A 72,089-nucleotide genomic window follows, 5' to 3' on the forward strand; every position below is an offset into this window, starting at 1 on the left:
TAGCAATTAACACCAATAAACAGCGTAGTGTTCCGTGCATCAATAACTCACCGTGGTCTTCGCCATCGGCGCGGCAACTCCGAGATCGCAACCATCCCTGTGAAAACGAAAAGAGACATAGTTAGGGAACAGCGTAGTGGATCAAGACGCCGAGAAGACAGAGAAAACAGAGGGAAAGAAAGACGGAAAAGACATGTTAACTCACCTGGAAGAAAGCAAGCTGAGTCGGAGTCACAACCGGTCTGGACCTGACATAAGGACACACGAACCAGTGAAGCAACTAGGTCTACAGAACGCCCGCACCAATCACGCGCCCCTGCACAGAGACGCAGGACAGAGATTTCAACGCACAAAAACCTAAGGTGAGTAATAACCCAAAGGGAGGGGATTTGGACCAGAGGGAGGTGTGAGTCCACCCATCACAGAACCAGTATCTTAACCCTCCATTCTCCTGTTATAGGCACTACCCAACGTCTGGCACATAACCAAGCAGAGAGGGGTCCGGGTTTCGCTTAGACCTCCATCCAGTATCGTGTGGCAACCCGAGGATACCAGGTGAGCGTAACACATGCGATGATGTTGAGATAAAAAAAAACTCCATGGGCTCAAAGCCTGCACGGCCCGCCCTGTGTGGAAGATAAGTCGTCGTCCTACTCACCCTCTGGATGAAAATCAGAAGGTGGACGTGGCACAGTTGCCTGACCACACCTATCTGCAGCTTGCCCCTCCACGGCAGCAGGCATGTGGGTCTGGTAAGCCTGGTCCTGTGTGGCAATGGCACGTAGGTCAGCATGCAGCACCTCACATGATACGCGTGCTTCCTCTGGCAAGGTAGCACGTGTAACACAGAGTTCTGCCTGCATGGCCTCACATGACATCTGGAGCATTTCCCAGCATTCACGTAGCTCAGCCGAGATGGTGTTCTCAAGCTGCTCCATCCTCACTTCTGACCGCTGCCTCTGGGACATGTTGAGCACACCCAGAGTAGATCTGGGGGATTGGTGTTCTTCCCTCAGGGCCTCCCTGTGTGCCTCTGCCTGAGCAGCAAGTGCTTCACACAGAGACACCATTTCAGCCCGGCATGCCCTGTTTGAGGCCGCCATGCCCAGCCTGAGTGAGTGGCACGTGGACTGCATTGCCTGCAGCTGGATCTTCTCCTGCCTATCAGGGGGGAGCATGGATTGGGCCACACTTTCCATGCCTTGAGCAATCTTCTCAATAGCTGCCCCCAGTTGCTCTGAACTGGCATGCATCGCATGCTCCCACTCAGTATTCCCCGGTGGCGCACGACCACCGTGTTGCCGGACATTACACCTGCAGGACCCAAGAAGCCATGGTCCTTGCTGGATTGGCACCACCCGCGGCTGCAGGACTGCATCCCTCTGTTGATATGATGCCCCAGGCACATCAGCAACTGGTGTTGATTGTGACCGTGTGTCCAGAACCACTACAGACGGCATTCCAACACTGCCTGGCCCCTCACTGTAGGTGTCGAGGACAGAAGATCATCCACATCAGGATTACTCACCGGTGACGAATCGTGATGATGCGCATCCAACTCAACATTGTGCTCAGAGTGTTCATCAGAGCTTGACTGATTGCCAACCCTGCACACAACGGTCTGGAGCACAAATGGGTTCTCATGGTCTACCACCCCACGACCCCCACTTGTGCTGGTTTGTTGATGTAAAAGCAACCCTGTGTCTGGAATGACATCACCATCCTCTGGCTCCATTGCGTCATCACCTCTAACGTGAACAAAACAAACATGAGTACAGATGTCAGCAGCACATAACACACACACACATAGACATCACTACATCAACAGCCAACACATGAAGCAGACATGTCACACACAACTCAAACTACGGCATGCATCTAGTGGCATTGATATGCAAGGGCATCCCAAAAGCAGAAATGGATGCGTGTAAATTGTGAAGCCTACACATGTATAGAATGTGTATTTCACCTGCATCAAACACAACCTCTGGCAGGCACAGATCACAGGTAGAAATGACAGATGTCAACAAAGAGATGGCATGTAGCATAAGCATGTTTGTACAGCCAAATGGCCGCAGCTGCAAGTGAATCAAAACACACCATGACACACGTAATATGCATGTAGACATGCATCATTAAATCATCATCACCAATATAGATCCATCGATGTGCAGCTCGGCCTGTACTGGGCGTCATGGGCCCTGAAGACATAGTTAATGTCCAGAGCTAAGAGAGAGCCTTCAATGAGGTATGAGGGACCATAACGCCCAGTACGGTCCGAGCTGCCGGTCCATGAAGCTTCTAGAACAACCTTCAGCGCCTGAATCAGCACTTTGTGCACTGAATGTGCCAAAAAATATGATTGAGTGTGTCAAATCACCACGCCCAGGCTCCACCAGTATTGCTAAGTGGGCCTGGCCGTACTTGTAGTGCACGACAGTGCACCTGCAGGATTTTGCCGGTTTAACATAATGGGCGCAATGCTGAAATCTCAGCAGCATTTTTGTAAAATAATGATTATTTGTTATTCTACAAAAATGCTGCTGAGAACACATGACTAAATAAACACTTTCACACACACCAAAGTAAGTAGCTGCAATGTTGCATCAGACAACATTGAAGCTGCTTGCATATGTGTATGTGAAAGTGTACATATACACCCGTGTACATATACACCCGTATGGCGTATATCATCACCTTCCTATACAGCAAAGCAATCAGCTTCAACGCTAGTTGCTTTGATGTATGTGAAAGTGTACACATACACACGTGCAGGCAGCTCCACAGTAATTATAATCTAATTTGTGGCCTGTAACCAATCTGTGGGCTATACCAGTTTGTATAGCCTGCAGATTGACCAATCAACTTTGCTAAACCCCCGCTAGGGTGTTCCAATACAGAGTACATGTGTCACAGGATGCAGCTGTGCTAGTGGGTTTCATCACAGGGAAGGGATGAACATCTGAACATACATACCAGGTCACTTTGACATTGCAGCAGTCAGTAGGCATGTAGAACGGTGTAACATGGCTCGGAAGTGGGTTGGTGCAGTGCAGTCCATGTGTACATTACCAACAATCTACAGCAACAAGTACGTTTTAATGTCAATCACTTAACATGATGGCAGTGTAAGGGCAAGTTCAGCCATCATGTTCAATGTGCATGCACTGGTTGACCAGAGAACTGTGTATTGACAGACAGTGTTGGCTAGCGTCAATTGCATCATCTCAGTCAACTGACACCACAGCTGATGAGAATTGGACAGTAAGCTGGACACATGATGAACCCTCAGTAGTACACCCATTCATGCAGAAGGAACTACACCAGTTGAACAGAGTCAGGGGGCCTACAACAGGGGTAGGCCTGTGCCCCACACAGAAAATGACACCCTAAACATGTGCCTGATGCAGCACTGAGCATGGAATGGATGACCAAATGCCATGATACGTATGTAATCCCGAACATATACTACAATGATCATCCTGCCAAGGACACATAGGGGCGTGCATGGAATGCACATGGAGCATGAATGTGCACTCATGTCCCCGGGGAGCATCTCCAAACTGCACAGTCCGAGTGAGACATCCTGCATCAAGGACAAAGGATGTACCCCACAGTATGCGTTTGGCAGGTTCACAGGGGAAGTGTGCATGTCCACTGGAGCGTGGAACAGACCATTGCAGTAGTCCAACATGTTACCCACTAGTGCCATGGTGAAATTGAGGTGCAGGGGGGTGGAGTGGCAAGGAAGCATGCCCGTGTGGAGTACCAGCATGCAGGATGACCACACATGCACATCAGTCGTGCGATGACATAGTCGGAGTGATGAGTGAAACAACACCACAAGCTACATGCAGACAGGACAGTGAGCTGGGACATGGACCAGAGGGGCAGTCGAGTGACTAGCATGTGAGTGGGAGGCATGTGTGGTGATGAGGACAGTCTCTGCCCGCTTCACATATCCAGCATGCATCACAACAGTCAATCATCAGTGAAGCATTGCATGACTCACACATGAGAACCATGTACACATAGCATGCAGTGGCAGTCAAGCACAACACATCACACAAGCAAACAATACATGGCCTGGAGAAACAAGCAACGCCACTCACCGGACGAAGCATCATAATGCTGCATCTCTCCCACTCCTTGGATCAATTGTCCTGGGATGAACTCCGCAGCAATCTACTTGTGCGGAGTGAGTTCTTCCTTCTCAGATGGTGGCCCACTGCCAGTCACCTGAGTCATGGCATGACTGGAGGCACGCTTTTGCTTTGCACAGCATCTGAGGTCATCCCAATGCTTTTTGCAGTCCTGAGCTGTGCGCACCTGATATCCAAATGCATTAACACCATCCACAACATGCTACCAGTGTGCACAACGCTGGGCAGGCGTAGTATGGCAATTTGGGCCCACTAGTATATTGCGTTCGTGTTCCGACACGTAGCCCACAAGGAAGTCCAGTTCCTGCTTGTTGAAAGGCTTCTTCCTCGAGTGCCGGAGGCCGGAGCCATGTCTGGGGTCCCAGCCTCTTGCGCAGGAGCAACCTTCCTCCTCTTGGGCAGTGGTACGGACCCAGACTGGCAAATGCTGCCCTGATCAGTAGGGGCAGTGGCGCTGGTGGACCAGACCCAGGGAGTGGCTGGTAGTTGCCAGGACCAAGCGCATCAACTGCCACAGTGGCAAGGTCAGTGACCGAGACTGTCCTGGCCAGCAGACCCAAAGCCGGGGTGGTGTTGGCTGCATCTGCCCATGCAGTTGCCACCACCCGGCTGCTTGGGGCAGCAGATGACAACACTGCCCCAGGGACATGTGCCTCGGTCTGAGCATTCCTGTACGCAAATTGCTTGTCCCTACTGACCAGCTCGAATTCAGCCTGGGAGTCCTCAGGTGCCAACGCATCATGCGCTGGCCGACCCAGAGCCTGGGTGGTGGTCGTCACAGCTGCACCTGCAGCTACCACTACCGTTGCTCCCGTGACAGTTGATGAAGCTGACTGCCGGGTCAAATGGGTGCCAGTGTCGGATGCAACAGCTACCTCTCCCGGAGCCACAGGGGGTGGTGGCATGAATGCACCAACACGTGGCAGAGCATCCTGGCCAAGTGGCACACCCCTGCCTCTTCCCCCTCTGCAGCCACCCTGGCCACCTGGACTTCCCCTACTCCCTGGTCACCCCAGCCAAGTCCCTGACCATGCCCAACACATGGAGGACGCCCAACTGAGGTGCCCCTCTGCTTTCGTGGCCTTCCAAGCATGGCACAGATGTACTTGTGCCAATGGGAGGTGTACACAATTGTCCTGGGCAATTAGGGTGAAAGGGCTGGGTATGTGATGTAAACAGCACCCCTGTGCTCGTGCATGTGAACCCCTGGGAGAAAATGACGGGTCACACAACACTCAGGCACCCCAAATATACAATAAAACCGTGTACGCAATCCCCGGTAGCCCACGTGAGTGGAATTAACCTCCCTCAGTACACAGTGGCACGCAGGGACACAAAAAATACTGTACGCGTCGGAGACACAGGATACTATGACCTCGAAAACAGGTACGCGATACACAGGGGGACCCGCAGTGGTAATAATAGCATGTGCAACAGCGTGGGAAAGAAAAACATGCGTAGGCAAAAACCCCGCCAAAAGAAGAGGTACGTGCTCCATCCGCTGTGAAGTGATGGCGTGTGAAACAACAAAAAGCACCAAAACACACGTGCCTGTCTCCACGAAAAGCACATACAGCGAACTGCTGGCACGCGCTCACCTTTAACCCATGCCGAGGGAAACGCCTGCATGCATGACGTCACTTATGTGCTTACGCGCAAAGGCCCTTTCCTCAAATTACACGCAGACGTGCGGTTTTTTCACGTGATAAATCACTCTGCATTGAGCTGGCCATGCGACAACACACGGAAGACCATGCTCCTGCCCAGAAGGCCATTTACCTGTCCCCCAGAGCCCCAAGCAGCCTTGCACAAGCCATCTGCTGCTGCCTGCCTGCTGCCATCGTGCCTGCACATCAGCCATTGTCAGGGGTCCAGTTGCTGGAACAGAAGACTCCTGACTGGTGTTCCATCACTTCACAGCCCAGCCCCAGAGGCAGAGGGCTGTCAGCTTCTCAGCCACAGAAGTTGGCATCCTGGTGGAGCAAGTACTGGGGCATTATGATGCCCTTTCAGACGACTGTGCGCCGACAAGGAAAGACAGAAGAAGACCTGGTTGGACATCGTGGTTGCCATCAACCCGGAGGGGGTGGCAACCCGTGACTTGAAACACATCCAGAAGCACAGGGAGGATTACAGGTCCAGGACCCTCATGAAGGCCCGGCGTCTCTTGCGTGCTGCGGATGCAGGGGGGCGCCAGGTCCAATTTACCATCGACCAGATGAGGGTCCTGGAATGCATCAACCCAGTGCTTCACCACCAGGTCCTAGAGAGGCAGACCCGTCTGGAGTCGAGCAGTGAGTGTCTGGCCTATCCCATTCCACACAGTGCATTTTGAGGTGTGGCAGGAGTGTGCAGCTTGGACATATGTCTGACATGGAACATGTATGGATGTGTGTGTGCAGGGACATGCCCATGCTGCATGTGAGTCCAGTCAAGTGTGATGCACATCAATGATGTATGTGTTCCAATGCATGATGCCCAACTGCATGTGGAGATGCACACATGTTTTCATTTCTGTGTATGTACTATGCCATGGTTGGGGTGTGACTCATGGATGCTGGTCCCACCTTCATGTACGTGCATGGTGTACATGTGCGTGTGTCTGTTTGGCATGTGTGTGACAGTGAGATGCCATGGATGCATATGACCCAGACATCTGGGTACCTGATTGGCAGATGTGACATAGTTGCCGATGATTATACTGTGACAGGTGGTGGAGATGTACAGATGCATGTCTGTCTGGTGGCGGGTGTGCATGTGAACGGCACTCCCCATGTTGCTTGTGACGTCATGCCAACCTTTGGATGTTCAGACAGTTACGTGTGTATGGATGCTGATGCCTGCTGCACGATCCCAGTTTATTTGTGCATGTGTGTGGCTTCAAATGACATGATTGTTAGGGAGTGTGATGCCATCTGTGATGTCTGACACTGGCACTCATGTGCAACTGTCATGTGTGTAGCAGACCATTATATGGTGACGTGATGCCTGTGTTCTGTTTCTCCCAGTCTGCAGCATCGACTGATGAAGAGGGTGGAGACGGTGCTGTGGAGCCCAGCGGCAGCGATGCCACGGCCAGCCGGAGAGGCAAGGCCCAGCTCCCCTCCCAGGTTCTAATATCTTCCGAGAGTGAGGAGTCTGGTGCCACGTCCATGGTCGCAGCTGCTGAGGGGAGGTCTAAGAGGCTGGAGGTGGACTCCTCGGCAGCAGAAGGGGCAGCTGAGCCCCCACAGGGGCGTACTGAGGAAGACAGCATCGAGTCATGCAGGTTGGTGGGGGATGTGGTTGAGGAGGAGGCTGTATCAGCTCCAGGCATGGGGCCTCGAGGGGTGGTTCCATTGGTGCAAGTGGTACAGTGCAGGGGCAGGGGCAGGAGACAGCACAAGTTGCCGCGCAGGTACCTGTGTGTAATCCTGTCCCTTATCCTGTGACTGCATCATCCCGCACCTGGAGGGATGCCTGTGTCTAGGCCCGTATGCAGGTGGGGGATGCGTCTGCAACAACTGGCCATCCTCTCCCTGCGGACGTAGTAATCCGTGAACATGTGCAGCCTGTCCTAGTCAGTATGGTGTTGCGCACGGGTGGTATTCGGGATGACGTGCATGGTTCTAGGCAGGATTACCAGTCATTTGGTCGAAAACCAAATGGTCGAATGACGATTTGATCGAAGTAAAATGGTCGAAAAAAAAGGTCGAATTTTTTTTAACATTTTTTTTATTTTATGGGGGGGGTTCCCTCCCAACCCCCCTTTTTCTTTATTAAAAATATTTTTTAGGCAACCAAAACTTAAAAAATATATATAAATAAATAAATAAAAAAATTAGACCTTTTTTTTTTGACCATTTTGATTCAATCAAATGGTCATTCGACCATTTATTTTCGACCATTTGACCGGACACCAGGACAGTGCATGTCATTTCGAATACCTGCTTGGCTGCCTCGACTTGCTAGGACAGGTCACTGGCGCAGGGTTCATCCGTGTGCTCGATGCTCTTGCGACCCCATCCTCAACTGCACCCCGTATGCGCCAGTTGTCCTCTGTGCTGTCTTCCCGCCCATGTATCACCATGTTTGGCTGGTGGAGAGCACAGCCCTGCCACAGTCGGGAGTCAGGGGGTCCAGCAACGGTGTTCACGCCACCAACTGGACCCCAGCAAATAGAGGATGTGCAGGCATCATCAAGTAGAGCACATGCACCAAGGCGCCGGGGGATTCCATCAGCCCGGAGGCCATCGTGGTGGCAGAGGAATTTTTGAGGCAGCAGCAGGCTCGGCGTGGGAGGCGTCATCACTCAGGGTCAACAACATCCCAGGGGCAGGCATCGGCCGACGGGCAGGAGGACCCAGGACTGGAAGTGTCTTCCGTGTGGTAGCGGTTGGGCCAGAAAATGGATGCAGAGCGGCGGCGGATGGAGAGTGCACGGCTCAGGATGGTCAGGGCGGAGAACTCCATGCACCGGGCATTGAGGCGGGCTGAGAGCCTCGTGGCAACTTGCAAGGACTTGGAGGAGTCCATGGCAACATCCCTGCGAGCCCTCGAGGCCAGGGAACAGGCCCGCCTCCAGGACATCGACATGGAGTTCGATGATGCCTTGGCCCGGAACATCAAGAAGTGAGCCGTCGGACTAGCCCGCTGCCTTTGTACATAGTTATTTAGGCATAGGTTTCCTTTTGTTTAATTTATGATTTGGAGTCCACAGACTTTGCTCCTCCTTTTTGTATATAGTTCTGTTTTTGATTGATTTTTGATATGTTTCCTTTATTTTTGGGATCATGGACCCTTGTGACTTACATTGTGAATAGTTCCGGACATGTACATACATTATTACATTTTTTCATCCCATGGAGTAATGGTTTTTTGTGGTTTTCAACTTTTGTTTTTATTTCTGTGGACTTTGGCAATTGACCACTTTTCATTTTTCATGTCTTGGATTTTTATTTTTCCTTGGATTTACCTTTCTTTGTGGTATTGCTTTGATAATTTGTTCATTTGCATGTGTGGTTTTGAATTTGTCATTTTGTTTTCTTTTCAATACATTTCACAAATCTTCATTATTGGTGTGGTCTACTCTCATTAGTTTAGTGCATGTGTCACTGTCCATTGCCTCTGTCATGTGTCACCACTGTGTGGCTCTGTTGGACATGTCTTTGGGTGCATGCGTGTGCTTTTTTGAATGTCAAGGTGTGGTGCTTTTAGTGGGGAGTGGGTACAATATATGGTTGTGTGTTTGGACTGGGGTGCTGTGGTGTGGGGTGGGATTTGGGTTGGCATTTCTGACATGGGCCTCGATTCTGACAGCACATTGGGTGGGGGACATGTGTCGGGGCCTGCTGGCAGGTGCCTGTCACTAATGGGGGGACATGTGTTGGGGCCTGCTGGCAGGTGCCCGTCACTGGTGGGGGGGACATGTGTTGGGACTCACAAGTGCATGGTGCCATGTGGGCTGCCTGCGGGGCATGGTCAGGGGTTTTAGGGATGTCCCATGTGGTTTGGGCTGCCTGCTGGGCATGGTCAGGGTGGATGGGCTGCCTGTGGGCCATGGCCAGGGGATGTAGGGGTATCTCCTGTGGTGTGGGCTGCCTGCGGGGCATGGGGACGGGGGGAACCCACACCTGCGAAGGCCCACACTGCCAAATCGTGTGTAATGCTCACTCGTGTACCTCGGAATACACGTACCCCCCTTGCGCCAGCGAAATCGCGTGTAATGCTCACTCACGTACCCCGGAATACACGTACCCCGCTCGCGCAAGCGAAATTGTCTGTAATGCTCACTCGCATACCCCGGAATACACATACCCCGCTCGTGCCACCAAAATCGCGTGTAATGCTCACTCGCATACCCTGGAATACACGTACCCCGCTCGCGCAAGTGGAATCGCATGTAAAGCTCACTCACGTAACCCCAAATTCACACACCAGTGTGGTGAGGAGCCCCATGCACCCCCTGCAGGCAGCCCACACCACAGGGGACACCCCTACAACACCTGGCCATGCCCCGCAGGCAGCCCATCCACCCTGACCATGCCCCGCAGGCAGTCCATCCACCCTCCCCATGCCCCACAGGCAGCCCACACCACAGGGGACACCCTTACGACCCTTGGCAATGCCCTGCAGGCAGCCCATCCACCCTGACCATGCCCCGCAGGCAACCCATACCACAGGAGACACCCCTGCAACCCCTGGCCATGCCCGACAGCCTGCTCACACCACAGGGGGACTTTTTCATACTAGGCACGAGCGGGGTAGGTGTATTCCGAGGGGTGCGCGAGGTGTTTTACATACGATTGGGCTGGCGCGAGCAGGGTACGCATATTCCGAGGAGAGTGCAGGGAGCTTTACACGTGATTGGGCTGGCGCAAGCGGGGTGGCATATTCCGAGGGGGGCATTGGGAGTTTTACATGCGATTGGGCTGGTGCGAGCGGGGTACGTGCAGTGGTCGAAGTGTACGAAAATAAGTAGTGGAATTATGTTCCCTACTGGCTTGCACAGCTCCCCACAGACCCTATTGCCGCACCCCTTCCCATGCACAATAAAAAACCCAAAACACATATGCCTGCTCTACAAGGAAACGTCCTGTACAGTGCACTGAAAGTGCAAGTTCCAACTTCTTCCTACACTTTAGTTTTAAAATGAAAGCGTTCCGGAATGGTTTCTTTTTAAAATGAAAGGATAGGAACAGTAAAACTTAATTAAAAGAAGTAGAGGAGCACCGCTCCGAACCGCTCCCTCCCACTTCGACCACTGGGTACGTGTATTCCGAGGGGTGCGTGGGGAGTTTTACACGCGATTGGGCTGGCTTGAGCGCGGTACGCATATTTGTATGGGTGCACGAGGAGTTTACACGCATTTGGGTTGCCGTGTGAGGGGTGAGTGGTGTTTTTAGCATGATTTTGTTGTTGGGCGGCTGTATGCTGGTCCACTGACCTTTGCGCCATGTAGGGGATTTGTGCAGATGTTTTGGCCCAAGGGGTGGGGCTGGGGGCATAACTGGTGCTGCTGCAGGGTCACTGCACCATGAAATGTTTAAATCCATGAATACGCGGTGCGTCAAAATGGGTTTTGCCACATGCGGCTGGCGCAAGATGGCACGCGCTCCCTCTGTGCGCCAGCCGCGTGCATCACTTCTGCGCTTGATTCCATGAATTACCCCCTAAATGTCAAAATAATGGGGGAGGAGAAATAGGACATGCTGAATGGCCAGTTGGTTTACTACGCATCTGATGACAAGGTTATGAAATAAGTACCTTCTTCTTAGAGTAATCCAGTGCACACATTCTGCATGTCTCTTGCTGGTAACTGAGATAATATGTATAAGAATTAAACAGGCATGTAAACCCTAATTAATGCTGTATCATTGTCTCAGCCCCTTCATTCTCAACACCAGGTCAATCATGGGTGGATGACTGGGGCAATAAGGATGTACTGCACCAACATTTGGTAGAGTGGTCATGCGTTAAAGGGCATAGAAAATGTTCCTCTTTTTGAAGTACCCCATTGACACACTCTCAGCGTGTCTCTCAAATGTCACCTAGATAAAACATACAAGCAGACAGCAAATTGCCCTTGCAAAGCATAGTTTTGTGTATGTTGTGCCTCCTTAAGTCTCAGTAGGCAGTTGTGTGAGAGAAATAGGATGCACTCCAAGTCCAGTTGGCTCAGTGGTCCATTGTTAAAGTGCTCAGAAAGGGTACCAGCTCATTCAATCAACCAAGTGATAGAGTTTCAGCATGTCTCTCAGCAGGCACAGAGATCATTTCTACTTGTTTATGTGTACTTATATGATCTGGAAGTATTTCAATTAATCTTGCTGTTTCTTGGGCTAATTGGGATGTACCAGAAACCACCTTCGCCCAAAGGGCATAGTCATTGTGTATAAATCCATATCTTTCTTTGCAATTTCAGTATGTCAGTAGTCTGCCTGATATATACACTCTTAGAGTTTTGTGCATGTGTGGCTTCTGTTCGGGTAGATTTTCATTTCTATGCTAAATACTCCTCACCTGTGAGACCCCCAGAACTTTTTTCTGGACTTGTTGATTATTTTTCCATGTTCCTGGGTGAGTGAGAATATTTTTTCCCCACTCACTCTCTCTTTAACTCTTTTTATGGGTGACCTTTTTATGTCTCTCCATAGTTAATTTGTCGAATAGTACTTTACTATGACGTTTGGGGTCATGCATTTTCCTCTGGCAGCTCACAGCACTTTCAGTGCAGTGTTGCTGGGGTGACCTTTGGGCTCTCCTTTTTTTTCTCTTGGGTTCCTTGTGTGAACTACTGTTCCCGAGGGAAAAGAGAAATGTGTATCCTTTCTTCAATCCACTTTGTGAGATCAGCACACCCCACCTTATGTGGCGTGCTGAAGGGATGCATAGTATCCCCTTTTCTAACTGCTCCAGTAACATTTATGTTACTGTGACAAGCTTACTATTATGGCTGGTGGTAGTGGACATACTTTACTGACTTTTGTGTCCATATTACATGTAGGCTGCCAAACCAGCTGCGGTAATGCACAGAAGGGCCACTATTCTCTTAAAATGGTGGCTTCTTTCTTTTTTGCCATTTTTAGTCTGATTGCCGTTTCATGGTCCTTATTCTGCCATCTTCGGTGGAGGAGGTCCTATTTGAAGTTTTGTCTTCGGGGGAGCCCTTTCTGTAGCCTGCTGAGGCTCCAGAGTGTCTGTGAAGGCAGGAAGTGTGGGAGGAGTCTGAAGCTCTGCATCACTTTGTCTACTAGTGTGCCCGAGCGAAACCAATTCCCACTGGGGGTCCTGATTCAACACCCACCCACCCCTTTCGGTAAACTGCAGGGCGAGTTTGCAGAAGTTGTGTGTGGGTTCCTGTATAACTGAAGGGAAGTCGACCACTGGAGCTGAATCCAAAGAGGCAGATGAAGTGAAGACGGATGTAGCTGATTCCAGTGACTGGAGATGCCTGCTATGTAACAAGAGCCTGCTCTGACCCTTTCTTCCATGCGACCTGTGAGTCCCAAAAATGACAACCTTGACACATGGACTGGTGGGACCAGCCAGTCTTGAGAAGACCTGCATTTGGAAACATCCCACAACGAGCTGTGACCATTCTGGGCTGCATACCACCAATACCCTGCAAACTTGAGCCTGAGTGCAGTGCAACCCAAAGTCGACTCTCACTGAAACTTTGCTGCTCCTGCTGGATCTCCAGAAACAACATTCCACTCCTTGAAGTCCTTGTACCAATGTGCTGGACTGAGATAGCGAGGTGAATCCGATCAGCAATGAATGTTCTTCATCTGTTACCTTGGAAAGGGCACCCAGTTCACAGAGCTGCACGAAGCACTGAAGAAGCTGCAAGTTCTCATGCAGTGTCCCTTCTTTCATCACCACAACCTAGAATCCAGAGACTGGGTCCTGTCCTGCTGCATCATGAAGGCATCCATCTGCACGCTCTTATACACTGCTGAGGGTACTGTGTGGTACTGTGTGGCTGAGGGTAGTACTTACCTAAAGTTTTGTGCCGCTCCTGTGTAGCTGAATAGGTGATCATGTGTTTGGGACTTCACCCAAACTGTTCACCCATACCTAATGCTGGAATGCATCTAGGAATCCTTCTACAAATTCCCTGAACAATTTCTACTAGCTCTGAAGTCTATACTTACTTGTTAATGAGAAATCCTCTGGAACTATCACGTTCATGCATCTGAGGCTCACCCTGACCTGCCTGCTGTTGACCACTAGACCACTAGTGTCCCCCTTCTGCCCCTGAGATCACTCATGTCTTAGAATAGGAAGGACCTTAAAAGTGACTTGAAAATAGAACAGGTGCTGTAACTGTATCTCTGAAATAGAATAAGTTACAATGTTACAAAGTTCTTACGTGTGAATTGCTATTGCCATTCTGAAAACTATAACACATTATTCACTAACCTTTGAATTGTGTTCCACTCTAGAAAGTAACTGAGTTGGTATTTCTTATTTATTCCTGAAACTGAATAGGTGTAAAAAGTTTACTAATATGGTTTACTCACCTTGAATAGCATACTGCCATTCTAAATGTGTAAAGTTATGTTTTTCTTACCTTGAACTGCTGAATGCCTTTGTGAAGAGTTTGCTGGAGTTCTTATGTTCCCTAGAATTGTGGCCCACTCTTCTGAAAAGTATGCTTGGTATATTCCTGATATAGAAATAGTGTTAGAGTTTATGGCCTTGAATAGCTGATTGTCATTCTAAATGTGTATCCTGAGTTCTTACTTATCCACGAGTAGCTTACAACCCCTCTGAAAAGTATACAAGTTAGATACTTACCTTTAAACTGTGGTCTGAAAAGTAATCTGAGAGTAACTGTATCGATTCCTGAATGAAGAATAAGTTACATATGTTGCAAGGTGTATACTTGGAACAATGCTTGTCTAACTATAGTATTCCTGAAACAGAGTACCACTGTAGGTTATTACCAATAGGGTCTGCTACCTTCAAGTACATTGTATCATTCTAAAATCCCAACTAAAGTGGTTTAGCTCCCCATGCATTCCAGCCTTCTAAATGCATATCAGTAGGTTTTACTGACCTTGAACTGCATACTGCTATTCTAAATAAGGTTTACACTTTGGTTTGCGTACCATAAGTATTGTGTTGGTTTTTATAATTGTGTTTTTGAATGATAATAGTACTTACCTTTCCTAATTATTTCTCTTTGCCTGTGTATATATAAAAGAAACCATTATTTTTACAATAAATCAGTGTATCATTGTTTCTTTGAACCATAGGTATGCTACAAGTTCTTCGTACATATCTACAGCCCCACGCTCTTCTAAGATAAATCTGACTGCTCTAGCCACACTTCCAAATTATGCAGTACAGGATTATACTAAAAGTTGGAGCTTATTGTATTGCCAAAGGTATCGTTTTATAATGCCCCAGGGTGGACATTAGCAAAACTGTCCTAACACTGTTGGCATACAGAGGGATTTGTGTAGTGTGGATTACATTGATTCTTGAGATACTGTGAGTTCAGAGAATCCATCCATAAGGTTCGGTTTGGCCAAAAAAAGAGTACTAACGAAATCACAACTGTAACCATAGGCTACTTGAAGCCAGAGGCCTACCTAAATGTGTCATTAGAACTAATAATAACATATTTTGCAAAGTATGCCCTTAACTCTAAAGGAAGTAAGCTAGAATTAATACAAAAGTTGTGGGACTATTTAGAGTCTACAACAAAACCTGTATACCCTTCTGACCATATAGATGAGGATGTGGATGATAACGTTGTAAGCACCAGTCAAAACTTTTGTGAAGATAACTATGAAGATTCTGATGAGGATGAAAGCTCACCCACCTCACTTTCTACCATTCCTTCTTTGTCCCCTCCCATAGCTCTTGAAATATCCAAGGAACTTAACCAAAGGAAACTTATAATGGACTATAACTTGAAGCTCAGAGAAATGCAAAATAAGTATGATAAGTCTATGGAAGAAGATTTTGTGGACTCTACTTATTCTTAATGGTCTTCGTCTGAAGCTTCCTGGATCCAAGAGTTGGTGAGTCAGTATGACATGAAGAGTGATATTGTTGTATGGCTGAAAACCTTTGACCTTTCTTGTAAAAGGTTTGGTCTGACTGAGAGTGATCAGATACCCTGGGTTATTTTTAGACTTCCAAGAGTGACTACCAAGTGATCTTCGATATGAATGCAGTTGATAGATCAAACTATAGTAGGGCAATACAAGCTCTCATATCTAGATATGAGAAGAAAACTTTGCCATCTCTAGACCTCTTAAGGGAACATGAGAAAAGGGATGGTGTCCCATGGGCCACCTGGGTGAGGGAATGCCTGAAAATCTTAGATGGGTGGATGGAAAACCAGAAAGTGAGTATTTCTTATAGCAAGAGGAACTCCCTCCTACTTGAACAATTTTTTTATGCCAGTTTTCCAGAACTGATACAACACAGGGGAACCTGACCCCAACAAGCCAGAAGGGCTTCTTGCAAGGACTCAGGGACTCCTCATGCTGAGGAGGAGAGAAATTATGTAACATGTAAAGAAAATGTATATGTACCCCATTCCAAAAAGGTCCACAAAACTGTAATGGGTAAAACCCTGGGAATAAAGATAGGTTCAAATGCCCATCTCTGTGCACCCTTTAAAGCCTGATACCAGTATGTGTAGCAGAAAAGCTGTTGTCGTAAAATCCGCTGAGCCACCTTGTGAAAAGTGTAACGCTTTTAAACATGAAGACATGGAGGCTACTTTAGGGGATCTCATCTCATAAACTGCCACTTTGAAGGCTCTTGGGTGTCACACTCATAGCTTCAAATAGGGACCAAGCCCCCAGGCCCACAAAGCTAGAGGCCACTTCTGTGACCCCCACCTTTACTTAACACTGAGATGACTGAACCTTCTGACAAGCTGCATCCTGTGACGATGGTTCACACTGTTGACAAAAACGTGAGTGTTTCTGTCAAACCCCTACTCTGGTGAAATGCCACTGTACAGGTGAGTGAACTGGCCCTAACTTCAGCTCAGGTAACTGAACCCCATGAAAATCCACATCCTGTGGAAGTGGTTCATAAAACTCAAAAGCCGGATTCTCCTGAAAACCCACTTACAGTGGAGGTGATCCAGAAGGTTCACCAGAACTTAGGTGTTCTTGGCCAACCTGCAAGGTCTGGACCAGACCTTGATATAAAGGTAGAAATTAATGTATCTCCTTTAATGGTTCAGAGTGTCCAGAGGGAAACCCCCTAAAGAGTAATAGAAAGTCTAAACATAACTTTTTTACTAGGCCTTTTCTTAAAAAGCCTTTGACTCCAGCTGCTCCTACAGGAGAGATGGAAAGGATTACTGGAAGGGCTAGAGCCTCAATTTCTGCAGAATACTCTAAATCTGTAGCATCCTGTACAGAGGACCCTAATAAAGGACTTAATTTTAGAAGGTCAACCTCTAACAAAGGCAAATCTAAAACTAGAGCTAAAGAGAAATGGGAGACTAAAACATGCTCTACCATTTCAACTCCAGATGTGAACCCATTGAGTCCACCTTCTCTTGCAAGAGAGGCGAATAGGAATCATTGAGACCTCTCTAGGTCATTGGGTTCTCTTTGTTCCAAAGCCTGGTATAATATCAGTACAACTAAGTCAGGGTTTAATTACTCAAACAATATTGGATCCTCCACAGGGGACCCAATTAAAAATCCTAATGTTAGGAGAGAAACCTCTAACACAGGTAAACCTAGATCTAAGAGGAAGTGGAAGTATAAACGCTGTTCCTCCACTAAAACTCCAATAGTGCAACTTGAGACCCTGCCTGAACTAACCAGAGAGGTGAATAGAAATCATGGAGAGTCCTCTAGGTCCTTAGGACCTTTTTCCAAAGATCCCATCAAAAGGCCTATTTTAGGTTCATTAGCTGAAACAACTCCTGAGGGACTGTTAATTCACATCCCTTCTTGTAAAAAGAGAACATTACCTACTGTTGGGTATTTTGTGTAGATTTGGGGCCTGGCGGTATTTTCTTACCGCCGAAAAAATAATTTAGCAACAATCACTCCTTGTATTCAGATTGGGTTATGTATAATAATAATACAGTGGATATGCATTATTTCAGTACACAGACATCTTTAGATGGTATACATTTGTTGGTATGCGCTGTTGGTATGCGTGCTTGGTGGTATTTTTGGTGAGCATAATTCCTTTGTTTTATTTGTGGCCCCAATATCCAGGACCCCTTATTTTGGTTTAGATTTAGATCACTAGAGAGACCTCAGGCCTACATTTCAGAAATACCACATTTTCATTTTTAGTGTGCCACCATGGGCAATTCTCACTGAATTATTTACAACAGCGAGCTAACATGTGGTACAACACTCACTATTTTATATACAATAGTGAACTATGTCGCGGGTCTCTATTTCTGCTGACTCATTTACCTTCAGCAGGCTATAACACACACAGTTATTTATAATTGCTCATACTGAATGAAATCGTGCACACAGCTGAAGCCAAGTCTTATTTTTAGCTACCTTAAAAATGACAATTGCACTGTCTAAACATCTCCCCACATCATCAGCACTGTAATGGTAAATGCACAAAGGAAAGAGAAAATAAAGCACACTACCCGTCTGCTTTCAGATATTTTTGTGTATTATAAAAAATGCATTTAAACACGATCTTACTCTTTTTACAGAAATAAATGAAATAGCACAGTCAACATTATCTGTAACAAAATGAGAAGAGGGCGACGAGAACAGTCGCAACATGAAACCTGTTGATAAAACACTGGAATTCTTTCTTCTACACTGACTGAATAGTTTCGCACTCATGCACACTGCCCCCGTACTATGCAATGTATAATTACTTAATCTGTTCAGCATGTGAAATTCTTCGGCTGGTCGCCTTCTGGATGTGGCAATTCCCTCTTCAAGCACCCCCAGTGAGAACAGGCATCTGCCGTTACTCAAACCGGGGATTATTGTCTGGAATTCCCAGTCTCTGCAGCAGTGCATTTGGGATCTGCTTTTTCAATCAGGAACTCCACAGCCACCAGTCAGGTCTTTCTCCGAGTCGTCTAAAATGTATCGTCCCTCTCTCCTTCCCCAGATTCTACAGGAAAACTTGGTTACAGCCCCTAATGGGATGCTTGTCCAATAAGAATCCCCTATGTCCTATCCTCCTCCTGCACACAATAGAAATCTTTTACAGTAAGCAACTGTAACAAAATTGATTTCCTGCTTATTCGAATCTTTGCTTCCTGCAAATACTGTGGACAAAGCAGCACAGAGAAAAAAAAAATCTGGATGAGCGTTTAAAATGACTTTCAGAGTCTGCCTCATTTTGCAGTGGAGAACACATTCTATTATTAATGACTTAGAATCATTAGTATTGTTAATAAGGTTAGTTCATTAATCCTCAAATGTGTCTCCTGCAACAGAGGAATTTCAGATGAGAAAAGAAAAAAATGTGCATTTTACATGTAAAAAATAATTGTTTGCATTTTAGATGTAGAAATCGTTTTTGACTGAATAGCCTGTCTTCATATACATATCCATGTCACACTGGCAACACATGCCTTGCTGTACCACATTATAGCAATGCATTAAACCCATGCAGTGGCGCTGCATAAAAATGCTAAATAAAATAGTCTTACACTACCAATCATTGCAGGACCCATAGTTTGTTAAGGATAATTAACTTTCCAAATAATCTCAGAACGGGTTACAAAAAGATTTCTAATGGACTCAATAGTAGGTTTAGCAGACTGTGACATGAGATACATCCAGAGGTGGATTAGATCCACCTGTCTCTTACACTGTGAGGGACGAGAGTTCAGGTAGATTTCATTTTTATGCTAAATATTCCTCACCTGTGAGACCCCCAGAACATTTTGCTGGACTTGGTGATTATTTTCCATATTCCTGGGTGAATGGGAGTATTTTTCCCCACTCACTCTGTTGTTTACACTTTTTATGGGTGACCTTGTTATGTCTCTCCATAGTTTATTTTTTGAATAATACTTTCCTATAACGTTTGGGCTCATGCATTTTCCTATGGCATCACACAACACTTTCAGTGCAGTGTTGTTGGGGTGCCCATTGGGCTCCTCTTTTATTTTCTCTTGGGTTCTTTGTGTGAAGTACTGTTCCCAAAGGTAGAAGGATAATGTGTATACATTCTACAATCCCCTTTGTCAAATTAGCACACCCCACCTTATGTGGCATGCTGGAGGGATGCATAGTATCTCCATTTCTCACTGCTCCAGTAAAATGTATGTTACTGTGACACGCTTACTGTTATGGCTAGTGGGAGCGGACATACTTTACAAACATTTGTGTCAGTTTTACAAGCAGGCTGTCAAACCAGTCACGGGAATGCACAGAAGGGTCAACTTTCTGCTAGAATTGTGGCTTCTTTCTTATTTCTTTTATATTTGTAGTTCCTGCCTTGCTTGGTTCTTCTTCTGCCTTCCTGGGTGTGGGGAGGTTGTGGTTGAAGTTTTTCTTCAGTTGGAAGCTTTTGTTTAGCCTGCCGAGTGTCCAGAGTGACAATGAAGGCAGGAAGTGAGGGAGGAGTCTGAAACTCTACAGTCCCTTGTCTTCTGGTGTTCCTGAGTGAAACCAGTTCCCACTGGGGGGCTGGCTGTCCTGTTTGGACAGCCGCCCACCCCTTTCTGTAAACTGCAGAGAGAGTTTTCAGAAGTTTGAGTTTGGGTTTCTGTATAACTGTTCGATTCTGGAAGCTGAAGGGAAGTCGACCACTGCAGCTGAATCCAAAGAGGAAGATGAAGAGAAGACAGCTGTAGCTGATACCAGTGACCAGAGATGCCTGCTGTGTAACCACTCCCTGTTCTGACCCTTTTTCCCATGCAACCTGGGACCCCCGAAGACAACAACTTCAACCCATGGACTGGTGGGACCAACCAGTCTTCAGAAGACTTGCATTTAGAGTCACCCCACAACTAGCTGTGACCTTCCTGTGCTGCAAACCTCCCATACATTGGGACCTCGAGGCTGGTTGCAGTGCAATGTTTTCCAAAGTCTGATTCTTGCTGAAACTTTGGTGGGCTCCTGCTGTGCCTTGTTTAGATGAGCCTTTCATATAAAACAGATCACTTTTTGAGCCCCAGGAGACAGGAACAACTTTATTGGGTTCACATACGCAGTTAACATTTAGGTCAAGTTCATACTTAGAGAGACATCTGAGCACAAAGCTCTCCCCCACTGAACCTTAGAGTAGATAATCACGTTGCAACGCTCCCACAAGAACAATCAACTATTCTATAGCTGGCCTACTACAGAACACCACACCAGGGCACCAGCCCACCATCCAACACAACCAAAACCAACCAAGCACACACACAACCATCCTCTTCCGTCCACCTTTGACTAAATGTGCAAAAGCACCATCGAGGGTTCCTAACCCCACTAGCGGCCTAAAGCCAATCATACCACTCCTTCCATATTTGGCACCAAAAATGCTGAGAATCTACATCCTACTCACCAATTGGCACCACAAATGGTGGGACACTAAAATCCCCCTCTAAATTTGGCTCCCCAAATGCTGGCAATCTACATCCCACTCACCAATTGGCACCACAATTGCCGGGAATCTACATCCCTCTCAGCAAATTGGCACCACAAATGCCAGGAATCTACATCCCACTCACCAATTGGCACCACAAATGCCGGGACACTACATCCCCCTCTAAATTCTCCACCCCAAATGCTGGGAATCTACATTCCCCTTTAAATTTGGCACCACACACGCTGGGACTCAACATCCCCCACACACATGCACCACACACTCCCACACATACACATACCAGTTAGGCAAATTGGGCATTAAAATTTGGTAAACAAGGGTTATACACCTCCATTGAGATCAACATTTTAAGCTTGCAAAGTCCTTTATGGTGTTTTCCTGTGGAAAGATATGCTGTTAATAAAAACAGTGCAAAGCAGAACACAACTCAAATTCGGCTTTAACTTCTCCATCACCACATTTTACTCAGAAATTCACATCATCAGAATTCTCCATAAGCACAAATTTTGGCACCACACATCACCACCAGTTTTGGCACCACACATGCCACCACTTTTTGGCACCACCATCGCCGGGAACCACATCCCCACATAATATGCCACCAGAATGCCATTTGGGCACCATAACCTGCACCACAGTAAACTACATACTAAATTGAAACCATCATCTTTTCCACTGCATACAAATCATGGTGATGTCTCTTGGAATCAACTCTCCACAATAACCAGCTATGAAGCCAAACAGCCCCTGCAGTACTATACCAACCACATTTTGCACATGGCTCACGAAATGTTCAGGCCTCTCAATTTGTTCAGCAGCCACTCTCCAGCACACCGTAATTAACATTGCATACAACACGTTACAAGTTGTAATCAAGGCAAACCCCATAGGTTTCCAGATGACCTCAACCTTTTTATAACCAACATGTGCTTCAACAGTACCTCAGTGACACCAACACGATGGCTGCACAGCTCGTGTTACCAAAAATGAAATTGCAGTACTTCGGATTGTGTCGCAGTCAACCAGCATAAAATGTGATAACATTAGCATTACACTACAAAGCTCTGATGATACAACCGTGATACCAAACTCCTCTTTACTATCCATCCCGAAACACCGATGTTTAGATCATGTTGCAAAGTACTTTACTTGGAATTCCTCATCATACAGCCTTGCGTACATCCAATTGTTCCAGCTCTCTGGGACGCTTCGAGCACGTTGAAAGGTTCTTTACTTAGAACTCCTCATCCTTTGCCGTGACATAGTTCTGAGTGTTCCAGCCTTTAGGAACGTTCGCATCAGCATTCGCTCTATCGCCCAACATCGCGGATACCCCACCGAGCTTCGTGATGTCACCATTACTGAGAGGAGCCCAGGCATGAACACAGCTCCCAGCTCCAACCATCATCCATGCTTCGCAAGCCCATGGTATGCTTCACAACACCATTACAGTTGCGTGCAATCATTGTTCCAAGTAAACGCTCCGGTAAAATCACTCTGGCACTTCTAGCTGCACCCCAACTATCTCTAGGCGTCCCTGCTTACTAGCTCACAGTCACCCAGGGCATGGGGCATGCTCACCTTAGGGCGGGGGGACCGGTGGATGCCTCTTATCCACTGCTCTCCGGTGGATGTCGCTCTTCCAGCCTTTTACTTTTCACTTCTTGACTTTTTCTCAGCTTACTCCATTTCGTGTACGTGCCTTCACCTTCCAAGATCCTCGTCGCCAGTGTTGAGATGAGCCTTTCATATAAGACAGATCACTCTGGAGCCCCAAGAGACAAGAACAACTTTATTGGGTTCACATACTCAGGTAAGTACATTAGGAAATAAGTACAGCACATTTAGGTAAAGTTCATACTTAGAGAGACATCCACAGGTCCGCCACTCACACAAGCTCCAGGTCCCAACTGACACTAGTTGAAATCCCCAGGAGTCTTGCATCATAACATTCCACATCAATACCAACACTCCATACATCCACACACAGGTTAAAGCAAGCCAAGTGTAGATCACAACATGCCTCCACAAGCAAGATGCTGGACCGAGATAGCAAGGTGAATCCGATCAGCAATGAACGTTCTTCATCTGGTATCTTGAAAAGAATGTCAAATCCACAGAGCCATTAGGAACACTGAGTAATCCTTTGTTGGGAGCCTTTTCTGTTGATTGCTGCTGCATGTTCACATCCAGTGTCATTTGTTTCATCACCACTACCAGGAATCCAGAGACCGGTTCCTGTGCTGCTGCATCGTGAAGGCATCCGTCTGCAAGCTCTTCTTCGCTGCTGAGATACTGGGTGGCTGAAGGCAGTACTTTTGTTACTCCTGTGTAGCTGAGTCGGCGATTTCTGTGTTTGGACGTTCACCCATACGTTCACCTAACAGTGGAACATATCTAGGGCGCCTCCTACGAAGTTCCTGAACACTTTCTACTAACTCTGAGGACTGTACTTACTTGTTGAATGAGATGTCTTCTGGAAATCTGACTTTCCTGCATCTGAGCCTCATCCTGACCTGCCTATTGTTGGCCACTCAACCACAGTGTCCCCCTTCTACCTCTGAGAACACTCATGCCTTAGAATAGGGAAAGACTGTAAAAGATCAGGCCTCTGTCATGAAAATAGAACAAATTACTTACTTGCTAAAGGTGTTAGTGTTGTCACGTTATCTCTGAAATAGAATACTTTATAAAGTGTTACAAAGTTCTTACTTACCTAAGAATTGCTGATTGCCATTCTGAAAATAAAGTAACTGAGTTGGTATTGCTTTATTATTCCTGAAACTGAATATGTGTAAAGGTGTTTATCAATAGGGTTTACTCACCTTGAATAGCATACCGCCATCCTAAATAAGTAACATTAGGGTTTTCTTTCCTTGACCTGCTGATTGCCTTTCTGAAAAGTCTGCTAGAGTTCTTACTTACCCTAAAATTGTTTCCCACTCAAAAGTATCCTTGGCATAACTAACTATTCCTGTGATAGAAATGCTGCTGGTGTTTATGACCAGAAGGGTATTACTCACCTTGTATAGCTGATTTACATTTCAAATGTGCATCCTGAGTTCTTAATAATCTATCCAGTGATGTTAATGAAAATGAAATAACAATTAACTTTCTCAACAAACCTTAAAAACCGGAAAACACCACATTTGTTATTGAATATATGTATATGGGGGTAGGGTAAGTGATGAAAATGGGTGGGGTGACGGTTGGGTGTGGTTATAATCAAAGGGGAATGGCAGGTGATGTAGGGGGACCTCCCAAATAAAACAAAATAAAGAACCTGGTATTTATCTTTGGTAATCACGGTTCGTTGAAAATGTTTTAGTTATTACTGTTTTTGTTAAAATCACAGCAAACCCTACTTATCCACCAGTAGCTTACAAACCCTCTGAAAAGTGTATGAGTTACTTACTTCCCTTTGAACTGTGTTCTGAAAAGTAATCTGAGTGTAACTGTATTCATTCCTGAAAGAAGAATAAGGTACAAATTACTGCAAGGTGTAAACTTGTAGCAGTGTTGGTCTAACTATAATATTCCTGAAACAGAATAACACTTTAGGTTATTACCAGTAGGGTCTGTTACCTACATTTACATTGTGTCATTCCAAAAGTCGGACTAAAGTGGTTTTGTTCTCCATGAATAGCATGTTGCTATTCTGAATATCTATCACTAGGTTTTGCTCACTTTGAACTGCTTACTGCTATTCTAAATAAGGTTTAGATTTCTGGTTTGCATACCATAGGTATTATGTATGTTTTTATAATAGTGTTTATGAATGATACTAGTTCTTACATTTATAAAGAATTCTCTTTGCCTGTGTGTAGATAAAATGTATTAACTATTATGTTTACAATACATCAATGTTTCTTTGGAACATGTGTATGCTACAAGTCAAGTTCTTTGCACCTTTCTACTGCCCTCACCCCCTCCTAGGATAAGACTGACTGCTCTGATCAAGCTACCAAGTTATGCAGTACAAGGGTATGCTAAGAGTTGAAGTTTAATGTATTGCCTAAGGTATAGTTTTATAAAGCCCTGGGTGGACTTTAGAAAAACTGTCCTAAAAGCTTCATAGGGGAACATTCCTCCACAGAGTTGAGGTTTTTGGAAGCAGAGCATTTGTTTCTTATAGGAAAGCCAGACACCATGCGAGGGTGTGAACCATAACATTGCTTTAACTAAGAAAGAATTCCAATTTACATCCAAAGCCTTTTGAAGCAGACACAGTACTATGTTCTGGATCCCTTTTGCCAAGGGGCCAATGTACACTTTGCAAAACTGATGATAACGAAGCACATAGTCCCAGTCTGCATAGCGGCTCTCTGCAGATTTTTAATCTCATTGGAGTCTGTAGATAGATGATATTTGACAAGCCTGGTATATGGCATAGATGTAGTCAAATCCTGGAAAGGCTTGACTCCATGTACTCCTCATCCAGGCTTTTTTGCCAATTGTGTTACGCAAAGAATAGGAAATAAATACGAAAGTGGCAAACCTAGTGGAACTCCACGTGTCACGTAGAACACATGTGACTCGTGTATTGGCAGGGCCTGCAATGATAAAACAAACAGGACTGTAGCCACTCATAAATCTAGCTCTGGAGGTCGAGATGGAAAAGTCACTTGATATATAGTAGACGGTCTATGGTATCAAATACTGCTGAGATTTCAACCAGTTCCATATTGGCCAAGCACAGAAACTACCACAATCTCAGATCCTGTTCCATGGGGAAACCCTGTGTATTGTTCCGAAACAATTGTTCTTCTGTAAATCTCTACATTTAAGCGATTGCCATCCATTTTAGCACTTCACCTAAAAATAGACTTTGGGAAATGGGCCAAAAGTTGGCTGGGATCCTGGGGAGTAAGACATGCTTTATCAGAAGGGGCCTGGTAATTGCAATCTATAATTCCAACGGCAGTATTCCTGCTTCCATGAAGGATTTAAGCGAATGCTGCTGATCTGACAATGTCACAGGGCATAGTGATTTCAGTATTTTGCTGCACAGGTATTGTAAGAGGAACTGGAGACTTTACTACCTTTGATCAAGTCTGCTAAAAGAAAACCAACAGGGCTTGAAGACATTCATAGTGATTGGCTCCTTTTCATAGATTGAGACAGAAGGGGTGGTTGAAAAGTATGTTTCGATGCTGCCATATTCTCATTTAGCACACAGATTTTTGACCATCTAGGCAGGAATAGTCTTGTATATGGCTTCCAAATTGGGATACTCACTACAATCATTACAAATTGCTTTTGAAGTATTTTGGCCACATTCAACTCTTTGTATTAGGAATTTACATTGAGTGTTTGGAACCCTGAATGAGTGCATGTTTTGTGTATTTGAGGCTGTTGAGTGCAAAAAAGCCTAAAACGTATGATGGACCTAGTTTTGGAATAATTTCTTGCCAATCTAGGACCACTACACACAACCCTACTTCTTGCCATATGGGGCGCCCACTCCTCCCTACTCCCCCTACCCGTCCAGATTCCCTGGTATCCCCGAAACATATTTGTAACCTGCCAGGTGTGTCCCTATGTGCAGTGATCCATTGTTTCCCAGCTAGGTTTGTGCTTTATAAATCCTTTGGATACATACACACAAGGCTGCATACCCAGCAGACTCATGGGCTCAAATAGCAGGAACCAGGACACATGAGAACGTGCCATGAGAAATATATAAAGTGTCTAAAGTAGGGAGAAGCTTGACTTCAATTGATTCAATACCAGGAGCATTCTTGTCTCTTGCTCTCAAATAGATTTGGCCCCTGGTCTCCTTTCTAGAGGCGATTGAATGGTGCACAGGAGTTATACGCTGAGAAGGTGTGTTTGGATGGGGGTATGGAAATATCCTTTCATAATGAATGAGGAAATTGATTTTAACACCCTCTTCAGACATCTGTTTCCTTTTTTTAAAACAAATATTGCAGCGGCACCTCAAAACTGTTAAATAAACACTGGTAAACTCTGACAAATTGACCTTTATCTTGCAGCAGTATATGGGTAAGTAGAGGCCAAAATGCACACTCAGCCCTAACACTTCTACAAACCAAGAGCCAACACAATCATGAAGATAAAAACAGAAAGGCACAGTCAAGAGATAGACCTCCTTTGCCTTTTGAGTTAACGTGGGTTGACGGAAGGCTATACTCTTAAGAGGGGTGTGAATGTGGTTCAGTAGCAACCAAAATATTGAAGCATAACAGTGCAAAATAAAGGAATGTCCAATCAAGGTTCTATAAAAATATATACTTTAATTAGACACACCATGTACAATATTAACTAACTAGAAAACATGGAAAAAACACTCATGTGGAACAAACACAGAATATGCACAGATAGAATAGATGCAGTACTCTAGGTGATGAGACAAGGGCAGAAAGGCATTCAAAAGACCAAAATGTTCAAGTGGCATAGCCAGTCTCTAGGGCCCAAATATGGGCTAGATGGGCAGTTACCAGTCAATAATACCTTCTGAAAATGTTTGGCTGCTCAACAGTGTCGAACCAGGCTTATTGTCAATGACTGTGCAGTCAGCTCGGGTCATAGATGCAGCAGTTGTGATGATCCAGTGGAAAGTTGGTGTCGAGGCATGGTTGAACAGAAAGGGAGCTGCAGTCTCGAAGTGTCTAATTGAACTGTACAGATCGGATGGTTACCAGATCAGGTTCAGTGGTCGAGGATCAACGGCAGTTGAGCTGGAACCAAGATGCGCAGGTGAGTCGATTCAATGCAAAGACTCGGATGTTGCATTGGGGGAACAACAGGATCAGGTTGGTTGACTCATAGGAGCTGCAGTGAGGAAGCAGGTGATTTGGACAGCGACTCGAGCAAGGCAAAGAAGCAGTACTTTGTAGTTCGAGCTGGTGCAACAATGAACTTTTGCTGGTGCAGTGCAGTGGTGAACGAGGTCAAACAGTAGGCGGCGGTTCAGAGAAAAATGGATGCCAAAGGGCAGTATCAATGGTTGCTGCTGGATTGCTCGGCATCAAGCCACACTCGAACAATCGTTCGGAGTGGGTCATCATCAACAACAGTGATCTTGGCTGTTCTGGCTTCCAGGTGCTGTGAGTACCACTCTAGAACCTTAAGCGCCCAATGTCTGTCTGTTACTCGGTCTCCCAAACATGGAGGAGGTTGGCAAACACCTTCAGGGAACCTACAGCATGATGAAGACATAGGTAAAGGGAGACTGGCAGAGAGGCCGGCTTATGGTGCAGTAGCAGTGTTCACCCTCAATGGCCCTCGGGATGGTCAAGGGACAGATCTTGCATTTGCCTTTGTAACCTGTGCCTTCACCCCACAACTGGAGGACTTTAGAAAGGACTGCTCTCTGAGCGGGGTCCAACAAATTCTTCAGGATGGACCAAGATGAATCCAGATGATTCAAAGAAGAGGTGGGAGACCACTTATTTTATAGGCAAAAGTCACCAGGAGATGGAACTAAAGCCAGCCTGCTTTAGGGCTCCAATCCCTGCTCTTGAAATGTGTGGATGTTGCCCTTACAATGTCACACCCAAAGTGCTTTCCTCTAGAGGAAGAGGAGGGCATAGAAAAGAGAAAGAGAGGCAGAGTGAATCAAGATGCAGAACCCTCCCAGAATTGTACAGATCTCTCTCTGTCTATCGTAGCTCTGCCCACTCCTCTTTTCAATAGGATCAAAGGCCTTTAGAAATGCAGCATCCTGGTGTGCAGCTTGGGTCTTTGTGAATGGGTGTGCATCTTGGTTTCTGCTCCCAACAAGAATCCTGTGGATTGTCTGTCCCAGGGAGAATGGTATTACCTGCCCTTTCAAAGAAACACAGAGGGTCACCCCTCCAGGCTACCTTCCTGCCAGTAGGGCAGGGCCCAACCTGACTGGGGGAGTGCAGGCCAGGTGTATAGCTCAGGGACAATACGCTTGCCTTGGAAGCAAGACCACGCAGTGCAACACAGGCTTTAATCCTGGTCCAGATTTTAGAGACTGGCCTCTGGTATTTAGCATGGCGTAAAAAGTTAATTAATTAATGTAATTAATTAATACACCTAACCCTTCCACAGCTGAACTGGGCTCACAGAGCTGACACATGTGTGATATCAGTTTAATGTGCCTGAAATAGCTCTGAGAGATGCTGGCCACCATACCCTAACCCAGGTATGGCTTATATTTACAGTTGTATGTGCTACCAGGACAACATCTTCAGAGTAAGCAGTTTTTGGAACAGGGTGCATATTTTAAATTCAGCCTTTGTGCTGCAGAGGCTTGGGTGTCACTTCAGCTGTCAAGAGGGCACCTGTGACCTCTGAACTTGCTCTGTGCCACTGGTAGATCAGGTACACATAAATAAGCCTAGGCTTTCACACCCTTGCCAGATGGCAATTCATCACAAAGCTTTATGTGTGGTTGCCAATTTTGTAATTGATGGATATAACTCATACAGTTCAAATGCAAGAGCAACATAACATGCACAACACCCTCCCTACCGCCCTCCATCTTGAGACTATTCTCCTTAAGTTCCGGAAACTCCTTAAGACATTCCTTTTCTCCTCTTCCTTCCCTCTCCCTCTACCTTGCTAACCTCTCTCTCTGCTCTAGCCCTCTCCCCCCTCCTTTTCCGCACAGCTTGCTGACTGGCTGCCGGCTGTAACTCAGAGTCTCACAGGCCCCCGGCATCCTTGCCAGTCCTCCCGCACTTGCCTCTGGGCCTGCACTTGCCTCATCACTACAGCACTTGGTCAATGACCCATGGGTGGTATCTCTCAGCACTTACCCCAGTTTTCTTCTGACTGGGCACACTTGGACTCTCCTCTGCACTTGTATCTCTCCCTCCCTCCTCCCTCACTGTACCGTCTGTTCACTTGCACGGTCTGAAAGTACCATGTCTTTGAATCTCGTCTATCTGTCTTCCCTGTCTCCCCTCCTTGAATGGTGGCGGCAAAATGCACTTGGAAAAACTACAGAATCGTTGTCAGACCTATTTGCTGTTATCTACACTGTCAACTGTACTATATTTACTTACTCTGCATGTGCAGACTATCATTCAGAAATTCAAGGGCTCTGAATGACTGTTGTTCTTTCCTCTTGTTCCCGCCCTCTGTGAGCTCTTTGAAACACTTGCCTTGTGTATAGGCACTTTACAAATAAACATTACCATACCATGGGAAGTCAGGAAGTGCATTGCTTGGGTATGAACAACCCTAGGGATACAATACATTATTTTGTTCATTAATCGATTCATATACACTGACTTGTCATAATTATCAAAGAGGGGCTAAACATAGTGATTAGAAATACCTACAATAATCCTTGTAATGCATTGAAACAGGGAGGTTGTTTAGAGTATTTTATAGTGCCGTTAAAGAGTTTAAGACATAATTCTTTAAGTAAGGAAGCTAAACAATGGATGCAACTGTTAATGGGAATTTTAATGCAAAGAAAGTGGCAAGTCTGAGATTTGAAAATGTGAACTGCAGGCAGACGGTTCTATGGGCATGCCTGAATGCTCAATAACTGCCATTTCATAGATGCCCAAGGTTGAATTTTACTTGATCATGAAATAGTGTATGGTATCTGTACAGTTAATGGTAGAACAAAGTAAAATGCCCTCACGTCAAAAGCATTTAAATACTCTGTGGCTACCTCATTAACTAAATATTTATTGGCAGGGTGTGACATTTGAGGATATTAACATAATGAAATGTATAGAGGGGGGCCATGAGTTCCTTAATCTTTGGCTAAAAAAGCTGGCAAACACAAACGATATTATTGTAATTCCAACAAATAAAAGGCATCACCTACATTGAGATAACTGCATCAAGTGTAAAGAAATAAAACATTATTTGCAGGAGCAGGCCCTTTATAAAAATTGGCTATGAAATCTGACTATGAAAGCCACTATAAAATGGACTATAAAAACATTGACATAGTTAATGTGTGTGACCAGTTTGTAAAGTAAATATGTAATATCCTATTAGGCCCTCCACTGAAAAGTAATGATCCCCTTAAAATAAGTGTGTACTCAAAAGAGAGCAGAAAAGAAGAGTAATAATAATAATATTAAGTCTTAAAGACTTAAATAGTAAGTCTTCTTAGAAGAAGTTAAGGACCCTAAGTCGTCAAGTCATGGTAAACAGATGGAGAGTATAAGTATCAAGAGTTGATTGGCTGATTTTAAGAGGGACAACAAGAAACACTTATAGAAAAAGACCAGAACTGCTGGAGACTCTGTTAGGATGAACCTCTGAACATCCAACGTCCCAAAGGTGAGAGAAAATACAAATTGAGGAAGTGCTATAACACGAGACAGAAACTACACAGAAGGCCATACACCCAGCCAATATGCATAACACAATAGCGCATAGGTGAAGCAGCAAAAGGGATAGATATATTTCTGAGAACCTTTAATGAAGAAATATAGAAAGTAGCATACAGTAGACACATGCACATACATTAACAGAATAGCCCATCTAGAAAAATGGCAGAAGCACTGAAGGTAGTAATCACAAAAACATAACATAAGTACATCTGACATTTATTAGTTGTATAACAAAAAGAGTAGGCCTCAAGGCGAAAGCAGCTTTGTAGGCTATTAAGAATTGATAGGCCTTGGAAAAACATGGATTATTCCACACAGTAAAATACACCCAGTTTTGGTTTATTTTAGAGAGATACGCGCATACACGGTCAGTAGCCTCAGACAGGGTGTAAAGCCATGCTGCGATTGGTTAAAAAACAGAGGCGCAGCTCATTCCCAGGCTTTGAATGGGCAGCAGTGATTCAATCAAATATTCTAATATTGAGCAGACCTCATGAGGGAAGATGTAAGAACTCCACACAGATTGGCTAGGAGTAGGAGGTGCAGCAAGTTCTCAGGCCTGGGACAAGTAAAACATGTAACAAATAATGTGCCTACCCATTGATTTAGAAACTAGCAAAATCGAGGCCGAACCTGGCGAGAATGAGGTAATGAGCAGAAGGGTAGACAGGACAAAGTCGATCAGTGGAAAAACACAACCTGCCCCCTATTGGAAAACAACCACCACGGAGTGGGATCGTGAATACTGAGCAACATGAGCCCCGAACCAAGAAAGAGATCAGTATTCATGATTAGAGAGTATGGAGTTAATTAAGTAATATATGATATATAATAAGGAAAAGATAAGACAACCTGACTTGCATTAAATTATATGTGTTCAGTATTAGGAGCACTCATGCCCACCCACACACAAATACACAATTGAGATCTTATTATTATTATTATTTATTTATTTGTTTAGTTTTAGAAAAATTTTACATAATTTACAACAAATTACAGCAAGTTACAAGATGACATATCTTAAAATCCATTAATAAAACACATCATACTTTTCTACAGTTAAAAATGTCTTATGTCTAAAATCACGTTTACGTACGTGCACAACATCATAAAACATCATTGATTGCATTATTACAATATTCTATTCTTAAAATCCTTTAAACTTTACACCTTACATTTTGGAATTACAGTTGTATTTCAAGTGTTATTCAGGTTTTCTCGATTTCAATTTTCAATGTATTTTCTTTGCCTTTATAATGGTCCGTCTATTTGACACTCTTATACTTCACATTATTATCAGACTTTCCATTTTCAAGCTTTTTTTAAATACACTTCCATAATTGGTACAAACTTGAGTGTACTGCCTGTGACTCCGTGTTCAAGCAGTATGCCCAGAACGCATCACTTTTGATGTTGTCATGGTTATGTACTAGGTGACCTAAATTTACTATATATTCAGTGCTCAATTCAGAAATTGTAATAGAACATGTTGTGGAGTTTCCGGAATATTTTGTTTTTTGCATATTCTACATGTTCTTTCAGCTTGCGGTATTTTTTGCTGTGCCCCCATCAGTGACAATAAAGGAAGTTGGTTAGTTCTCATCCTTAATCGAAAATATCTGACAGCTAGGCTTGGGCATTTTATTACATTTATGATTGTAAGTACTTGTGTACTATCTCAGAGACATAAGTGTAATTCTTTAGTTGTTCAATATGTTCATAATTCCTAATCCAATCCCAAGCATTGATTTTATTCGAATATATCTGCTTCAGCTTTTCATAAGGGGTCTTTTTCTAATACAACGGATGCCATTGTATTTTATTGAATACTGCGTCACTTAAGCCATCATTCATTCTGGTTCTATCATCTAATAGGCCCAACAACTTACATTGAGGGGACGAATGGATTTTTAGGTGTAGTGATCTGCTTTTTATCTATACCATACTTTTTAAAGATGTTAATCCTAATTCTAGGCGTATATATTGTACTGGTGTATTTGGGTTCAGTTTGAGAATTCTTTTCCAGTACCGGCCTTCCAGAACATCTAACCATTTTAGTTTTTTCATTGCAAGAGCTTCCAGCCCATATAAAATCATTGGGCTAAAGCATTGCTTATATAATATTTTAATTCATTCTATTGTAAACCCGGCCGTTTCTCTTGCAAATTTTACTATTATATCTAAGCCAAGGTAGGAGTTCACATCTTCTATCAGTCCTAAATCTGTGACCAAATCTGGGTGGGGAACTTATTTTGTGGAAAAGACCATTATTTTGGTTTTTCCCATGTTTATCTTTAGTTTATTTTCTTTTGCATATTTAATTAGTGATGCAAACATTTCTTTAATTCCGAGATAGGTATAGTTCATTAACACAAGGTCGTCTGCATAAATTAAACAGGGTATAGATTTCCCTCCTCGTTTCGGTCAACAACCATGTTAAGGTACCAACCAATCTGGGAGATCTGCCATATACAAATTATAGAGCAGAGCCGCCAATGGGCAACCTTGTCGCACCCCACAGGATATATCAATGGGAACCATAGAGCTGCCTTCTATATCTAAACATACTCGTGCTTGTGTACCTTGGTGCACTTGTTCTAAAATCGTTACCAACTAATTCGGGCATCCCCACTTCTGTATTTTGGTCCACAATCTTTTGCGATCTACGCTATCAAATTCGGCAGTAAAGTCAACAAAATTCACATATAATGTTGTGCCTCTCGAATGTCGTGTATCATAAATGAATGAGTCTAATACTCTTAGATTATGAGTAGTGGCTGCTCCCGGCCTAAAACCTGTTTGTGTAAAGTGTAATACATTTTTCCATTAACCCAATCCTTTAGTTTTTGGCAAACCAAAGTTGAAAATAGTTTACCTGAGGCGTTGAGCATGGACAGCAATCTATAGTTTTCGGTTAGCCCACATGCCCCTTTCTTAAATACCGGAAGTAAAATTGCCTGTAACCAGGTTTTCGTTATTTGTTGGGCCATTGTTAAACAACTCACACAGTATCACTGCCCATTCTTCTGGGTTTTGTTTAAAGATAGCATTCGCAAGACCATTGGGTCCTGATGCTCTAGAGACTTACAAGTTTTTAAACACAGATTTCATATTTTCCACAGTAAACTTCATTTGCTACTATTCATTACTGATTTTAGGCTTCACTTCTGGCCAATTATTTTGTTTTTGTTGTAAGTAAGTCACCCATGTGTTTCCTTGAATGGGATTCACTGTTAATCTGCTCATCTCTCCTTTGGCTTCAGTTAGTTTCGCCCATATACTCTTTGTGTTTCTACTGGCTAATATTTTGATCATAGATTGCCAGTTTTAGTTTAAAATGTAGTGTTTTCGGCCTTGCGGCCATCGTTGATAGCAGCTTCTTATTAGCTTTCTTTGTTCCTTAAACTGGTTGACATTTACCACTAAATTCTGTAACTTTCGTAATTTTTCGTAAAAGGCCCCATTGTCGTAGGGTCATTAATCAATTCCCTGTTCCTTAGGTCATAGTAATCTTTTTCTCTACATTTTCATATTCTGCACATTTTCTGTTGTCATAACATCTTGCATTCAAATCTCCTCCTAGTATAACCATTTGATTCTTCAAATTTGCATTTGTTGTTATTAATGCACTTTCTAACCCTTCCTTGAGCTCTTCTAGATCGTCCAGACTTGTTGGGGCATATACATTTACCAGCAACAGTTTCCAAGAAGCTCCTAATGCCTCTTGTTCGACCTCTACAGCTAATTTATTTTTATCTTGGGGGTCAATTGTCATCTGTTTAAAACCAAATTTCTGTCTCACTCCAATTAAAAGCCCGCCGTAGGGTCTTCCCTTCTTACCCTTACTAGCTAATTCCTGGTATATGTGATACCCCTCTACAAACATTGGACAATCCAGCCAGAGCTCTTGAAGCATAAATACATCACATGTGCGTAATTTTCCAAGTGACTGGTTATCATTTATTATATGTTTATACCCTCTAGTATTCCAACAGGCTATCATCAGTGCTCACTTTGGGATCGTCTGATAGTCTCTTTCTGGGATTACGTTATGTATTATATTCAATGCGACTTCTTGGTAACATGGACTTGTGATATTTTTTTGTCTGACATAATACTTTTGATCATTGTTATTCATTTTATAAACAGTAAGTTGTAGTCCTTCTCTATAGAGATCATGCGCGTTGTCCCACAGTAGTGATACTGCAGTATATGATGTAAATCGAATTATCACCCAATTTGTCTCACTGTAGAGGTACAATTGAGATGTGTACATGGTCCAAAAGCAAGTGGCCATAAAACGCGCCCCATGCAGTCATGCAGACACATCATTGGAAAGAATGGTGACGGGTTGAGAAGGGCAACATGTTTCCAACAAGAAGTTGCAACATTAACTGTCAGTTGAACAGTCACACGGTTGGGAACGGTAAAATGGTGCCAACCTTTGGGTCCCATGAGAAAGGATGTGAAATATTCTGTTTTGTTGTCACACTGTTCACACCCCGCAAAGTGACTGGTCAATTGTGGTGGAAGCGACCCTGCCAGGAACACTTGAGACGGACCAACCAATGATCAACTGAGCTATATGTTGCAACTTGTTAACCTGACTACTGGCCAATCAAAACTGTGAGAAACTACACAACCCCGTTATTAGATCATTGTAAAAAGGAAGTCATTAGCATGGTCATGAGGGATAGAATAGGCCAATAGGGGTAGATATTGTATAGATTCACCTATAGCACAGCCATGACTGTCCAATCAGAGAATGTGAATTTACATATATCTTAAAACAATGTGTGAAAATCAACTCCACGTCTCACTAAATAAACTGCCATTTAATGGTGTAATGTTGAATGATTGGTGAATTGTTTGCGGCTATCGTTGCATGTAAAAAACGTTTTTTTTACATGATTCTCATGTACTTTCATTGGCTCATTGGATTATTTTTATAAATCATTTTTATAAGGTATTGGGCCTACTGTTCATTTAGTGATGGTAGCGTGATTTCAGGTGTTCCGGAGGCTTAGAGCTCCACTGCCACATTCTTCTGGGTAAGCGGTGCTTGCCTGCAGAAAACAGACACTGCATAAACTATGAGGAGGCTAGCAAGTGCCAGGATTATCCAGAGGCTTGCCTGATTGCTGAAGGCTGTGGTGCAGCCCCTAGGTGTGCAGGCCTTCTTGAGGAGGAGAGACAGTATTGGAGGTTATCAGAAGAACATAGAGCACGAAGTGCATCTGGGGCAAGAACAACAAGTGGAAGAGTGAGCATTGGAATGAGAGTGGAGGGTGTGAAGCAGTGGATCACGTGGTGTATATTCTTTTAATTTGTTTACTATTTAGTAGAAATAGAAGAGGGGTCCCACAGGAAGCAGCAGTGACATCACAATAGTAGTGGACATTAAAGTGAAATGTCCCTCAAGAGAGGAAGGAGGGCAGCACTGTTTAAACGAGACAGGGAAGTCCCGTACTAGCGCACACCGTATCCCTCCATTCCAAGTTAAGGGAACGTGAGGAGGAAAAATAATTAATTGTGTATTTAGGTGTCAACTCTTTAATTATGTTGTATGAAGTGTAGATAGAAAGGTGTTGTTTGATTAGAGGCGAGAGTATTGTGGTTAGAGTGCAGAGAGTGGTGAAAAGGTTTGGGGTGGAGAATGTATTGTGGGAGGGACATTTCTGCTGGGTTGTTGTTGTGCTTTGGGATTCCCTTAGTGTTTTCGTGGTAAACTGGGGGTGCGCCGTAGGGGTGATCTCTGGAGGTTTTATCAAAAGCAGAGCTTTGTCCTATTGTGATAATCAGTTATTGGTCATTACATCACTGTGGCATTGTTGTTGTCCAAAACTGTGTACACCAGTTGAACATATGTGCAAGAAGCTCTCGGCGTATAGGGAGAAGATCATCAAATATAATATTGAGTGGGCAGCAGGGACAGAGGGGAAACTGTTTACTGTGTGGCCAGCAGAAGGCACGCACAATAAGGGGATCATTGAACACATACAAAATTAAAGAGTTAATGAAGAGGGAGAGCATATTAGAACTATGGAAGCTATATGATGAGGTAGAAGAAGAGTCAGAGGGGAGAAATGGAAAGGAGAAAAAAACACCTGTTGTAGCCCCAGCGTTGCCCCTACCCAATGATAGCACAAGCGCGACACAGGCTGCAACGCCTGCACAGTCAATCCCACCACTACACAAATAAGGCATAAATTTGGCACAGGTTCCACTGCCTGTGAAGCTTGCAGACCCATCCATACCTGGGACGTATCCCAAAAGACAGCCACACGATATACAAATCCCTGGTATAAACCCTGAGCAGGTTTAAAACCAACAGCATCATTGGGCGCTGCAACGAATAATGAAGGTTGCGACCCAATTATAACAAAGCTAGAAAATCAAGCATTTAGGGATCTAGAATCAGCCTCCCAGAAGACAGAGACAGAGCTTCAAAGGGTAACAAAGAGAAGAGAGAGAGAAAGGCCATGTCCAGTGATAAATGCCAATGCCTGGACAGCAGGGGATATCCTGATGAAAATGAATAGTGCAGAAAATAAAGATGTGAAAATAGAAACAGAAGAAGGAATGCAAATGGGAGGGAGAAATGAAGAGGGCATGCCGCGTAGGGAACACAATCAGCTAAATTTGTATTCTGAGTCAGAAGCAACAGAGATTGAAGCAGAGCTCGAGGAAGGCCAGGAGAACTGGGAAACAGAGGAAGAACAGAGAGACAGAACTCCATGGGGGAGAGGCTCAGACAATGCCCACAATAAATAGCAGTAGTAAGAGGGAAGAAAAGGGAAAATATACTTAACAAAGGGAAGAGGGGGAAAACATTTCCCTTAACACAGAAAGGAATAGGGATGTCACAGTATGTGCCTTGCCCACACATGGACAATAGCAGCTTGTTAAAGGTGCTTCCCAAACTGAGTGCAGGAGCAAGAAAATGGATCTACGATTTAGAAAAGCATACAGCGGGTGTCACCTTAGTAGTGGGAGATATGAAGAGCCTACTTGCCACTTTATTAGGAGAACATATGAAAACAATTTTGGAAAAGGCAGGGTACCCAGGAGTTTGACTAGAGAGTGGTGCACACGATAGGGCTCTACTTAATAATTGCTGAGCCCATCTATGGGATGCTCTGAGAAGGGCATACCCTGACAAACTTGACAAAGGATCTATCATGGCACACACAAAGCGACCTGATGAAGACCCAGCTTTATATATTCATTCAAATGAGGAGCTGTGGCAAGAAGAGACAGAAGAAGCATGGGATAAAAGCATACCAATACTTTACTACATGTTACACAGAGATCTTCCAGTAGAAGCACAAGCAGACCTAGATGAAATAGTGGGCATCGAAGCAAAAAGGATAGGGCTAGATGTAAGCGTATATAATGCATTACTGTAAAAAAAAGTATGAGAAAGAAATAGAAAAAGAAGAGCAAGTACAGGGAGCAGAAGCAACATTGGTACAGAAAAAGTTAGCAAAGGTAAGCATGGAATGTGCAGTAGTGACGAGTGTCGCAGATGGGTGACAGGAACAGGAACCACCACATGGGTGGACAGGTAAATGGGGAAATGGCACAAGGGACATGGGAGAGGTTCAATGAGCAAAGGTAATTCCCAGAGAGGATGGGGAGGGGGATTTGGAGGATTAAGACCAAGATTTGTAGGGGCATGTTGGTCGTGTGGAAAATTGGGATACATAACATGGGATTGTCGAAATAGGCCTCTGATGCAATATCATTCAAGTGCGCCCCCAAATCAGTATCTACTTATGACTCATCATACAGGGCACCAGAATACGGGGCACAGGCCCCAGGGTCTGCACAACAACAAAATCTAGGCCCAATGCAGATAGCAGCCCCCACATAGCAACGCTGCATATAGTACCCAACCACAAATGTCACACAGAATGTCACACAACAACCGCCTTCCCAAGCTACCAAACCATTGTGGGAAGAAAATGCATTGACACAAGGGACAGTAACACATTACGGAGGAGCAAGTGTCCTGGGAGGCAATGTACTCTCCTTCCCGGGGACAAATATGTATCCACAATAGGAAAACACTGACATGTCCAGTCCTGTCAGTCCCCCTTGACTCTGAGAAGGAACTTAAGGTGGGAGTGAAGATAGGAGACAGGATGTTCACCATTATGGTGAATACAGGAGCCACCATGTCCTGTATAAAGGAAGTGAGGTTTAAGCACCATTATTGGACAGCACAGAGACACCTGTAAACCTACTGGGAAAAGATATTTTGAGTAAACTGACCATGACAATTACATTCACAGACAAAGGGAAAGTGTGCTATACACCTGGCTTGCACTATACCAGACTAGCCAGAGAGTTGCAAGTACTATGCAGCATCTGTGCAATTCAAGTACTACCAGTGCACAAACAGATGCTCATGTACGCAGTGACAGTCCTGATAGGATTGCGCACAGGGGTACAGAACATGATATTTCACTTGCCAGCAGAACTCCTGTTCACCAGGAGCAATGGTTACCATACAGATAGAAGAAGTTATCACCAGAAAAGATGTCATCATTCTAACAGGTACAGAAAAAGAAGGAATACAATGATGTACAGTATTATGCATAGACCCCACACTGCCACTAAGAGAAGTAACTGATGAGCAATTATTCGCAGTTACAGAATCAGAGGGGGAGATACTGTTTGAGATTTGCATACCCCTGTCACATGGTAGTCTAAGCCCAGAGAAATACCACTAACAATACTGACAGCAACATCACCACCGTCACAATTATTTGCGGATATGTCATGAGTTCCCAATTGTCTGTGGACAGACAGCCTCCATGATGCTGGGATATTGAACAGCATAGGAGCAGTACGAATCAAACTCAAACCAGGTGCAATACTCCCTAGAGTGAAGCAATAGCCACAAATCCAGAGAAGCAGATGAAGGAATATATGACACCACTTCACCATGCAACATTTCTATATACCGTGTGAAAAAATCAAAAGGCTCATCATGGAGATTCATACAGGATCTCCAGCCTCTTAACAATATAGTGGAAGCAGAGTATTCTTTAGGGCCCAACCCATCTCTGATACTATGCAACATCCTTGCAGTTGTAGTTTATTTTTCAGTGATTTATCTCAAAAATGCATTATTTTCAGTGCCATTGCATCCAGACTCCCAATATCTCACCAAGTTTTCCTATCATGGACAAAGGTACCAACACACTTGTTTACCACAAGAGTACTGTGAGTACTGTGAGTCTCCTAGTTTTTTCAATACAGTCCTCCAGATGGACCTTGGAAACATACAGATACCAGGTACAGTGCTACAGTACGTAGAAAATCTATTAGTGTACAGCACAACAGAAGAACAGTGCAGGGAAGACAAAATCAAGCTCCTAAAACTCCTTGCAGACAAAGGATGCAAGGTGCACAAAGAGAAGTTACAGTATTACCAAGAGGAAGTAGTGTACTTAGGGCAAATACTATCCTCAGTATTGAGAAAAGTAATGCTGGAAAGAGCCACAGGCCTGAGGAACACATCACAGCCCCGTACAGTATAGGAGATGCAGTAGTTCCTAGGGTTGTGCGATTATTGCAGGACATGGATTTTCGATTACTCTACATATGTCAGGACCTTGCTACAAACACTCAAATATGCCCAGAAAAGAAAAGAAGCCCTTGGATGGACAGGCAGGATGACAGAATGTTTTTAAGATCTTAAATCAGCAATAAGCTATGTCCCATTGTTTGCAACACCAGATTATAACAAGCAATTGTATTTGTTCCCACACGCAAACAGACAGGTAATGACAGCAGTTCTTACACAGAGATCTTCTCAGAAATATAAGTCCCTAGCCTATTACAGTCGGCTCTTAGATCCAGTAATGCAAGGTAATTTTCCATGCAAGGAGGCTCTAACAGGTGCAACATTTGCAATTCAGAAATCTTCCACAATTACAAAGGGATTCCTAGTAACATTGTATGTTGAGCATGCAGTTTTCACCATTTTAGAGAGAGACAAGTCTACCCTCACCACACAGAGAACATCTGGGTATGAAATAATTCTGTCCAACCCAGCCATTACCATAAGCAGATGCCACATTGTAAACCCATCAACATTTGTAGCCAAACCACTTGAATCACAAGATGTCACGACCCTTACCCCAGACCCCCACTGGCAAGTCCACTTGCCAGGTAGGATCAGGGCTCGGGGCACCATTAAGGCCTTAAAGGCCTGGCACTCACTCCCAAGGCCCTCCTGGAGCAAGTCCTAGCGTCTCTGGCACCAGGCTCATACTCTTTGAAGAACGTGTGCAAAAGGGGACTACTTTCTTATTTGGGCCTGCAGCTAACATGGAGGCACCCACATAGTTTGATTCCTAGGAACCAAGCTAAGCGGTATAGTGTTTTGGGTGTGGTGGCCTGGGACTACTTTACCTGGACTACTTTGTTGAGGCTATTTAAACCACACCAAAGCAACAAAGCATGCTTTGCGTTACTTTGCAGACTGCAACGTGACGCTCACTGTGTCCTTTGATACCCACGAGCCTCAGAGAAGAGAACCTGCAGAGGAGACAAAAGGGACATTGTTAGCAGCATTTTAACTGCAATCTCCATCCTGTCATCCGCGCCCAGCTCCAGTGAATGGCTTCCTCTGGACATCGCATATCTTCCGGATCGAAAAAAACACCTGAAAGAGAAAATGAGATGGCAATATTAGAAAAGGCAGACTTTGGCATTACTACGCTGAGAACAGCACAAGAAACTTACCTGGCTGGTCGCCTCGCGGCCGGGGTCGCTCCAGAGTTCCACACACGCTGGAGAAGCACCACGACCAGTAAGAAAGAAAGAACACAGGTTAGCAAGGCAAGACAAAGCAGCGGCGTGCATAGCGCTTATCGGCGAGGCCCAACTTGACCAGTTTGCCACACTGAAGCTCCGCACACCTAGGGAGAAAGAAAGACATTATTAACCACAAGAAAGGCATGCAAGGAAAACAGCGCTGCACAGAACCTGCAATAAGACCTACCTTAGAGACATTGAACAGGCACGTGCCAGTGAAGTAACTTGGTCGCCCACGCCCACTGACGACAACGCGCCCCTGCTAAGAAGGCAGGACGTAGTGCACGCCTAATTCCACAAAAAGCTGAGGAGAGGGCCCAGAGGGGCAGAGGCCAAAAGGGGTGGTGGGAGGATACTTACCTCAGTTGGCCAGTATTGAACCCAGCCCTCCTGTGTTTTCAGGCTGAACATCCTTCGTTGACAACATCCAGGGAAACTGGGGAGAAGATTCCGGAAACCAACCTGGGCTGAGTGGCGTCCCTGTGGATACCAGGTGCGCGTAACACAAGATAGGGTGCATGACTACACAGTGTATGAAGGAGCTCCTGAAGAAAGCAGCAATTTGAGTGCGGATGCACTTGATACTTGATACCCCCCCATCACCTGTGACCATACCCCACAGGTAGCCCACACCACATGGAACCCCCACCATCAACCGTGACCATAGCCCGCAGGCAGCCCACACCACATTGCCCCCCCGTCATCCGTGACCATACCCCGCAGGCAGCCCACACCACATGGGACACACATCAAACATGACCATACCCTGCAGGCAGCCCACACCAGATGGGAAACCCATCATCACCCGTGACCACACCCCGCAGGCAGCCCACACATGGGAAAACCACCATCAACCATGACCATACCCCGCAGGCAGCCCACACCAGATTTTCGGTGCAATTACTGCACGGTAATACAGCTGACATTAATTATGCTGTAAATTCCCCATTGGGTCCAATGGGGAATTCCCCAATGGGGAATGGGGAATTACCGTTCTGCCAAACCCGTGATCCAGCGCTAATAGCGCCAGAGGGTTTGGCAGTAACGCTATTAGCCCTGGCGGTATCCCGGTGGTAATAGAACCGGAATACCGCCCAACTCATGATGAGGCTCAAAGTCTAGAGGCAAAAGCAGGAAACAACAAAAGAATGAAGCAGCTGAACATAAGGATATGTTGTTTGCGTTTCTCTCTTTTTTCTTATTCTATGATGAAAATATTAACCCTAGGGATTAGAAATAGGATAAATAATGAAACTAAAACAATGAATGCAACAGCAATTAGAGGTAACCTTGTGACCATAAATATAAGAGAAATCCAAACAGAAGAATGCATAAATGCCACTATCGTAGATGAGCATCATTCACAAGGAACTAATATTTGGTATAATGCAATGAAATAAATAGGCACGACCCAGTATAATGATTCATGTTATGTAAGTGGGCTTATCGCCTATCTGGTTGGCACCCCCAGAATGTGCATACCTAAGGGAGTGCCGACATTAGAGGCACAGTGCTTGGCACATTTAGTGTTCTGCAAGTTAATGGGCAATTCTGTGGACACACAGTACAGGTCAGACTCAAAGAAGCAAACAAAAATGAGTGTATAGGGAAAAAAGGACAGGATTATAACAAGTGTGCTTTACGACCACAGATATGTATAGAAGGTGCTGGAACAAAAAGTGGGTGAAGGGGAGAGCTGTGTTCAAAACAGAGTGATTGGTGGGGTATGTAGAAGATGTCATAAAGAATGTTTACAAAGAGTGCAGAAATACACGGTCATCGTATATTAGCAGATTGGCGAGCCTGCAGCAACATGAACAACCAGTAAAAGCACAAAAACTCACTTGATCTTCATTTTCTTTAAGGGACGAAGAAAGTGTACCTGTGGGTCAAAATACTAGATGCAATAAGACTCTCAACATGTCAGCATTACGTGATGGAAAGGCAAGAGTGATGGACATTTTCTGGCAATGCGGAACCAAAGCCTACTTTCATCTACCACCATCGTGGAATGAGGTGTGTTTCCTGGTCACCCTTCATGCCCCAGCTCTCCTCATCCCAGAAAAACACCTTTCACTCCAAAACAGAAGGCATCAGTCCCCTGCAGAAACAAGCGCCAGCTGAAGAGAATTATGGGTGAAGCGAGGATGTATATTATCGCCCACTGGTATGGTCTGCAGACTAGACAGCAGTGGTAAAGTAGTGATTCCTCTGTAGTTACTGAACATCGCATTGGAGCAGCTCCACCATCCAACACATGCTCCCAAGCAGCACATTGCTGCTGACATCAGAGAAGACAGTTTTGTTCTGAACCTGGAAGAGCATGTGGATATGTTTGTGGCCAAATGTACAGCATGCCACATGTTCCATCCTGGACACACACTGAAAACACTAAGGGCCCAATTCATAGAATCGGGCGCAGAAGAATCGCAAGCGCTGCATGCCGAGAAAGAGTGTGCGCCACGCGTGCGCCAGCCATGGGGCAAACAAGATATTGAGCAGCAGGCATATTCATGGATTTTCTGAGGCAATCAGTAGCCGTGGGGCAATGAACACCAAGCAGCGCCAGTAATGCCCCCAACACGCCCCCATGCACAGGAAAAAGCCAGTGTAATGCCCAATACGTCGCAAGGCCCAGCGCTATCGGTGGCCCAGCACACAGCCCCCCATCGTAATCACGTGAAAAATCAGAGCGTACCCCTGTGGCACCAGCAAATCACGTGGAAAGGCCCAGTGTACCCCGTCTGCACCCCAGCATAGTAGCGTACCCCGCTCACACCAGCCAAATCACATGGAAAGGGCCGCGAAAGCCTCGTCCACACCCCAGAATAATCACGTACACCGCTCGCACCAGCCAAATTGTGTGGAAAGGGCTGCACGAACCCCATCTGCACCCCAGCGTAATTGCGTACCTCGCTCTCACCAGCCAAATCACGTGGAAAGGGCCGCACGAACCCCGTCTGCACCCCAGTATAATCACGACCCCGCTTGCACCAGCCAAATCGCGTGGAAATGGCCGCGCAAACCCAGTCCGCACCCCAGCATAATTGCCAATTGCCTACCCCGCTCGCACCAGCCAAATCACATGAAAAGGGCAACGCGAGCCCCATCTGCACCCCAGCGTAATTGCGTATCTCGCTCTCACCAGACAAATCACGTGGAAAGGGCAGCACGAACCCCGTCCGCAGCCCAGTGTAATCACATACCCCGCTCGCACCAGCCAAATTGTGTGGAAAGGGCCGTGCAAACCCAGTCCACACCCCAGCATAATTGCCTACCCCCTTCGCACCAGCCAAATCACATGGAAAGGGCAGCGCGAACCCTGTTCACACACCAGCATAACCGCGTGGCCCGCTCGCGCCAGCCAAATCACGTGGAAAGGTCCGCGCTTACCCCATCCGCACCCGAGCATAATCACGTACCCCGCTTGCACCAGACAAATTGTGTGGAAAGGGCCGCGCAAACCCTGTTTGCACCCCTGCGTTTGCATACCCCGCTTGCACCAGCCAAATCACATGGAAAGGCCCACGCCTTACCCATCCGCACCCTATCATAATTGCGTACCCTGCTTGCACCAGCCAAATCACGTGAAAAAGGGCTGCGTGTACCCCGCACGCACCCCGTCCGCATCCCAGCGCAATCGCGTACCCCGCTTGCACCAGCCAAATCATGTGGAAAGGGCCACACAAACCCTGTCCGCAGCCGAGTGAAATAGCGTACCCCGCTCGCACCAGCCAGCTTACGTCAAAAAGTCAGCGCGTACCGGGTCCGCACCCCCGTGTAATCGCGTACTCCGCTTGCACCAGCCAAATCACGTCCCGGCCGTACCCTGTGATACATGCACAACCCCCCTGAAAGAAGACACTTCCTCATGGGACAGCCAGACCCCAGCAGCCATCACCCGTGACGATACCCTGCAGGCAGCCCACACCACATGGCCCCCCATCACCCGTGACCATACCCCACAGGCAGCCCACACCACATGGGACCCCCCACCTTCACCCGTGACCGTACCCCGCAGGCAGCCCACACCACATGGGACCCACATCACCCGTGAACATACCCCGCAGGCAGCCCACACCTCATGCGGGCCCCCACCATCACCCGTGACCATACCCCTCAGGCAGCCCACACCACATGGCACCCCCCCCACCATCACCCGTGACCATACCCCGCAGGCAGAACACACACCACATGGAACCCCCACCATCGCTCGTGGCCATACCCGCAGGCAGCCCACAGCACATGGAACCCCCACCATCACTCGTGATACCCCGCAGGTAGCCCAAACCCCATGGAACCCCCACCATCACTCGTGACCATACCCCGCAGGCAGCCCACACCACATGGGACCCCAACCATCACCCTTGACCATAACCCACATGCACCCCATGCCACAAAGCCCCCATCACCTGTGACCATACCCCGCATGCACCCCACACCACAAGGCCCCCCATCACCCGTGACCATACCACACAGGCAGCCCACACCACATGGGACCTTCATCACATATGAACATGCCCCGCAGGCAGCCCACTCCACATGGAACCTCCACCATCACCCTTGACCATGGGACCCCCACCATCAACTGTGACCATACCCCACAAGCAGCCCACACCACAAGGCCCCCCCATCACCTGTGACCATACCCCACAGGTAGCCCACACCACATGGGACCCCCACCATCAACCGTGACCATAACCCGCAGGCAGCTCACACCACAAGGCCCCCCGTCATCCGTGACCATACCCCGCAGGCAGCCCACACCACATGGGACACCCATCACACATGACCATACCCCGCAGGCTGCCCACACCACATGAGACTCCCACCATCACCCATAACCATACCCTACAGGCAGCCCACACCACATGGGAAACCCACCATCACCCGTGACCACACCCCGCAGGCAGCCCACACCACATGGGACACCCATCACACATGACCATACCCCGCAGACAGCCCACACCACATGGGACACCCATCACACATGACCATATCCCGCAGACAGCCCACACCACATGAGACCCCCACCATCACCCGTGACCATACCCTGCAGGCAGCCCACACCACATGGGAAACCTACCATCACCCATGACCATACCCCGCAAGCAGCCCACACCACAAGGCCCCTCCATCACCCATGACCATACCCCACAGGCAGACCACACCACATGGGACCCCCATCACCCGTGACCATACCCCACAGGCAGCCCACACCACATGAGACCCCCACCATCACCCGTGACCATAACCTGCAGGCAGCCCACAACACAAGGCCCCCCCATCACCTGTGACCATACCCCGCAAGCAGACCACACCACATGGGACCCCCATCACCCGTGACCATACCCCGCAGGCAGCACACACCACATGGGACCCCCACCATCACCCGTGACAATACCCCGCAGGCAGCCCACACCACAAGGTCCCCCATTACCCGTGACCATACCCTGCAGGCAGCTCACACCACATGGGACCCTCTCCAACACCAGTGAACATAGCCCGCAGGCAGCCCACACCACATGGGACTGCCACCATCACCCTTGACCATACCCCACAGGCAGGCCCCACCTCATATTGTCCCCCTCACATGTGACGGCAACCTGCAGGCAGACCCCACCTCATGTTGTCCCCCCACCTGTGACGGCAACCTGCAGGCAGGCCCGCCTCATGTTGTCCCCTCACCTGTGATGGCAACCTGCAGGCAGGCCCCGCCCCATGTTGTCCCACCCACCTGTGACGGCAACCTGCAGGCAGGCCATGCCCCATGTTGTCCCCCGCACCTGTGACAGCAACCTGAAGGCAGGCCCCGCCTCATGTTGTCCCCCCACCTGTGATGGCAACCTGCTGGCAGGCCCTGCCTCATGTTGTCCCCCTCACCTGTGACGGCAACCTGCAGGCAGGCCTTGCCTCATGTTGTCCCCCCCACCTGTGACGCAACTTGCAGGCAGGCCCTGCCACATGTCCGCACCCCCACTCCCCAGCACACTGTGGACCGATAGACATAAATGCAGCAGATGTGAAAAGAAATCTCACCACACGCTGCACACTCAAAGTGCACCTTAACACACATACATTGGCCATGCACACCACAACATGCTATTTGAAGTCACACATGACACATGTATGTGTGCACAAACATGAACAACATAGGAGCATCATGGAGATAGAATAGAGTAAGCAAGAGTGAATTTTGGCCGAAACCGCACCCCAGCGTAATTGCATACCCCGCTCGCACCAGCCAAATCACATGGCAAGGCCCACGAGTAACCCGTCCGCACCCCAGAATAATCGCCTACCCCGCTTGCACCAGCCAAATCACATGGAAAGGCCCGGGCGTACCCTATGATACACACACAACCCCCCTGGAAGCAGATGCCTCCTCACAGGACAGCCAGACCCCAGCAGCCATCACCCGTGACCATACCCCACAGGCAGCCCACACCACATGCAACCCCCCCATCACCCGTGACCATACCCCGCAGGCAGCTCACACCACATGGAACCCCCACCATCACTTGTGACCATACCCTGCAGGCAACCCACACCACATGGGACCCCCACCATCACCCGTGACCATAACCCGCATGCACCCCATGCCACAAGGCCCCCCCATCACCCGTGACCATACCTCGCAGGCAGCCCACACCACATGGGACCCCCATCACCTGTGAACATACCCCACAGGCAGCCCACACCACATGGAACAACCACCATCACCCTTGACCATCCCCCACCATCACCCATGACCATACCCCACAGGCAGCCCACACCACAAGGCCCCCCATCACCCGTGACCATACCCCACAGGCAGCCCACACCACATGGGACCCCCAACATCAACTGTGACCATTACCCGCAGGCAGCCCACACCACAAGGCCTCCCGTCATCCGTGACCATACCCTGCAGGCAGCACACACCACATGGGACCCTCTCCATCACCAGTGAACATACCCCGCAGGCAGCCCACACCACATGGGACCACCACCATCACCCGTGACCATACCCGGCAGGCAGGCCCCACCTCATGTTGTCCCCCCACCTGTGACATCAACCTGCTGGCAGGCCCTGCCTCATATTGTCCCCTCACCTGTGACGGCAACCTGCAGGCAGGCCCCGCCTCATGTTGTCCCCCCCACTTGTGACGCAACCTGCAGGCAGGCCCCGCCACATGTCCGCACCCCGAACCCCCAGCACACTGTGGACCGATAGACATAAATGCAGCAGATGTGAAATGAAATCCCACCACACGCTGCACACTCAAAGTGCACCTTAACACACATACATTGGCCATGCACACCACAACATCCTATTTGAAGTCAAACATGACACATGCATGCATGTGTGCACAAACATGAACATCATAGGCCAGCATCATGGACATAGAATAGAGTAAGCAAGAGTGAATTTTGACCCTGTACTGAATGGTGACATCCGCAGGCATTGGTGTTTCCCTCTGGGTGGAAACATCCACCACCTGTGGATGGGTCCGGCCTGGGGCATGCCCGCAAGTGCATACTGGTGCAGTCGCAGTACCGGGGACAGGATTAGGCACAGGCCCCTGCACGGTGACCTGCACTGCCTCCGGCCCCTGATCCTGGACTGCACCAGTCACACCTACATCATCACCCCCGCCGGGCAGCATAGGCTGGGTTGATATGACCTCCTCCTCCTTTCCCTCCCCAGCCAACCTGGATGCCTCCCCACTTTCTTCCGCAGTGTCTTGCCCCTGTGCGGGCTCACCTGTCCCTCCCACTGCTGAGGAGTCCACCACCTTAACCCTCTTGGACATACCCTCAGCAGCTGCATCCATTGACTTGGACGCGGCACCAGTCTCCTCGCTCCCAGAAGATGACAGTACCTGGGAGGCAGACTGGGCCTTGCGTCTACACCTAGTGGAGGCATCCCTGCTGCCATGCTCCACAGCGCCTTCTCTGCCCTCTTCTCCCATCATCTCTGTGGATAGGGAAAACAGAAGAACACATACATCAGGGTAATGAACATATGTGTGTTTGTCACAATGCAAATGTACATCAGTGGCACTGTCAAAGGTCACAACCATCCAGACCGTCCACTATACACAGGGAAGTGCCATTCACACACAGGCACAATCATGCCTGCCTTCACTACACACATTCACATCCTTGGACAAGGCCCTGCCAGCTAATCAGAATTGTGCACTCAGCTCACACGCATCATGGGAAATACACATCTCATTCACACACATCACCTGACAGTCATGAGGCAGGCCATGGAGCTATCACGTCACAGTGCACTCAAGGTCAAATTGGCAGTGTGAGGCAATCACACAATTTAAAGCTCAAGTAACATACATCACGGATTGTTGTCCAGTCACACACTCACTACTTAGACACATGCACATGTACACCATGCATGTCCATGATGTCGGCCAAAGCACCCATGTGTCACACCTCTGACATGCCACAGTTCAGAATCAGGATGCAAACATGTGCACATCATTACATGCTGGCGCGCATCACACATTTCAACAAAGACACCATTGATGTCACACACACTTGAATGGACTCACATGCAGCAGTGTCTGGGATATGCACACAGACATCTGTACAGGAGGCATGCCAGACATAAGGCCAAGGTGCACACTCCAGCCACACATCAACATGCACATGCACTATGGTGGACAAGAACACATGGACACTTACCAGTCGACTCCAGATGGAGCACCAATTCCAAGACCTGGGTGTACAGCGTTGGGTAGAATTGCTCCAGGACCCGCAACTCATCTATGTTCAACCGGCCCTGGCACCCCTTTCGGTCATCACCAGCTTTGTGGAAGCTCCAGGCATTGATGTGGGTCCTGGACTTGAAGTCTTCCCAGTGCTTGTGGACATGTGTGTAGTTGCGGGGTGCTACCCCCTCCGCGTTGATGACACCCAAGATGTCCACCCAGATCTTCTTCCGTGCTTCATTGCAGACTTGCCATGGTATGGGGAAGAGGGCATAATAACTTCCCTGGTTGTGAAGCTGACAGTCCTCTGCCTCTCTGCCGGGGGGTCGCCACTTGCCTCAGATAGTACTGTGTCAGACATGGCAACCCCTAAGGCAGGTGTGGGAGGGCAAGGTGGTCCTGGGGCTGGGCTGTGGAGCAGTGTTATGGCAGTCGGGAGTCTTCAGGATCAGCAGAGGTGTTCACAATGACAGGATCCCTTGTCAATGTCTTATAAGACGGCACAAAAATGCAGGGCACGTGGGCAGCAGGCACACAGAGTGGGCAGGCAGCAGCAGATGGCTCATAGGAGCCAGCTCGTGGCAGTTGGAGGCAGGTAAATTGGCTGGTAGACAGGAGCGTGGGTCTTCCGTGTTACTCATGTGGCCAGCCGGAAATAGAGTGACTCCGCACATGCGGAAACAGCGCATTAGCGTGGAATCAGAGGAAAGGCCCTAAGCACATAAGTAACGTGACACACACTGAACGTTGGGTGTTGTCGTTTAGTATCAGGTTAAAGGTGTGCGTAGGACAACAATACAATGTACGTGCATTTCATGGTGGACGGACATGTGGACTTTGGATTATTTTGCCGTCCACGCAAATTGTTCACTACTGTGACAGTGCATACCTCTTGTTTTGGTGGGGGAGTTGCCTCAGCAGACACGCGCATGTGATTTTTTTCTTTTTTTGTTTTGTACGAGGCAAACGGTGAGTCGCGTATGCAATTTCCATACTGTGGTTGCCCCTGTGTGTGTCGTACTCCCATTTTCGAGGTCATAGTACCCTACGTGTTGTCAAGGGTTTTGACCCATGTTGAATCCTTAGACTGGGTAGATGTGGGGATGAGCTGGCGCCGCCCATTATTCTATCCCAGAACAAACTAAATCAATAGACTGGGTGGATGTGGGGATGAGCTGTCGCCGCCCACATTCACGCTAGAATCCAGGAGAACTGCGCAGTTGGTACAAGACCACTCCAAAGATACAACCTTCTTTTGGGGGTTCCACATCACCACTCTAATGTAAGGATGCCTATCAAAATAATAGCAAAAATCTCCTGTCAAATTCAAGACAACTCAAAAATGGATGCAGTACTGACAAATTCCCCAAGGCGGCTATAGCGGTCTAAACTCTGACAGGGAAACTGTATTTAGGAGTTGCAAGAGGGGCAGGGACTTCAAAGCTTGTTGGTTAATTGAAAATCTTAGCCACCTGCTGTTCCCAGAGGCCAAGAGGCTGAGAACTCTTAACACCCCAGAGACTCACAACAGTAGGCAGGATTTCACATGGCCCTTCTGAGTGAGAGGGAAGGGGTTTCCCCTTCAGCCTGGAGGAGAGAGACAATAGCCCCTTTCAGTTGAATGGGGTATGTTAATTTTGGGTGTTTCCTGTCAACAGCCCTCTGCCAGCAAGGAGAGACATGTGATCACTGACCCACCCAGACTTCTGGAGGCGGACCCAAACACTTTGGGGAGTTGAATTGCAACAAATATATATTTTATAGAAACAGTAATAAGTTATTGTAACCAAATGACAGGAATGTACAACTTTGAGAGTCTTAGTATGGAAAATGCCCTCACGATTTGAGTCCAAACTCCGATTTGTACCATGTTCTGGGGCAGAACCCCGCTAATTATGAATATTGTAGACACTGTACTTAAGCTAGAGACATGGAAAGTTACTGGGATATATGTGGAAGGGAAATGTACCTTTGTATAATTTTTGATGAAAAACCAATGTTGCAAAACCCACTAAAATCGAAAATAAGTTGCCATTTTTAAATGCAAACTCCTGGAAAAGCCAGAGTCGGGACAGGGACTATCTTTAGTAATATATGATGTGTGTATGTGATGTCAAACAACTGTGTACCTGGGAAATATGCATTTGGATCAGGAATAGATTTGTGTGCACATTGACCAGGGGAGTGTCATTTCTGCAGGTCATAAAACTGACATCACTCTGACACACTATCCCTTCCCAAATCAGGGACCAAAGAATCTATTGACCTATCAAATCAAGAGAGGGGCAGGTTTAGTGATGCTAGCCTCTCCACCCACTTTTTAAAACACATAAAAAGAGACTGCTGGGACAGGTAGAGAAATTCAATTCCATTTGCTGCGGAGCATGCTGACCGACGACTTCACATCCAGAGATCCAACACTTAGACTTCCAAGCTAAACAGAGACTACAGAACTTTGAACCAAGAAGGCCCACTGCAAGCAAAAGTATTTGTCAGCAGGCCTCAAAATCTTTTGCAAACTATTCAACAGCCGGGCGAGCTGTTTGAATTCTTTGCCAAGAACTTTTGCCGGAACCGCAGACCAGACCCAGACCGCTGTGAGCAGAACCAGAGATCCGGATCGGTGTGAGCAGAACCGGTGCCTGATTGACCCGCCGAGCAGAGAGAACCGCCGCTGGACGTGTTGACCAGATGACGAGGTCATAAAACTGACGAGGCCCATTCATTTCAAAATTAGGAGTGAGTATCTGCCAGAACTGTGCAGAACCCAATCTCTTGGTTCAAATAATCTAATCCAAACTATTTTAACCTAATTATAACAGCCTCCTAGAAAGCGTGTCATCTGTCATTTTTAAAGCTGCACAACTGTCACCTGTCGATTCTGCAGCTGCAAGCTGTCACTTGTCATTTTGAGTTTTACTTTAAATCCGAAAATCTACCTTCATTAAATCCTCTGTATCTCTGGAACCTTTTTTAAACTTTCCTCTGAAAGCTTAGAATCTAAGCTTTCCAACAAGCCTAGAACCGACTTCCTACTCCTTATACTTTTACCGCAATCGTGATTTACGCACTCGCGAAATTTACCGCGATTTGCGATTAGGCTCAATTTCTCCACTTGTCAAAATAGCAGCTCCATTCCTTCCTTTTCTAAAATTCATTTGCAACCTAATAACCATCCCTGAACCATTGTTAGGGCTGACCTGAACTGATTTAAAGTGTCTACCACTCACTCTGAACCACCTATAGGGAATTAAAAGCAATTTTAGCATTTTTCACTTCCTTGCCACCACATTACAAAGCACTCTTGCCCGTGTTTTAAAAAGCATACCTGTTGTCTAAGCTTGCTGGGGGGGACAGAATTCCGTATTGTATTTGATTGTATTCCTGAAGACTGTGTGTGTTACTTCCATCTCCTTGCATTGCATATGGCGGGGGATGAATTGCCACCAGGGGAAAAGGGAACATATTATCTCTTGTGAAACCATATTAGTTTATTTCTGTACTGCATTTATTCCACCTTGCATTTCCTTGAAACCATAAAGCATTTCAGCTACCTCATCCTCTATACTACTTCTAAGTAACCAAATCAGTTTACCGGTAGAACATTATCCATTGTTGATCACTGTCATATTTTAAGTGTGATATCCAATATTAATTTATTATAAAAGTCTGATAGATATATATTGTTATATTTCTCAAATAAACCTTTTAAATTTGCAAAACAGACCTACTTCTTGGTTCAGTGGGGTCAGGCGGATTCTAAGAGGGGGGTGTTATACAAGGGTTGTCATCCAGAGTACTGAACTGGACATAAAAATACATCAATAAGGGTTTCCCTCAGCATCCCAGACTAGGCATTGACTTAGCTGTAGTGTTGAAGTGAAGCCGCTTAACAGTGTTCGTCGCATATGCATTTTTTGTGTTGCTGGGTAACACAGCATACTGCGTAATGTGTTTACATCACATGGGGGCTACCGAGGGGTGCCGTACACGTTTATTTTTGTTTTTGGGGTGCTTGTGCGTTACGCGACCCATTATTTTTTCCCAAGGGTTTACATTGAGTCTTGCTGGAGCACAGTGGTACGTTTTACATCACGTACCTTGCCCCCTCACTCAAATTGCCCAGGACAATTGATAGCTGCACCTCCCATTGCACTTATCCATCAGAGCCATGGCTGGGAGGGCAACAAGTGGGAAGGGAGGCAAAGGTGGATGACCTGGCCAAGGTGGCCAAGGTGGGCGAGGTCAGTGAGGTGTCCAAGGTGTCCGAGGTGGCCAAGGTGTCCGAGGTGTCCAGGCCCATGCAGGGAGAGCTATGCCCCTCACCCAACAGGGTCAGGGAGATGCAGCTGATGCTGACATCCACAGCATCTGTGGTGCCGGACCAGCAGTGTTATCTGCTGTCTAGAGCAGCCAGGGTGTGGAAGCTGCAGGGGCAGCTGTGGCTACCACCCCCCAAGCTCAGGGTTACCCAGACAGGACTGTAGTGGTCCCGGCCCAGGCCCAGAGTGACTCTGTGGCTGATTTCCATCTCCCTAAGGCCAAGGGACGTGCAGTGCAGGCTACTGGCACCAGCCCAGGGTCACAGACCAGCAGTGCCATCTGCTGTCCGGAGCAGCCAAGGTGTAAAATCTGCAGGGGCAGCTGTGGCTACCATTCCCCAGCCTCAGGGTCACCCAGCCAGGACTGTAGTGGTCCCGGCACAGGCCCAGAGTGACTCAGGGGCAGATGTCCTTGTCCGTAAGGGCAAGAGACGTGCAGTGCAAGGTTCTGGCACCAGCCCCTGGTATGAATACCTGCAAGCCAGCCTACTGTCATCCCATCAGTGGCTGATGCCATGGCCCACTCCACCAGTACTCAGGCCCCTACTGACCCAAGTGGTCCCAGCTACTCTGGGTCTACTCGTCCTTGCAAGAATCCAAAGCGTGCAGTTTCGGGACAGGCTCCAAACCCAGGTACTGCACAAGAGCCCCACACAAATCGAGGAAGAAGAGCTTCTTTAATGAGGAACTCGACATCCTCATGGACTACATGTTGGAGCATGAAAGTGACATGCTTGTGCGGGCAGGGAGCACACATAAGCCTGCGCTGCATATGGGCCACTGGCAGCACGTCACGGATCGTATGAATGCCATGGGCCATGAGAGGCGCACAGCTCAGGAGGTAATCAAGTGTTGGAAAGACCTCTGATGTAGAGCCAAGGATAAGCTGGGTACCACCTACTTCTCTACTCTGGGAACTAGAGGTGGGACACAGCCAGAGAACCAGTAACTCACTCCACATGGGGAGATTCTCAGTGATCTCATTGATATGGAGCAGATCCAAGGCATGAGAGACGTGCCAATTTACGATATGTCCCGTGAGTGGGGATGCGTGTGTGTTGGGGACATGTGTATGGTGCTTGGATGAAGTGTCATGATTGTTTTGCAGTTATGCCTACATTTACCTGACTGCCATGGGTTGACCATGTCATGGTGTACTAGCATGTGCTTGTTTTCATGCAGACTGCATACGGACGATGTGCTGCACACCCTGCCAAACCTCATCACCACTCCTGCTCACTCATTCCATGTCACTCTCTGTCCAGCCTCTCTTGGCCCTCCTCCAGATACAACCTGTTATGGATTATTGTCTGTGATGATCTTCCTATGCACACTTGCATTCCCTCATCACATCTCTTGATGTCTCTGACAGGTCAATCTGCCAGATGTACCTCCTCAGATGTATTCTCCCTTTCAGCTCCTTCCCCCAGCAACACACTGTCTCCAGAGGACTGGTCATGCCTATGCTGGCCTACAGCAACAGACTATACAGAAATGTCTCTGCTTCTACTGTCTTCCCTCTGCAACTCACCCAGGACTGGACTGTCTGAATGGTCTGTTTATTTTGGGCCCAGGTATCTCCCTAGGTCTGTGGTGATGGCACTGGCTCCCAGGAACCACCCGCAGTTGGGGGATATTTACTATATCCCTCCAACCCACTGACAACACTTTACACCTGATGCGTGCACTTGCCCTTACACTGCCGTCAGCCCGCAACTTTGCATTTCTGAGTTATGTAGTTCTATTGTAAATTGAGCATGTTCCATGTACTGCAATGCCCCCTCCCATTTCCAAACCCAGGTCTCCACTTCTATATGCCTATTCACTTGCGTTATGTCAATGTGACCTGGACTCATGGAATCGGTGTGCCTGCCTTCACTCTGTTCCACCACCCTAGCATCGTAGCACTGTGTGACACTTGTGTTTTTGGTAATTGTTATTTCCATATCATGTCATGTGACAAGCTTTGTACATGGATCAGGGCAGTAAGCATCAACTTACATCTCATGCTGTTTGACAGTTTAGGCATGGACATGATACTGGCATATGTGTATTTGCATCAGTGATGCTGACAACTCAACTATGCCTGTCTGGTATTTGTGTTTGAAGCAGGTGTTATGCACCTTGCACTATGTGGTGTCGTGCCCTTTCATCCATGTCTGCTTTCCTGTAACCCTTGACTTTGATTCACAATGCATTCGTAGCAGAGTTTGTGACCTCACGGACCTGGCAGGTTGATATGTTGCATGACTACATCGTGATACCTATGTGTGTGGGCTATGCTACTTACAAGTGTCTTCATGTATGCGTCTGCCCATGTGCAGGTGATGAGGCACTGGATGCAGAGTACGAGGTGGAGGAGGTGCAAGAGAGTAGGCCGCAACCTGGCACCAGTGGAGGACATGGTGTGGTAGCCCATGAAGATCCACTGGTGCTACAGTCCATCCTGGCCATGACTCACTCTGACTCCGCCTCTGAGGAACCCTATGGCTCTGGTGGTGAATCGGACATGGATTTCTTGTAATTGTCACATGTGAGTGATTTAACTGTTGGTGCTGGCCTATCCCAAACATCTGTACTGGGGGAATACCCCTCACAGGGCCAGTCAGTGGTAGAACATCGGACTATGGTGGTTTCAGGTGCAAGGCCACGCTCCACAGTGTTGGCTCCTGTTCCTGGGACAGCTGTTCAAGGGAGGGATGCAGTCCTGCAGCCACAGACTGCGCCAGGTGCATCAGGTGCACCCTGTCCCTACACCCTCATGGGTGCCCCCTCCCCCGGTCTACCATGGTCATTTTTATTTTTTTAAATCACTTTTTGTCTATTGTGCATTTATGTGACAGTGAGTTGCTTTGCGTGGCATCCGAGGGCATCCACTGTAGGTTACAGCTGGGCCCATATAGGCTTGTCTTGTGTTGGTACACTCCTTGTTTGTGCCTTAGGGTCCAGACACATATGTGATTCCTGCTCACCTTTCCATAGGCTTGCAAGGAGTACAGCGTGTGAAAGCAACTTACACAGAGGCATTGAGGTTCTGTTCTATCTGTGGGCAATCTCAAGTCCAACCTGTGTATACACCCCTAGTGGGATTCATGATTGTTTGTCCAGTGCATGGTTCCCTTCTCTTTTTGTTTTGACATTGGGATCCATCATGTTTTCATGTTACATATTGATGTCTTAGCTTGCCGGTCTCCATTGTTGTTGGCCTTCCTGCTGTATGCGCTTCCCTGCCCCTTTAGTTGGCTACCAATAGAAGGGTGCAATGGGGTTGCTAGTGCACATTGAAGCACTTCTGGTGTTCCGATTGGTGACTATCAGACATATTCACTGTTGGGTCTGGTATTTCTGTTATGTTATTCTGGGCATTTCATGTTCCTGTGTACATTATTGTTTTGATGTGTGAGAGTGAGTTATTTCAGTACTAGTTCAGTTTTTCGTTGGACACTTTCTGACAGTACTGTTGTGTGTTGGCCATTAATGTATCACTTTTGCCGTTGCTTAGCATGGCATGTTTTGGCAACCGGGTGACATGGATTTTCGGAGGGTTAAGGTGGCATACCAGCATTTGGATGTGTATTTTTTCATGGGGTTGGTGGAATACTGCATCGTCCATGTGTGCCTTTTGTGCACACCAGATTGAGTTAGTTTAAGTTCTAAGGGATGCACACAATGTAGCAGTTGAAAGGACAGATTTTCAGGGTGGTAAGGTTGGGATAGATGATTGTCCCTTTGTCATCATCGATTGTCACCTGCAATGTGCCAGGACTGTGTGCACTCCACAGGGGTTGTATTTTAAGTGAAGAATTGTGCCACAAGCTGGGTACGGGCAGCCTCGCCACGTGCCCTTTCGCCCTCCCATGCGCAGCAGCTGTGCATGTGGTTGGGGATGAGGGGGCACCACCATGTCCACCGGTATGCCGCGCCGTGTTGCAACATTGTTCAGGACACATGCTGCCACAATGATCCTGCACGCTACTGGTGGTGCATATAAGAGCACTCCACCAGAGTTTTCAAGGGAGCAGAAGCGTGACTTTAGCACTCCAAATGTACACTCCACTATGCCCCTAGTTGCAATATGTGCTGCATTGTATCTTACCTCGGATGGTGTGATGGGGTTCCGTATTGGCATCATCATGTAGGTTCTCAGTGGGTAGGCACTGTCCCCTGTGGAGGTGAGATGGTTTGTCAGTGGTGTGGTTTAATCTGTGTGAGGCATGCATGCATTTTCATGGCCATTTGTACTCACCAATGAGCCATGTGTTGCCATGCCTCCCAGCTTCCAGGGCCCGGTGTAGGGGTGACATTCTGTATATGAAACTATCATGGGTGGACCCTGGATAGTTAGAATATATAGAGGTAATGATTCCCTTGGCATCACATACAACTTGCACGTTGTTGGAATGCCAGTGCTTGCGATTCCGATAGATGTGCTCAGTGGCGCTAGGTGGATGTAGGGCCACATGTGTGCAATCAATGGCACCAAGCACTTTAGGGAAGTGTGCCACCCCATAAATGTCCAGGACCACGGCCTGCCTTTCTGCAGGTGTTCTGGGCATGTATATGTGCCTGCGGACTGAGGGGTGTGCAGCCATGATTGCCAACACCTGGTCTAAGCAGCTTGACTGCATGGCCTGTGAAACAGCCCCGACTATGGCAGTTGTCTGCTGAAATGATCCAGTGGCCAAAAAATGCAGTACATTGAGCACCTTTTCCAATTGGCTCAGTGCTTGGGAGCACATGGCGGGTGATGTGAGGTCATCTTCCCACTCCCTGAACAGGTCTAGGATGATATGAGGCATCCCAAAAAGACTGGTCCTGGGTAAATAAATGCGTACCCTGGCTATAATCCTCCTCCTGCGGTGTCCCACGATGACTGCTGCAATAAATGACACCTTAATCGTAGCTGTATACGCGCATTTGTGTTTTGTGTGTCTATGTATGCATTGTACTTGTGCGCAGAGACGCTTATGCCAGCTTTCCCTGGGTGGACATGTTTCCGGATATGCGTGTCTTTTCCCGCGTGCCGGTGAGCCCCGTTTGATTCCATTAATACGTGTTGTTAGCACACGTATGGGCTTTGCAAGTATTTTACTGTGGTACTTCCCACATAACGCTCACATTTACACTTGTTGTTCCCCATTCCACGTGTTCCTCTCCCTTTTTAGGTGACTGTGCAAGACGGTACGGTACGCCCCTTCACTGGGAGTCTTGCGCAAGGTGTTCATAGTGTCGCAGTGATGTGTTTGAACCGTGCGGATTCCTCGTATGTGTCCGGTAAGCCCTGCGCGTTGTGGTCCATGAATCGGCAAACGGGCGCTTGCACGCATTTTCGCGCACAAGTCCCCCTTTTTACGCACAATTTATTCCATGAATCGGGCACTGTGAGTGACATTGCCCTGCCCCGCAGAGCCCTTCAAGGAACTCCATGTCGATTATCATAAACAGGTGCAGTACTTATTGTTTTATGATTGTGATTGTATGCCCATTTTCCCAACGGATTAAGGCTGGTCTACAAAAGCTTTGTAACATGAACTAATGTGAAACTCAAAGATTTTGCTAATACAATCAATTTACTTGGGATTGATTTGATTAGTAACCCCTAAGACTACAGGAATTATTCAGGCAGACAGGGTACGTAGATCTCTTCATATAAAGGCACAAAATCTCAACACTGCCAATTATCAAGGCAATTAGGGCTATTTTTATTACTGGTGAAATGCCAGCCATAGATAGATTACCCCTCTGTATTATCACCCAATTTCATTAAGTGATTCTACAATTAGATTAATGGGAAATGCCCTCCTTGATCGGGAAGAAAATTGGTCAGAAGAGTCAGTGATCAGTCCAATGTGGTTTTAGGCAGAAGCTTGGCACTGCAGGAAAAACCGACCTGAATGTCCATTTGCTTCTTTCAAACAACCATTTTCGGATAGAAGATGGAAGTTGTTCTGATCTGTGGACCCCAGTTTGGAATTTGGCCAGGATGATAAGGGGCACCTTTGGAATATCTCCGAGGAATTGGGAATAGGGACAACATAGTTGAATTTGATTATGCAGATTTGGTCATACTTAGAAGCTAGCTTGTGCTATGACTCTAGGGGGAACCCACAGAAGGATTTATTGTGAACCAAATAGTTCACCAGGGGTGTTCATTGGCCCATACACATTTAAATGTTTCTATAAATGGTCTACATGCTATTTGAAATTTTAAAAAAAAGCAGAGGTCACCCAGATGTATTGGTGAAATATCTCTCTTGCATTTACTTTTTTCAACAACACAGTTTAATGGGCATGTATCGCGAGACTTTCGGAGGCTAACAATGGCTTATGCAGGATTGATGTTGTTGAAGAAATGAAACACTTATGTAGCAAACTCCGCTGTGAAGAGAGTAGGAGTGACTGGATTGCAATTTATAACTATATGAATTAATTGTACAGTGGCTCCCCAAGTAACTGAAAATGTTTATATATGATTTAGAATTATGGGGCATGTTCAGGCTTTGGCTTAGTGATACCCTTATAAAAAATAATGGTTGTGTCTATGGTAATATACTGTAGTGGGATATGGGGTTAAGCAAAGTCTTCTTTAGCACAACAAATTGAGATTCGATTCCTGAAAGCCATGTTAGTAGTTGCACTTGGAACTCAAGCTGAACTTGTATATTCGAATTAGACAAGATTCACTTTTATCCTTTTGCCTGGCTCATGTTTTCATCCAAAACCTTTTTGTAATATTTCATCCCATGCATTCATCCAACACTACTGTTTAGCCCACACATTTGATCTTTATTTCCTACTCAACCTTTCATCTGTTCTCTACTCACACCCCAAGGGCAACTTCCCCCTCCCTCAGTTTCCACTTCTCACCTTTCCATCCTTTTTCCTCTGAGAACCTATGGTCACTCTCTTCCTTTAAACCATGTGGTCCAGCGTTTTCCATTTCCCCTTCCCCTATGAGTTGGGCCCGGATTTTTTCCCCCAAAAAATAACTCTTCCCTGCTTTCTCCTTCTCTACAAATCATGCTGTTGCATTCCTGGGCTCTTTGTATGCTCAGTCAAGCGTATCAAGCGAGAGAGCACTGCATCCATATCTGTTCTCCACCCCCCATACGCGCTGCACTGGCATTGAGGTAAGCACTTTTCTGCAGTCTATTCTCTATAATATCCTTGTTTCCTTTTGATAGGCGTGTATAATCGTGAACATATGCAAATAGCTGGACTGTAGAAAAGTGCAGACTCTAAATTAGCCCACCGAGAACCTAATCTGGATTAAGTACCTATTCTTTGCTAGAATGTTGGATGAGAAAAAGATACACCAGCCATTGTTTGGACCTAGATATGGTCAAACTAAGAAGCATGCCTATTTCAGAATATTACTTTCTATGTCCTTAGTCACAATAACTCTAGAGGGTAGCTCAGCAGCAACGTGCTCGTCTTGGAAGCAAGACGACACGAAGCAACACAGGTTGGGTCCACACTTAGAAACCTCAGGGTATTAAGCGTGTTATAAATACTCTATCATATCATATCATATCATATCAAGTACGTTTAAAAAAGTGCTCCTTCTGGTAGGAAAACAATGTATGAACAAATTAGCTTTGTCCATTTAACGGTGTTGTTTTTGGATAATCAAATATTTGCTGTGTGCATTGGTCATTGTACAGACACCTGCTGCACTGCAGTATATAAAACACTGCTATCAGAACAACGACTGCCAACCCTCTTCTGCAGATAAGGCAAAAGGTATCCCTTTAAAAGGAATTCAGGGGGAAGTGAGAACAAATCTAGCTCCAGAAATACAGTTCACTGTGTTAATGGGGGATGGCAGCTTCAGAAATCTCACAAAACCCGCCATAACCCCCTCATGGTTTTCCAATGCCATAGTCTCAAAACACAAAAAGTATCAATGCCCAAATCAGTTTTCAGAAGCCCAACAGTGGTGGGTTTACTTGGGGACTCTCGGGTGACTCTTTATTTCTGTGTTGTTTTTTGTGCTGATTTTGCATAATCATGTTTATCCTGTGTGCATTGGTGAATGTACAGACACAAGCTGCACTCCAGGGCGTGGTGGATCTACCTACATAGGGCCTCATTATAAGTTGAGGTGTATCCCGGCGGTAAATCCACTGGGATACCGTCCAACGAATTTACCGTTACCGCCAGTTGGTCCTGCGCTATTAGTGCTGCATCCCAAGTTGCGGTGGCAGTGTAAGTCTTTATTTTATTTTATTATTATTATTATTATTAGTCTTTTATTTAAAGTTATTTTGAGTCGAAAGGACTAAATGGGATCATTTTTGGCGCAATGAACCTGGTGGTAATTGCACTGCAGTAATTGTGCCAAAACTGGGTGGAAAGTCGGCGCATTCAATTCCAGCTCAGTGCTGGGGGTGAAGCCTCCGAGTTTCCCCCAAACTTGGGTTTGGGCGAAGCAATAATGCAGCGGTAATAGCGTTACTGCTGCATTGTAACCGCATCACCCAACCCCTGATGAGGCTCACAGTTTGCATACAATTTATGCCAATTGCAGTACTGCAGTGTGAACTTATTTATGCATTAAATAATTGAAAATACTTGAGACAATAAGATCCATCATTTGTGCACATATATTGTTCTGAATTACATTAGAGTGTAGTGTCACTTAGTATAAATCATCTGTAAATTAAAGTCCACGTGTTTAGCAATCCAGAATCAGAATTAAGCGTACAATAACCTCATCAATTATATTTCCATGGCATTCAGTTGCACTACATTCATTATTCATATGGCAACTTCACACATTAAATGTTGTCCTTTGAGATATTAAATGATTTCAGGTTTCTGCTTTCGAATGTGTGAATGCCAAATTACATTTTTTGATGTAAATATATCCACAAGAGAATGCTAGCACATGGTTGCCAGAGACCATATGTAGCATTTCTAAAAATATGAAGGATGGAAAACGAGTGTTGGCCAGATGGTCACATGGATTGCTGGTGCTTGTAAATATATATGAATATGTACATTTGGAAATGGTCTGTGTTTGTGTATGTGTAGGTTGGAAATGTGGTACTTTACAGATAATGCTGCAAAAGTATACAAGGGGAAGGCAACAGTGGATGATGCCATTCTGAACATCCAGAAAATTGTGCTCGATCTAGAAGTGTAAACTAGGTCTACTCAGAAATATATGTGAGACACAGCTCTGAACACCAATGCAGCTGTCTATCTCAATGCCCACACAGACCGTTGATAGCCAACAATGTTATAAAGGACGAGTGTTGCTAGGCCGCTCATTCTTGGAGAGGAGATTCCAGAAACAGCTAAAAGGAAGAATGGAGAATATGAAGTAGAGACTATCTAAGGCAGGGAGGTTTGCTTTGGTCATATTAATAGCCTTGAATATCTGCATTTGCTTTTTAGGCTGTCTGTTATGCAATCGTTTGGTATTTCCTTTTATTCTGAGCATTTTACTATTTATTTATAGCGCATTCCCATTCTTTCCTCTATGCTCTGTTGGACAACGGGTTGGATTTAAGTACCGTTGGTCCTACTGTGGGCTTTACTTGGTGCAATGACTAGGCTTGATGTTGAAACATTTTGAAATGACCTACACTTCGTTAAGGCTGTGTTTATCAACATAATGCTGTGTGTGATGTGCCTGGGGGCCATCCAACTCATTATCCATCCTGTGTTTTTGTTAGTCATACTGTGAGTCGGCTATCAGTATTAATCCCTCCCCAGTGCAATTGGCAGGTGGGGAGGAGCAAAACGTAGTAGCAGAAAGTGTGGGGCAGCCTGCCCTGGCTGCTTATGCTGAAGGAATCTTCTTAAGTGACGTTTTCCTTTTCAGTGTGCATTTCCACCTATGTGGCTTCACCATTCAAGGGCTACCTATAATATACTGAGCAACATGCTAAAGTATTCACATGTGTGGCCTTGAGATTTCTGCATTTTGGCATTCATATCGCCACGCGTTATCATCAAAGGCAGCTTGCACATTTTGATGGTATGCATACTTCTAATAGTTTGGTTAAAATATGAATCTGTATAACCCCATATAATTGTCAATGGAAAATATTTGCCTGACTGGTGGTTTTGATTCATATTTGAGAAATCTGGTCAACATGCCGGTCACTTGAGTTGGAGAAGATGTTCCGTCTTTCCAGTCCTATAGTATCTCTTCCATTCCTTAGGCTCAGCCGCTCTGGTCATTCTCACTCCTTCACTCTTCACTGTCTCGCATTGCAATTTCTAACAGAGGGGTGTCCATCCCTTCACACCCCATTACATGATGAGTTAGGGAAGATGGGTACCTCTAAGTCTATCTGTCCTCCTTACTAAGTTATCTGGACGGCTGTATAGTCTTACTGACCGGTTTGCCTCCTTAGTATACCAGAAGTGTTTTGTATACCTTTATTTACAAAATATTTGTTTATAGATCATTTAGAGTGAAAGTGAAGTGCTTCCTAAAATCTCCTGTTTAGAAGTTACTTCTAATAATCAGAGTTTGACTTCCCTTGGACGGGTTGTTGACCTTTTTCTCTGGCGTGTACCTTTACGTTCAGACCGAGTACACATATTTTATGTGAATGTACCAGTGCTACATATGCAGGGGTGGACTGAGAACCAAAAGAGGCCCTGGAAATATTGTTCAAACTGGCCCCATATTACACATATTGAGCAAGCCCAACCTTTTTCCTATGGGACATTTTGGAAATAACCACACAAAAGAGGCCCAGGGTGCAGAGGCCTATCCGGACATCTCCAGAGTACCCTATAGGCCAGTTCACCCCTGTACATATGGACTGTTGGCATGGCTTTAAAAGTCTATTTTATATTTTAGAAATGCGCCTGTGTGGGTTAGCTCTGAGCACCCACACCGGAATCGCAGGAAGGTCAAGACCACATAGAAAAAATAAAAAAGAGCACATAACCCACGGATATTGATAGTATCTCCAATGAAATATCAATGGCATCCCTTGCAGAAGGGAAGTGGCAATGTCCTCGGACCCTTCTTCAACCTCCTCTGTTTCAAAATCCTTTACATCTTCGAACTTCATTATTGCGGCAAGCAACCCCACTTTTGTTAGGCTGCCTGTATATGGTCTAATGGCAAGGCAGGGCTCTTGCAGCTCTGCCACCTCCATGACAGCCTTATTTATTTATTTGCATTTTTAAAGCATTCACACAGCCCTGGGGCATCGAGGCGCTGTTACAGGAGGTTTTTTTTCTTTTTTCCCAATTATTATTTTTTTTTGTCTTAGATACCGAGCGGTTTATAAGCGCTGACCCGGGGATCGAACCTGTGTTGCTTCATGTCGTCTTGCTTCCAAAGCGAGCACGCTGCTGCTGAGCTATCCTCCCAGGACATTTGATGCTGCTTGCAGGTCATTGCACAGGGAAGAACAAACTTGTTGGCAGGAATTGGGGTTCCTGGGGTCCATCGGGCTGCACCTGAAGTTAGAAGGATTTTTGTAACCTCACATGTATGGAAAAGAAAGACCAACCCAAATCTGGCCGTAGGGTTTCAGCCTTACGTGCCTGGCTCTCCTAAGGATTAACAAAATAAAGCAGTCAAGGTTTCACTGTGGGGAGTTGTTACAGCATCACAAACTATGACTGACACAACAGGTGATTGTTCGCACACACTGTTGAAACATGCATTGTGTAGCAGGTATATGAATGTTTCGGAAAGGATTCGGTTCTTGAGTGCAGGAAATAGTATTATGGTTAATCTTCCCAAAACTGAAGGGAAAATCAATTTCATCCACTGGTGTAAACACAAAAGGAAGCCCCATGTTTATATGAAAGTACGTTGTTAATTTCTGGGGAGTCAGCAAAATTCACGGCTAGAAACACGGCTACATACAGTGTTGATATATGCGTGAAGCTGCCCAAAAAGCCCTGTGGTTATAGCTAAAAGGATCTGGCAATCATTTTAGAGAATCACAAGTTGTGTACAGGCTAAGCTGTGAATATCTTCATGCCGGGAAGTTGACCCAAGCTTCCGGGATGAAGTTGAAAGACTGTAGAGAGATGATTCTGGGTTACGGGGCAAATAGCTTAGTGCCTGAGAATGAGGCCCAGTAGCCAAGTGAGGGCAGTAATGCTTCAGTGGTTCAACAAAGATAAATGTGGGATTCCTCAAAGGACCAAGAAATGATGGCTGCATCTTTTAGTAGTTGTCGGAAAAAGACGCTCTCCACAGCCATTCGATCAGTTAGGATGGTTTTCCTGCCTTAGGTTAAGCCACAACATGCCTTGCAAGTGAGCTTCCATGAAGCAACTATTCCTTAAAGGAAGTAACTTTGATGGTCCAGCCAGGGGAAGGGGCACTCATTTGGTTCCCTCTGGTTGTGGAGGAAGTCTGGATTCTTTAGAAACCAGCAGCCCTTAGCCTTCAGTTGCAGAGTTCATGACAGATGTCGACGCCGAGCCTCATTCATCCCTTCATCTTCCTCAGGTTAGTCTTCTTCCAGATGCTTTGAAATGCCTCCCTGACACTGACAAAGGCAATGTGCAGAATCCTCTATGTTGATGCACTCTTAGGAGTTGAATGAACATTTAGCTTCCAATCTGCAATTTCAAACCTTTGACGTCCACCCAAAAATGTCTGCATTTTAAACTTCCCAAAATTCATTCCGGACACACAGACAGGATGTAAATTCATCTCTGAATCCCAGATATCCTATTCACACAGATGGCCAGATCCAGCCACGCTGCTCTGAGCTGCGCAACTGGGGTCTCAGGAAGATAAGGAAACGATACGTTCACACCCTTGTTTCTATGTACATAAGGAAAAGAGAGCTCTGCATTGGCGTCTCACTGGACATACAAAACCTGTTACCATTTTAGGTTGGCCTAGAGAGAATAGGCCTGTATTACCAGAAAAAGGAAATATCACTTCCGCACCAAGCAACCATTGTAAATCAAACAAAATGCTGCCACCAGCCAGTGCGGTAAACCCGCACAAAGAGCTGCTCAGCGAACTCAATTCAGGGCACCTTGCCATGAGTGCCTGCAAGTATATCACAGAAAGTTGCATCTCCAATGAGGCCTTAGATTAGGACTCAATGGGGGAAAACAGGTCATTAAACCAGTCAGGGAAGCAAAATAGTCACCAGACTCATGCAGGTTCTCAGTTTAGGACTTTAAACCCAACGCTATTCCTCCCAAATGGGTTTCATTATGGAAAGTCCGGGTTCTGGACATACTGATTGAATGTAGGAAAATAATGCCAGTGCAGATGAATTCAAAGATATAGATTGTGATTTTACAAGTCACTTATGTTAGACACAGTCCTTTCATTTATTCAGTAAATCCAGTTTGACAAAACTGTGTCAAGCTCCATTGTTCCCAAACGGAAAGGCGGCTAGATACTTATTCACTTTTTCAATTATATATATGTACCCAAATCTAGTCATAATATATTCTTTACTGGATTTACAGATGCTATCTTGTCTTTTAATTCTAATTAAATTATCTGGGCATGGGATTTTAATATAATTAATATAATACTTGATTATAAAAAGATGGGTTGGTATTGCAAACAAGCACATTATACATATGCCAGTTTGTTCATAGACTTGGCATGTCGTGTCTGTGTCTGTATGTGCTAAGGAAGTAGCAGGATCACCATCTAAATGGGCCTGGAATAAAATAACATTGTTTGAATGATGTGGCAAGGGACCGCTGTTCAGAGCTCAGTTTCATCTATTTGTTGGATTTTCTGCTATCCTAATGTACCTGTGCTTTCCTTCGGCAGCCACTTGGGGCACTATGTATTCGTTCGTTATGGGATCAATTGGCACAGTAGCTACTTTCACCTGGCATTAAAGGATGTATCTATTTCTCACTTCCACCAACTGCAACGAATTAACTTTAATATGTGTATGCTGTATGCACTGGGAAACGCTATCTGGTGCGGTTTACACTTCTAAGCGGAACTCCTCTCCGTGCACTGACCCTGGTGCTTGGGGCTACTGTTTTAGCATTGTGAGGCCTGGAATCTTGTGTTAAGCATTTTTATGTCAGGCTGCAGTTTTTCAAAATTGAGGCCTTGCAGGATCTGGTCTAATAATGGCGGTACTTCTGTTCTTTCTCCACCATGTTGGTGTTCTGTGTAGCTTTGCATGCATGGTGCCATTCTTTCTTCCCTGCCCATGTATGCTGCAACCTGCACCCTCCCTCAACAGGCCCATTTCTATACTACTTGTGCAACCCTGTCTGGGAATTCTGCAACCTCCCACTTACGTGGATGCAAACTACTTCTCACCCTACTTGTGTCTCACAACCTATTCTACTCTTAATGGCGACTACATGGTCATTGGTGTTTTACTAACAGTTTACTGATCCTTTGTGACATATCTGGGTCTAGTAGTGCCACCCATGTTTCCAATGTTTATTTGGTGAACGTTTCACAAATATCCCAAAGACTGGTTTCTTGTCTCACAGGACTAACAGGACCCCAATAAAGCACAAAGAAGGTATTATTGATGTTGGTATCTTTTCTTCCTTCAGGTACATATGTCCACTTCTAGCCTCAATAGGACATCTGCCTTTCTCTTCTTGACTCCAGGTCAGTAAGTAATTAAGAAACTATATTTAAAGAACAATAGCACCCACAATAACTGCCATCCTGATAGTGCCCTGGCTGACCACAGGGATTGTACATTGCAGTGGGACATTAGTATTGTTAGGGTATGTTTAGCAGACAGCGTATCATTTCTCCACTCATTGGAGGCAGTTTTTGTGACCAACATTTCTTTTTGCAAAGATGGTAAAGTTACATCAGGCCGGAGAGAACTGTTGTGACCAATATGCCACTGGATGCAGTTGGTTGAATAATGGATCTCGATGCGAGATCACTGCTACAATGACGTGACTTGAGTCATTTGTTTCCACGATGAAAGGGTAGTCGGTGTTGGCACGATGCATTGCAATCTGATAAATAGGGCATGGTATGATTCAACAGACAACACATAACAACATCTGACAAATATGATAGGGTGGAAGAGTTTCCAAAATTGTACCAAAATGACATTACACCTGAAACTCAGAATTTGATGTATTGATAATTCAACATGACAAGTTCCGAGGTCCTGTTGCCCATGGAATGTGTGATGTATATGTGATGTAGCTTGCTTTTATTTCCGCACAGCCTGACTCCTCCAAAATGGTGATTGATGAACAGGGAGGCATACAGTCCTTGGCTTAGCAAAGCAGCTATGGTTACTTCTGACTCATCAGCTGCCCTGCTGTCATAGAGAGGGGTCACCAAGTTGTGTTGTTTTGGATCAGTGCCAAATAGCCCCCTTCCAAAATAATTTCCTTGTTTGTCTGTCAAGGCCGATGACAGGCATTAGGTATTCAAGTCAACTGAAAACTGGCCTGAGGAACAGCAGTTCAAACCAAAACCAATTGACGGCTATGTAAAGGTGCTAACCTGGATGACAAATGGCCTTTGGAACAACTTCAGTAATTTGGATTTCTCAGGGATTAATTTGACAGCAGCAAATGTATTTTGGTAAAAAAAATCCTTGGTAGTTGGGATGTATTTCTGGATGGTATTCAACTTCTTTCCCGTACTGTTAAGAGTTAAGAGGAATCTAGTTCTCCCTTCATGAAAACTGATAGCTAGAGTGGTGGCTTCCTTCATCTGGACATTAGGAGGGTTAGCACAGTATCCCCACTTTTTATTTATCTGTGAATAGTGGGAAATGGGGAGAGGTATGTATAGGACTTTACAAGGTGTATAATACACAGATACAAATGGTGTTGCGAGAGCTTCAGTCCATACTGAGTCAGGACAATAGGTAGGTCTATGGGCAAATGCAATAAGGATTGAAAAAAGAAATAAGGAGGATCAAGGCTAAGGTATTTCTTTGCATTATTCTGTGTTCATTAATAGACCAGTCTGGCAAATTTGTTTAGGGGTGGGATATCATCCCATGAATGGTGTACTCTCGTGCCTGGTAGACAATGTGTTCATCAAGCTATTATTACTATTCTTATTCTTATTATTATTATTATTATTGTTAGGTTTATTATACTGTGCCAGCTCACAAATGTAGTAGTCTCAAAGTGTGCAAACCTGTCAGGCGCATTAAGTTCCACCCAGGGACCACAGGTCCTTAGTCTGCTTAGGATGCGTTGACTGGCAAACAGTTTAATAAGAAGAGAGAGATGTGTAGAAGTAATAGCTGGTACAAAGCATGAGAAGGTGTGTAAGCAGGTGATCGATAAGTGAGATTGCTGTATATTAAATATATATTTAAAATCTGTGTGCATGAGGGCCCCGGTTACCTTAAGTATATTGCGGACATGGCACACCAGAGTCATCGCCATGGATGTGCCATATCTTTTTAAAAGGTCTATACAAATATGCTGTCCCAGGGACAAGGTCAAATCCCCTAAGAATATGTATGTTCCTCATGAGGTCAAACAAATGAAGCAGTTATCTGATTGCTACATATATTGTTCATAATATGGCACAGTCCGGAAATGATAGAACGATACCTTGATCTTGATCCTTTTTAGATGTATTAAAGTCATAAGGTTGTAGGTCATATGGTCGAAAACAAAAGGATCGAATGCCTTTTGATCGACAGTAAAATGATCGAAAAAAAGGGTCGATTTATTTATTTTTATTTTTTTATGGGGGGGTTCCCCGTTCCCCACCCAACCCCCCATTTTCTTTATTAAAAACATTTTTCTACCAACCCAAACTAAAAAATATATATAAATAAATAAAAAAATTCGACC

The sequence above is a fragment of the Ambystoma mexicanum genome, chromosome 6p, assembly GCF_040938575.1.
Source record: "Ambystoma mexicanum isolate Mex_15411 chromosome 6p, UKY_AmexF1_1, whole genome shotgun sequence".
NCBI lineage: Eukaryota > Metazoa > Chordata > Amphibia > Caudata > Ambystomatidae > Ambystoma > Ambystoma mexicanum.